General features: G+C 31.8%; 1 long non-coding RNA gene across 1 annotated transcript; it reads right to left on the bottom strand.

Annotated features, from left to right (window-relative positions):
• Positions 1–16,092: 16,092 nt before the first annotated feature.
• Positions 16,093–16,910, bottom strand: LOC142219619 (uncharacterized). The gene is made up of 3 exons (XR_012717671.1): positions 16,766–16,910; positions 16,331–16,702; positions 16,093–16,161 (listed from the first exon to the last, which is right to left on the bottom strand). It is a non-coding gene; the product is annotated as an uncharacterized LOC142219619 (long non-coding RNA).
• Between the last annotated feature and the right edge of the window lie 45,503 nt (positions 16,911–62,413).

Raw genomic sequence — 62,413 nt, 5'->3', positions numbered from 1 at the left:
CATGTATGGACTAAATCACAGTCTTTCGTAGAAGTTTCTACGCAATCCATGGTGGTGGGTACATAAGATTCGGCCTGGCCGAACTTGCGGCCGTATGTACTTGTTTTCTATTGACATGTTGGATATTTTAAAATTCGTTCTCATCAATCGGAAGAATTCTTTACCAATATAGTCTAATAATTGAAATTAATATATCGTCAAATATAGGGAAATGATGAGTATTATGAGTATTATTGTGATGGTTGGCTGATAAGTCCCTGGTCTTACACATAGATGGCGTCGCTAGTATTAAATGCATATTATTTTTATATAATATGTAAACATTTTTTTTTTATATAATATGTCAAAATTTTGACGTATGTAAGTCAATTACACACAGAAAAATAATACATTTATTTTATGACTAGTGTTCACAAAAATTTTCCAAACACGGGATAAATTATATGAAAACAATTCATAAAATAAAAAATACAGGTTTTCATTGACTATGAATGTGTACATAATATGAATGTAATTTTTAATATTATAAACGAAGTATACATATTTTTGTCATTGAAAAATATGTACTTTTACATAATATATACTAAAAACGCCATGCATTATATGTAACTTTTCTTTTAAATCTTTTCCCCTGATTGTTAATGCCTGCATAATTGGTCACAGTGTATGAACCAATTTGTTAAAATCCAGCCAGCAAAGAACATAGTTTTATAATATTTTCTATTATTAATAAACATGAGCACCAACACTTCCAGTTAATAATATTGTTTTTTCGTCAATTTTTTCTAAAGTAATAAAAAATCTTCGAATCGCGACGGCGACTCAAACTGTACTGAAAAACTCAAACACAACCAAATCAAGTGTTGCCTTCAAAACGTTACGTTTCGGTTTTTGTCTCGTATTATATGATTGTATTGTATACATATGAGAGTAACTCTGTGTTGTGGCTCTCTCACGTTAAGAGAAAACCAGTATTTTTGATATATTAAGTAAAATTTAATTAATTTTATGAAGACGTCTCTACATATTATTAAAAAATTCATAATTTCATAACAAGTATATATGAAAACAATGTATTATGTAAGTGTACACATTTTTTATGAAAAATTCCATAAATTTATAAAAATGTACAAATTTATGTACAAATTCATATTTTATTTGTTTGTGTGTAGTTTGTGAGATAGAGCGTCTTTTGTGAAGCAACTTTTGTTATTTTGGAAAAAATGGAAAAAAGGAATTTCGTGTTTTGATAAAATACTGTTTTCTGAAGGGAAAAAATACGATGGAAACAAAAACTTGGCTTGATAATGAGTTTCCGGACTCTGCCCCAGGGAAATAAACAGTAATTGATTGGTATGCAAAATTCAAGCGTGGTGAAATGAGCACGGAGGACGGTGAACGCAGTGGACGCCCGAAAGAGGTGGTTACCGACGAAAACATAAAAAAAATCCACAAAATAATTTTGAATGACCGTAAAATGAAGATGATCGAGATAGCAGAGGCCTTAAAGATATCAAAGGAACATGTTGGTCATATCATTCATCAATATTTGGATATTCGGAAGCTCTGTGCAAAATGGGTGCCGCGATAGCTCACATTTGATCAAAAACAACAACGTGTTGATAATTCTGAGCGGTGTTTGTAGCTGTTAACTCATAATACACCCGAGTTTTTCCGCCGATATGTGACAATGGATGAAACATGGCTCCATCACTACACTCCTGAGTCCGATCGATAGTCGGCTGACTGGACAGGGACCGGTGAACCGTCTCCGAAGCGTGGAAAGACTCAAAAGTCCGCTGGCAAAGTAATGGCCTCTGTTTTTTGGGATGCGCATGGAATATTTTTTATCGATTATCATGAGAAGGGAAAACCATCAACAGTGACTATTATATGGCATTATTGGAGGTCGAAATCGCGGCAAACGGACCCATATGAAGCAGAAAAAAGTTTTGTTCCACCAAGACAACGCACCGTGCGACAAGTCATTGAGAACGATGGCAAAAATTCATGAATTGGGCTTCCAATTGCTTCCCCACCCACCGTATTCTCCAGATCTGACTCCCAGCGGCGATTTCTTGTTCTCAGACGTCAAAAAGATGCTCGCAGGGAAAAATTTTGACTGCAATGTAGAGGTGATCGCCGAAACTGAGGCCTATTTTGAGGCGAAACCGAAGGAGTACTACCAAAATGGTATCAAAAAATTGGAAGGTCGTTATAATCGTTGTATCGCTCATGAAGGGAACTTTGTTGAATATTAAAAACGAATTTTGACAAAAAAATGTTTTTTCTTTGTTAGACCGGAGACTTATCAGCCAACTTGTTACAATACAGTCTACTCTTTGTCCGACTTTTAAAGTACAGTGAAAAAACTAAAATTTGTCGACTTACTGAAATTTTACGGAGAACTTGGAACTATATGATTTTTTAATATTTGTCAAGGAAAAATAAATGGGCACTGGAAGACCTCATTTCTCCTCGAGTACATACCGTGAAACAATTAAACTTTTCCAATTTACTTGAAATTTACAGAGCATGTGGAGAAGGAAGAGGGGCCTCCCCTTGCCCTGCTGTTTAAAAATTGGGCTTATAATTTGCTTGAGATTTTCTGACGCGTCTACACATTATACGCTGTATCATTTTTCGATATTAGGACGAGTAGGGAGACCTCCTCGAAAACTGGAAAAAAAACTAGAATTCTCATTACAGATTTTCTTAGAATTTGCAGAGAAATTGACCTCCCTTTTCCGACTTACTTGAAATTGAGAGAAGTGATTAAATTTATACAGGGTATATGATTTTTCTATGTCTGGTTGCGGAAGGGGAATAATGAAGTTGGGTAGTTTGTGAAATGAATATAGGGTATATGAATTTACGATATCTGGTAGGGGAGGAGCGAAGGAGGGGGGTTCCCTTTTGCCCGATTTTTCGAAAATAAAAAGTAGAGGATTGTCGATAAACTCGGTACATACTTTTTTAAGTAAAAAACTTAAATTTACATAAAGTTAAGGCTGCTTCCGGGAAAGGAATGTTCTCCGTGTCCAACACTTTAACAAATGTTAATATGGTCAATTTTTAAGTACTTTAAATTTTTCAGATATATAGGACGGTATGTTGAAGAGAAGAATACCTCCACTTGGTAAACCACGTTTGAAATTCACAGGAAATGTAGAAGACTGTGCAACGATTTGAATACAGAACCATTAAAAAAACAAACAATTGGTTGACGTTTGTTAAGTCGGTCCGTTTTACATCTGCATAACCGCCCTATTTCTGTATATAAACGAAAAAGTAAGTAGTTCGATTTTTTTTTTTTAATGTACGGGACACGTGTGTGGAAACCATGGAGTGATTAATCAGTACTTCAGTTTTTGTGCCAGACTTCCCATGACCCTATAAATCTTTTCGAATTTGTTTTGAGATCGAAGGATATGGTTGACTAAGTTCACGAAAATATGCTTCGGAAGGCGCAGCGAAGCGGGCCAGGTTATGCTAGTAATAATTATTAATAATTTCGATAACTCTAATTAATTTCCTAAGCATGTAGAGAATGACATTTCATATTTCCTTCTAAAGTCCTACGTTCTTTCTCCAACCCAACAATTGAGTCCTCACTAAATTTTTCCATGATATTGGCATGGGATGTTTGCCAATATCATTGAATATTGGGTACCGGCTTGATAAAACAATTTTCAAATGGCTACAATTTATTCATCCCTCAAATTGAAAAGCAGTAGCATTTTTGTTTTTTCTTTTCACAAACCTGGGATGACTATAATCCCACCCTCTTTCACACTTCACTCGAGTGAAGAAATAAAAACATTCATAAAATAAACGATATATCGTTATTGTTATCGAAATGAATCCTTGGTTCAACAAAACCTTCTTGGCAATAATGGTTCCATATCCTTCCAGCACAATCAACAGCACTCTGTGGCAATTTCCTTATACTCGTATATGATCCTTTATTCGATTCGTTTGCATTGAGTTTAACACAGGGCACACTTACTGGCTCAATGCAATGCAACCCTCATTGTAGCATTCGCACACACACACACACACGCACGCTCTAACACAACATCCTTCTCACATCCACATCCTTATCGAAGAGTGTATTTATTTTATAATATTGCCAATCAAAATGGCTGTGCAAACAGAAAACTGTCGCGTTCATCCTGTTCCCATTCACACAAACACACACACGCACACACATACATGGGCAAACTCATACCACCATTGAAAGATTCATTTCAGTTTTGGCAAACACTTTGTATGGGTGAATGGATATTTGATTCCATTCCATTCCATTATCCCCGATTCGGCTGGGATCAATAACAATAACAGCAACCGAATCCATTTCATATTGCCTGCCATATCCGTTTTTTAAAATCCATTGGACAAACAGTCCCATTTGTATTCGTTGGGCAATTTCATTTTGGATTGTTTATCGAACTGATGATGGTGATTGTCCTTTGGTATTTAGCCACACACACACCCATTGGCATTCATGACACTCGTGAATCAATGATAATTGTGGAAAATTGCTTTTGGCGTTGAAAGTGCCACAAAATTTATAAAAATTGCAATTGGAAAAAAATTCTTTCAATTTGAATTTGTCTCAGGGATCTCTAAATGGAAAAAATTGACTTCGTTATTTTTACGAAATATTCTTAATTAACCAAACTTCGTATAGTCTTCCTTGAAGTACAAAAGTTTATCATAAAAAAAAAACTATGAAAAACATTTTCAACGTAAAATTGATGTATTCCAATCACAGTTCATTGTAACATATTGTTTAGAAACTTTCAAAAACGTTTTGACCTATTGTATTCAGTAATAATGTTATTAGTTGAAACCATACCGAAAAAAAATATTTACAAAATATGAAGAACAAATTTCTTTAAAATAATGAAAAAATTTGTGTCATTAAATTTAGGACAGAAATTTAGTCAATTTGAGTATCTTCATTGAAGTCGTAAGTCTTTGAAGTAAAAACAAGTATATACGGCCGTAAGTTCGGCCAGGCCGAAGCTTATGTACCCTCCATCATGGATTGTGTAGAAACTTCTTCTAAACACTGCCACCCAACGCTTGCCGATGGCAAGGTATTTTAAAACCTCCTAACACCATCTTCTAAATTGTATGTAAGTCCATACGTGGTAAATATGAAATCAAAAATAATCGATCCAATAACTATATAATTCAGTTTGACAAAGTATACATAACATTTTGACAAAATTTTCTACAGAAATAAAATTTTAACAAAATTTTTTATAGAAATAAAATTTTCTATAGAAATAAAAATTTTCACAAAATTTTCTATAGAAAGAAAATTTTGACCAAAATGTCTACAGAAATAAAATTTTAACAAAATTTTCTATAGAAATAAACTTTTGACAAAATTTTCTATAGAAATAAAATCTTGGTAGATTATTTTTGGCTCGAGTGGCAACCATGATTATGAACCGAATAAAATTTGAACAAAATTTTCTATAGAGATAAAATTTTGACAATGATGAAAATTTTATTATGAACCGAATAAAATTTTAACAAAATTTTCTCTAGAAATAAAATTTTGACAAAATTTTCTATAGAAATAAAATTTTGGTAGATTATTTTTGGCTCTAGTGGCAACCATGATTATGAATGGACCAATTTTTGTGTGATTGGACCAATTTTGGTATGGTTGTTAGCGACCCTATACTAACACCACGATCCTAATTTGAACCGGATCGGATGAATTTTGCTCCTCCAAGAGGCTCCGGAGGTCAAATCTGGAGAACGTTTTATATGGGGGCTATATATAATTATGGACCGATATGGACCAATTTTTGCACGGTTGCTAGAGACCATATACCAACATCATGTACCAAGTTTAAGCCGGATCGGATGAAATTTGCTTCTCTTTGAGGCTCCGCAAGCCAAATCTGGGGATCGGTTTATATGGGGGCTATATATAATTATGGACCGATGTCGACCAATTTTTGCATGAATGTTAGAGACCATATACTAACACAATGTACCAAATTTCAGCCGGATCGCATTAAATATGCTTCTTTTAGAGGCTCCACAAGCCAAATCTGGGGATCGGTTTATATGGGGGCTATGTATAATTATGGACCAATTTTTGCATGGTTGTTAGAGACCATATACCAACACCATGTGCCAAATTTCAGCCGGATCGGATGAAATATGCTTCTATTAGAGGCTCCACAAGCCAAATCTGAGAGTCCCTTTATATGGGGGCTATACGTAAAAGTTGACCGATATGGCCCATTTTCAATACCATCCGACCTACATCGATAACAACTACTTGTGCCAAGTTTCAAGTCGATAGCTTGTTTCGTTCGGAAGTTAGCGTGATTTCAACAGACGGACGGATGGACGGACGGACGGACGGACATGCTTAGATCGACTCAGAATTTCACCACGACCCAGAATATATATACTTTATGGGGTCTTAGAGCAATATTTCGATGTGTTACAAACGGAATGACAAAGTTAATATACCCCCATCCTATGACGGAGGGTATAAAAAAACATTTTTAATTTAAAGAAATCGTCCTTAAATTAACTGAAATATTGAAGCCTTAGATTTAAGATAAAAACGCTTCAAATTTAGGCTAAAACTTATTTTGAGGATTTAGCATTTTTGGTTTACATTTTTTTATATCCTGCGCCACACTGTGGAACATGATATTATAAGTTAGTACATATGTTTGCAACACCCAGAAGGAGACGAGATAGACACATGGTGTCTTTGGCAAAAATGCTCAGGGTTGGCTCCTGAGTCGATATAGCCATGTCCGTCTGTCCGTGAAAACATTTTTGTAATCAAAGTCTAGGTCGCAGTTTTAGTCCAATCGACTTCAAATTTGGCACAAGTATGTGTTTTGGCTCAGAATAGAACCCTATTGATTTTGGAAGAAATCGGTTCAAATTTACATATAGCTCCCATATATATATTTCGGCCGATATGGACTTATATGGCCCCAGAAGCCAGATTTTTCCCCAATTTGCTTAAAATTTTGCACAAGAAGAACAATTAGTATTATAGTCAAGTGTGCCAAATTTTATTGAAATCGGTTCACATTTAGATTTAGCTCCCATATATATCTCTCGCCCGATATGGACTAATACGGTCCCAGAAGCCAGAGTTTTACCCCAATTTGGTTGAAACTTTGCACTAAGAGTACAATTAGTAGTGTAGTCAAGTGTACAAAATTTTATTGAAATCGGTTCAGATTTAGATATAACTCCCATATATATCTTTCGCCCGATTTACACCCATATGACCACAGAGGCCAATTTTTTGCTCCGATTTAGTTAAAATTTTGCACAGGGAGTAGAACTAGCATTGTAGCTATGCGTGCCAAATTTGATTGAAATCGGTTTAGATTTAGATATAGTTCCCATATATATGTTTTTCTGATTTTGACAAAAATGGTTAAAATACCAACATTTTCCTTATAAAATCGTCACTGCTTAGTCGAAAATTTGTAAAAATGACTCTAATTTTCCCAAACTTCTAATACATATATATCGAGCGATAAATCATAAATAAACTTTTGCGAAGTTTCCTTAAAATTTCTTCAGATCTAAATGTTTCCCATATTTATACCCTTCACCACTACTGTGGTACAGGGTATAATAAGTTTGTGCATTTGTATGTAACGCCAAGAAGGAAAAGTCTGAGACCCATCGTTTAGTATACCGATCGTGATAGAATTAAATTCTGAGTCGATTTAAGCGATGTCCGTCTGTCTGTCTGTATATGTAATTTTGTGCACAAAGTACAGCTCGCAATTTAAGTCCGATCGTCCTCAAATTTGGCATAGGGCCGTTTCTTGGGACAGAGACAATCGCTATTGGTTTTGGAAAAAATCGGTTCAGATTTAGATATAGCTGTCAAATATATTTATCCCCGATTTGGTCATAGTTAGCGTGTTTATCAACCGATTTTCTTGAAATACCGTACATCCAAATATTTTATGAATCTCGAAAATCTTGCAAAATATCAGTCAAATCGGTTCAGATTTAGATATAGCTCCCATATATATCTTTTGTCCGATTTACACTCATATGACCACAGAGGCCAAAGTTTACTACCGATCTTCGTGAAATTTTGCACAGAGGGTAGAATTGACATTCTACCAATGCTTGGTAAATTTGATTGAAATCGGTTCAAATTTAGATATAGCTCCCATATATATCTTTCGTCCGATTTGAACTTATGTGGCCACAAAAGCCAGAGTTTTGCCGTGATTTGCTTCAAATTTTGCTCAAGGGGTACGTTTAATAGTATCGTTAAGTGTGTCAAATTTTGTTAAAATCGGTTCAGATTTAGATATAGCTCACATATATATCTTTCGCCCGATTTGGACTTATATGGTCTCAAAAGCCAGAGTTTTGCCCTGACTTACTTCAAATTTTGCACAAGCGGTACTTTTAACGATACTATTGTATGTGCCAAATATGGTCAAAATTTATTCAGATTTAGATATAGCTCCCATATATATCTTTCGTCCGATTTGAATTTATATGTCCTTAAAATCCAGGGTTTTGCCGTGATTTGCTTCAAATTTCGCACAAGTAAGTACGTTTAGTAGTATCGGTAATTGTGCCAAATTTGGTTGAAATCGGTTCAGATTTAGATATGGCTCCCATATATATCTTCTGTCCGATTTGCACTCATAATGAATGTGAAGTAGTTGAGATGGTAACACAAATTTTGACCTACATAGGGGTGAAGGGTATAAAATAGTCGGCCCCGCCCGACTTTAGACTTTACTTACTTGTTTTTTACATACATTGTGTTCCACCCTAGTGCATTAGCCGACTTAAATTTTGAGTCTATAGATTTTGTAGAAGTCTATCAAATTCTGTCCAAATCGAGTGTTATTTAAATGTATGTATTTGGGACAAACCTTTATATATAGCTCCCAACACATTTGACGGATGTGATATGGTATCGAAAATTTAGATCTACAAAGTGATGCAATGTATAATATAGTCGGCCCCGCCCGACTTTAGACTTTCCTTACTTGTTTTTTTTTTTGGTTCCAAAGATTTTGTCTTCACTTTAAAAAATTTGGTATTGATTCCGAGCCAAAGAAGCGGAGAATACATGTAAGGATACTTTTAAGACACAATTCTCTTTTAAATTTCGGTTTTGTGTACTTGCTTCTAGGAAGTAAATTTTAATTTTTCGCTTTTTCAGCATTTTTCCTTCATATGCTATCAAAGTCCTTTAAAAACTAGTTAACGACAACTTTATTTTCCAAATTAAGAATCGACTTCCAGTAGAAATTATGCTATGTTTGAAGTAAAAAACCTCTTTAAAATAAAGTGTTGAAAAACATGTCCTATATTTGAACGAATTTTTTCTTTGTAGTCAAGATGCAAAAAGACAATAAATTTAAAGACAATTTCACTAAATTTAAAGAATTTTTCTGAATTATTAAAGTCAAGTTGACCTTACGCCAAATATTTTTTCTTTCATGTTATGCTACCCATTTTTAAGTGAAATCGCTTAATTATAAGGATAATATGACTTCATTGAAAAGTTTATCGACTTTTGGGCAAGGAAAAAAACTTTATATTAGAGAAATGCGTCTTCTATGCTAAGCAAAATTTGCATTCGTAGTTTAAAGACATGAAATCTTTGACCTCACGACAATATTTTTTTCCAGTGTTAAGAAAACATTTTTTACTTTGAGGTATCCGTTTTAATTTGGATTTTAAAGCTGGCAAAATTCGATAAATGAGATCTGAATCCTAATTTTAATTTTATTGATCTTAGATTTAAGTCCAGATAGATCGCTAAAAAATGTCTGTTTTTTTAAAGAAGCCGCATCTTTGGCTCAAAAACCAAAAACCTTAAGAGAAGATCAAAATCTTTTGATCCAAGTAAACTTGTTTTGAGAGCACATGTGTTATTGTTAGAGTCCACCATCTCGTTTTGCTCGTTACCGCGACAGTGTTGCATCGCGTCCAAAAAGTGGACGAAAAAAAACAAACTGTACAAACACCAGAAATGATCGGAAAATTAAAGGCGAGAGAACGGATTTGTATCGCGTTGTAAAATGAGTGTGGGCTAAAGTCATTGAAGCGCAAGAGCTCACCGATGCAAAAGAAAAGTCAAAGAAAGATCAAAGGAGTTGCTTCACTTGAAAATGGTCGATTGTGGAAATTCCCACAGGACTCAGCACCAGCACGCGTTAACCACGAGTGGCCTATATGTCCGTGGGCATTTAGGATGCGCGTTAACCACGAGTGGCCTATATGTCCGTGGGCATTTTAGGATGCGCACTTTACAAAATATTAAGGACAGATTTCTTTACAATAAAGAATTTTTAATTAAAATAAATTTTATAATCTTTCCTTCAAATTTGTATTTTTTTATTAAATTGTCCTCAATTTTATTTTTTTATTAAATTGTCCTCAATTTCAAAAAGTTTTGAAAATTTGTGTCTATTTGTTAAATTAGTATGTTTTTGAACTAAAGCAAATTTTTCTTAAAGTAAAGGAACACATTTAAGATTTAAGGAAATCGTCTTTAAATTCACTGAAACATAGAATCCATAGATTAAAGATAAAAACGCTTCAAATATAGGCTAAGACTTATTTGGATTTTTTTTTAATTAAGAAACCATTTTTTACTTTGAAGTATTCGTTATAAGTTTGATTTTTAAAACGCGATAACAAAATGAAAATTTGATAAATGAGATCTATATCCCAATTTTAATGTTATTCATCACAGATAGTTCGTTAAGAAATATCTTTATTTTAACCCTTAAAAGCGCTCTGTATCTTTTAAGATACAGCAAGAAAGAAATTCTTACGTCTTAATGTTTTGACCGAATTTTACGAAATCCAGTTTACTGAAACCTCCAATTTCCCATCTTCCTACGTGTATTGTCTTTGCTTGTTACCACCACCTATTAAAAGTTATGTCAAAATTAGCGTCTGTTTGTGAATTAGAAGAGTTGCCAACAGTAACAATTTATTTTGATTTTTTACTTACGTTAGTAAACCCCATCTAGAAAATATTAAAAATTTTAAGTTGAAAATTTGACTTTTTGTCGCTAAAATTGCGATTTCAGCCCTAATGCATTCTCATGTTTCTAGAAGTTTAATTCAAAATTGCGTTGGTTCTCCATAATATCTTTATTTTAAAGATGCAGCTTTTTTTGGTCGCGGAATTACTACCAATTTATTTATAGGAATATCAATATCATTGGACAAGAAAAGGACATGACACAGTAGAAATGTCTTGTCCTTCTTTTCCTATGCTTCTCAACAAATAAGAGTTTATGCATATTTTTCATATTTCCAGGAAGTTTACGATTTAGAAAAAATGTCATAGCTTATTAATGCGATGGGAAAGTGGTTATGTTAATGTGACCGCCACATACCCCATTGAGTATTCCGCAATTAATTCCCAGCTGTATGAATTGTAATTTAATAATTGTTCACATATAAGTTATTAACATATTTTGTCTTTCTAAGTCGATTTAATAGCTCACAATTGTAGACGGGTAATTCGTGGAAACAAAATGCCTATTAATCTGAATGGCATTAATGATGAAATACCCAGTCTGGGCCGTCTACCAGTCTCCTGCGGCCATATATTCAAAGACTAGAGGAGTGATGTCGCTGTTGTTGTTGTCAATTTTGTATTTTGCAAGACGAAACTTTTGCCATTTAGTCGAATATTTATCTTCATTGTGAGTAATAAACAAATCACTAAAGTACACCCCACACCTCTCAAGCTAAACCACCTCACCCTAGAGAAAAAAACACGGCCAGTCTAAGAAGAATACGCCTGTAAATTCACAAACGGACAAACAAACCTCTTGGCCAAGACAATCACTTTCAAGACACCAACCTCCACTCCAAAAACCAACCATCAATGACCCACCACCATTGGAGGACTCTCAAAATCAGAAGCTATGATAGTTGATGTTCATCACAATACATCAACAAAGAATAAAGTGACACAAAACATGGACGCGTCACTTTCCATCACTCAACTGTGACACTGGTCAAAAGACAAGCAAACATTGGAACAATCCCCCCTCCTTTGAGTGTGCCTCCATGAGAGTCTTACAATCGTGTCGTATACAGGATTTGCTAGATGGATGTATTATCTTCAGCTAGTGTCGGGATTCGATGTCTGGCCGCTTGTGTACTGCTACTTAGCCGGCTAGTAGCTCCTACTTTTTTTTGGATTTTGCAACAAACTGTGTGAACACAAACTTCTTGTACCCGATGACAGAAACACTTCAGTTAATTCTTTTATAAACAAGGGATTGTTTTCGGGATTTCAAATTATGGAACAGTGGTTCCATTAAAGTAAATTTAATAGCCTATTGTGAAGAAGCACAGACGAGTCCACACAAATTTTGACAAAATTTTCTATAGAAATCTAATTTTGAGAATATTTTCTATAGCACTAAATTTTTGAGAAACAATTCTATAGAAATAAAATCTTGACAACATTTTCTATAGAAATAAAATCTTGACAAAATTTTCTATAGAAATAAAATCTTAACAAAATTTTCTATATAAATAAAGTTTTGACAAAATTTTCTATAGAAATAAAGATTTGACAAAATTTTCTATAGAAATAAGATTTTGACAAAATTTTCTATAGAAATAAATTTATTACAAAATTTTCTATAGAAATAAAATATATTACAAAATTTTCTATAGAAAAAAAATTTTGACAAAATTTTCTATAAAAAAAAATTTAGACAAAATTTTCTATTGAAATAAAATTTTGACAAAATTTTCTATAGAAATAAAATTTTGACAAAATTTTCTATAAAAACAAAATTTAGACAAAATTTTCTATTGAAATAAAAATTTGACAAAGTTTTCTATAGAAATAAAATTTTGACAGAATTTTCAATAGAAATAAAATTTTGACAAAATTTTGTATAGAAATAAAATTGACAAAATTTTCTATCGAAATAAAATTTTGACAAAATTTTCTATAGAAATAAAATTTTGACACAATTTTTTATAGAAATAAAATTTTGACAAAAATTTTTATAGAAACAAAATTTTGAAAAAAGTTTTTATAGAAATTTGAAAAAAAAAATTCTATACAAAGCCGAGTCCACACAAAACTTGACAAAATTTTCTATGGAAATCTAATTTGGTAAAATTTTCTATAGAACTAAATTTTTGAGAAACAATCCTATAGAAATAAAATCTTGACAAAATTTTCTATAGAAATAAAATCTTGACAAAATGTTCAATAGAAATAAAATTTTGACAAAGTTTTCTATAGAAATAAAATTTTGACAAAATTTTCTATAAAAATTAAATTTAGACAAAATTTTCTATTGAAATAAAATTTTGACAAAGTTTTCTATAGAAATAAAATTTTGACAACATTTTCTATAGAAACAAAATTTTGACAAAATGTTCTATAGAAACAAAATTTTGACAGAATTTTCTATAGAAACAAATTTTTACAAAACTTTCTATAGAAATAAAATTTTGACAAAATTTTCTATAGAAATAAAATTTTGACAAAATTTTCTATAGAAATAAAATTTTGACAAAAATTTCTATAAAAATAAAATCTAGACAAAATTTTCTATAGAAATAAAATTTTGACAAAATTTTTTCTAGAAATAAAATTTTGACAAAATTTTCTATAGAAATAAAATTTTGAAAAAAGTTTTTATAGAAATAAAATTTTGAAAAAATTGTCTATACAAAGCCGAGTCCACACAAAATTTGACAAAATTTTCTATAGAAATCTAATTTTGAGAAAATTTTCTATAGAACTAAATTTTTGAGAAACAATTCTATAGAAATAAAATCTTGACAAAATTTTCAATAGGAATAAAATTTTGACAAAATTTTCTATAGAAATAAAATTTTGACAAAATTTTCTATAGAAAAAAGATTTTGACAAAATTTTCTATAGAAATAAAATTTTGACATTTTCTATAAAAATAAAATTTAGACAAAATTTTCTATTGAAATAAAATTTTGACAAAGTTTTCTATAGAAATAAAATTTTGACAAAATTTTCTATAGAAATAAAATTTTGACAAAGTTTTCTATAGAAATAAAATTTTGACAGACTTTTCTATAGAAACAAATTTTGACAAAATTTTGTATAGAAATAAAACTGACAAAATTTTCTATCGAAATAAAATTTTGAAAAATTTTTTTTTCGAAATAAAATTTTGACAAATTTTTTTTATAGAAATAAAATTTTGACAAAATTTTTTATATAAATAAAATTTTGACAAAATTTTTTGTAGAAATAAAATTTTGATAAAAGTTTTTATAGAGATCAAATTTTGACAAAATTTTCTAGACAAAGCCGAGTCCACACAAAATTTGACAAAATTTTCTATAAAAATCTAATTTTGAGAAAATCTTCTATAGAATTAAATTTTTGAGAAACCATTATATAGAAATAAAACATTCACAAAATTTTCTACAGAAATAAAATGTTCACAAAATGTTTTATAGAAATAAAAGTTTGGCAAAATTTTCTATAGAAATAAAATTTTGACAAAATTTTCTATAGAAATAAAATAATGACAAAAGTTTTTATATAAAGAAAATTTTGGCAAGATTTTCTATATAAATAAAATGTTGACACAATTTTCTACAGAAATAAAATGGTGACAAAATTTTGCATAGAAATAAAATTTACAAAATTTTTTATCGAAATAAAATTTTGACAAAATTTTCTATAGAAATAAAATTTTGACAAAATTTTTTATGGAAATAAAATTTTGAAAAAAGTTTTTATAGAAATAAAATTTTGACAAAAACTTTTATAGAAATAAAATTTGGCAAAATTTTCTATACAAAACCGAGTCCACACAAACGTTGACTAAATTTTTTATACAAAGCCGAGCCTACACAAATTTTGACAAAATTTTCTATAGAAATAAAATTTTGACAAAATTTTCCATAAAAATAAAATCTATAAAAAAATTTCCATAAAAATAAAATCTAGACAAAATTTTCTATAGAAATAAAATGTTGACAAAGTTTTCAATAGAAATAAAATTTTGACAGAATTTTCTACAGAAATAAATTTTTGACAAAATTTTCTATAGAAATAAATTTTATACAAAATTTTTATAAAAATAAAATCTAGACAGAATTTTCTATAAAAATACATTTTGGCAAAATTTTCTATAGAAATAAAATTTTGACAAATTTTTCTACAGAAAAAAATGTTGACAAATTTTTCGATAGAAATAAAATTTTGATAAAATTTTGCATAGAAATAAAATTGACAAAATTTTCTATCGAAATAAAATTTTGACAAAATTTTCTGTAGAAATACAATTTTGACAAATTTTTTTATTGAAATAAAATTTTGACAAAATTTTCGATACAAAGCCAAGTCCACACAAAAATTTTGACAAAATTTTTTATAGAAATAGAATTTTGACAAAATTTTCTATAGAAATAAAATTTTGACAAAATTTTGTATAGAAATAAAATTTTGACAAAATTTGTCTATAGAAATGAAATTTTGACAAAATTTTTCTATAGAAATGAAATTTTGACAAAATTTTGTATAGAAATAAAATTTTTACACAATTTTCCATAGAAATAAAATTTTGACAAAATTTTCTATAGAAATAAAATTTTGACAAAATTTTCTATAGAAATAAAATTTTGACAAAATTTTCTATAGAAATAAAATTTTGACAAAATTTTGTACACCCGTGTAAAAATTGGGGGATCTGATTTGATATGGTTAGATCTGAGCCAAGATATGGTCAGATCTGAGCAGATCCGAAAAATGGTTATATCTGGTCAGATCTAAATACTATGAAATTGGATCTGATCAGATCTCAAAAATGAGACACATCTAATCAGATCTAATTTGATATAATTGTATATTATTTGATACAATTGTATCTTTCGAGATCTTTCAACACATAAAAGCCCATAATTTGTATATAAAATGAGATCAATTGTTTTATTTAATAATACAGACAAAAAGTATGTGCATAATAAATATGTTTAATTTAAATTGATCCATCAAACCTATTTAAGAGTATTGACGGTTGAGTTAGAGTGTTGTCCAGGGTTTTTTTCGTTTGTTTCTTCTGCTTTGGACTTAGACACGCGACTAAAGTATTACAGCGTTAAGGCAATCTGCAATGAAATTAAGTAAAAAAAAAAACAATTATTAAACAAATATAGGAATAAACAAATATGGGAATATATTGAACTATGTAAGCAAGTATTAGTATTGTTTTGGATCATCCTTCTTTAAGTTGCAATAAAAATTGCCATATAATTTTATGTTGCTTTTAATACTCACATTTAAAGTGTATTCGGGATTAGGTTAGGTATAGCGATAGGCTGTTATTTTAGGCTCATACATACTATTCAGACCATCATGACATCACAGTGATCAACATCTCACTTATCACTGACTGCTGCTCGATTCAATAATTAGCTCAATAACATGGGACCTCCTTGCTATAATCGAGTCCTATCGGCATTTCACGTTGCGCTGAAACAACTTAGAGAATCTTTGAAGCAGAAATGTCACCAACATTACTGCGAGGAGATAATCCACCGCCGAAATAATTTTTGGTGTTGGTCGGAACTGGGATTGAACCCGTGACCTTTTGAATGCAAGGCGGGCATGTTAACCAGTACACCACTGAGGTTTCCTTTTTTTCCAAATCTAGAAAATAGTAAAACAATATGAAAATGACTTCTAAGGAAATAACATATACAATCTACTTACCTACATAATCTCCGCAATAAAGGAAACGATATACACTTTATCAAAGGAACACATTTAAAACAATTATATTAAATTTCTTAATTTTCTCAGCTAGTCTGGCGTTAAATTTGTTTAGAAGTGATGTCCCTGACGGCGTTGACATTTGACATAATGGCATTGACGTTAGACGTGTATTTCAAAAATCTTTTTAACTTGTTCATGATTTTTTTATTATATTTTGGACCGTATTTAACCCCATATATAGTCAGATATGATGTTATATCTACCATATCTTATTAGATATAGTGCTATATATGGTCCTATCCAAGCATATATTATTAGATATGCCAGATATAATTAGATATTATACTATATATGATGAGATCTGCAATTATATCTAACCAGATCTAGCACCATATATAGCATATCTGTGCATATCTAATTATGTCTGAACCAATATCTGAACAGATCCAATTAGACCCAATTTGATATTATTAGATAGGATTGGATCCTCCAATTTTTACACGGGCAGACAAAAAAAATGCAGAAGAAAAATGTGACAAATTTTTCTATAGAAATAAAATTTTGACAAAATTTTGTACAGACAAAAAAATGTGACAAATTTTTCTATCGAAATAAAATTTTGACAAAATTTTCTATAGAAATTAAATTTTGACCAAATTGTCTATAGAAATAAAATTTTGACAAAATTTTCTACACAAAGCCGAGTCCACACAAATTTTGTCAAAATTTTCTATAGAAATATAATTTTGGCAAAATTTTCTAAGAAATAAAATTTTGACAAAATATATAAAGTTTTTATAGAAATTTGAAAAAAAATTTCTATACAAAGCCGAGTCCACACAAAACTTGACAAAATTTTCTATGGAAATCTAATTTGGTAAAATTTTCTATAGAACTAAATTTTTGAGAAACAATCCTATAGAAATAAAATCTTGACAAAATTTTCTATAGAAATAAAATCTTGACAAAATGTTCAATAGAAATAAAATTTTGACAAAGTTTTCTATAGATATAAATTTTGACAAAATTTTCTATAAAAATTAAATTTAGACAAAATTTTCTATTGAAATAAAATTTTGACAAAGTTTTCTATAGAAATAAAATTTTGACAACATTTTCTATAGAAACAAAATTTTGACAAAATGTTCTATAGAAACAAAATTTTGACAGAATTTTCTATAGAAACAAATTTTTACAAAACTTTCTATAGAAATAAAATTTTGACAAAATTTTCTATAGAAATAAAATTTTGGCAAAATTTTCTATAGAAATAAAATTTTGACAAAAATTTCTATAAAAATAAAATCTAGACAAAATTTTCTATAGAAATAAAATTTTGACAAAATTTTTTCTAGAAATAAAATTTTGACAAAATTTTCTATAGAAATAAAATTTTGAAAAAAGTTTTTATAGAAATAAAATTTTGAAAAAATTGTCTATACAAAGCCGAGTCCACACAAAATTTGACAAAATTTTCTATAGAAATCTAATTTGGAGAAAATTTTCTATAGAACTAAATTTTTGAGAAACAATTCTATAGAAATAAAATCTTGACAAAATTTTCAATAGGAATAAAATTTTGACAAAATTTTCTATAGAAATAAAATTTTGACAAAATTTTCTATAGAAAAAAGATTTTGACAAAATTTTCTATAGAAATAAAATTTTGACATTTTCTATAAAAATAAAATTTAGACAAAATTTTCTATTGAAATAAAATTTTGACAAAGTTTTCTATAGAAATAAAATTTTGACAAAATTTTCTATAGAAATAAAATTTTGACAAAGTTTTCTATAGAAATAAAATTTTGACAGACTTTTCTATAGAAACAAATTTTGACAAAATTTTGTATAGAAATAAAACTGACAAAATTTTCTATCGAAATAAAATTTTGAAAAAATTTTTTTTCGAAATAAAATTTTGACAAATTTTTTTTATAGAAATAAAATTTTGACAAAATTTTTTATATAAATAAAATTTTGACAAAAATTTTTGTAGAAATAAAATTTTGATAAAAGTTTTTATAGAGATCAAATTTTGACAAAATTTTCTAGACAAAGCCGAGTCCACACAAAATTTGACAAAATTTTCTATAAAAATCTAATTTTGAGAAAATCTTCTATAGAATTAAATTTTTGAGAAACCATTATATAGAAATAAAACATTCACAAAATTTTCTACAGAAATAAAATGTTCACAAAATGTTTTATAGAAATAAAAGTTTGGCAAAATTTTCTATAGAAATAAAATTTTGACAAAATTTTCTATAGAAATAAAATAATGACAAAAGTTTTTATATAAAGAAAATTTTGGCAAGATTTTCTATATAAATAAAATGTTGACACAATTTTCTACAGAAATAAAATTGTGACAAAATTTTGCATAGAAATAAAATTTACAAAATTTTTTATCGAAATAAAATTTTGAAAAAAGTTTTTATAGAAATAAAATTTTGACAAAAACTTATAGAAATAGAAATAAAATTTGGCAAAATTTTCTATACAAAACCGAGTCCACACAAACGTTGACTAAATTTTTTATACAAAGCCGAGCCTACACAAATTTTGACAAAATTTTCTATAGAAATAAAATTTTGCCAAAATTTTCCATAAAAATAAAATCTATAAAAAAATTTCCATAAAAATAAAATCTAGACAAAATTTTCTATAGAAATAAAATGTTGACAAAGTTTTCAATAGATATAAAATTTTGACAGAATTTTCTACAGAAATAAATTTTTGACAAAATTTTCTATAGAAATAAATTTTATACAAAATTTTTATAAAAATAAAATCTAGACAGAATTTTCTATACAAATACATTTTGCAAAATTTTCTATAGAAATAAAATTTTGACAAATTTTTCAACAGAAAAAAATGTTGACAAATTTTTCGATAGAAATAAAATTTTGATAAAATTTTGCATAGAAATAAAATTGACAAAATTTTCTATCGAAATAAAATTTTGACAAAATTTTCTATAGAAATACAATTTTGACAAATTTTTTATAGAAATAAAATTTTGGCAAAATTTTCTATACAAAGCCAAGTCCACACAAAAATTTTGACAACATTTTCTATAGAAATAAAATTTTGACAAAATTTTCTATAGAAATAAAATTTTGACAAAATTTTCTATAGAAATAAAATTTTGACAAAATTTTTCTATAGAAATGAAATTTTGACAAAATTTTGTATAGAAATAAAATTTTTACACAATTTTCTACAGAAATAAAATTTTGACACAATTTTCCATAGAAATAAAATTTTGACAAAATTTTCTATAGAAATAAAATTTTGACAAAATTTTGTACAGACAAAAAAATGCAGAAGAAAAATGTGACAACTTTTTCTATAGAAATAAAATTTTGACAAAATTTTGTACAGTCAAAAAAATGTGACAAATTTTTCTATCGAAATAAAATTTTGACAAAATATTCTATAGAAATTAAATTATGACAAAATTGTCTATAGAAATAAAATTTTGACAAAATTTTCTACACAAAGCCGAGTCCACACAAATTTTGTCAAAATTTTCTATAGAAATATAATTTTGGCAAAATTTTCTAAGAAATAAAATTTTGACAAAATATATAAATACACATAAATATATGTATATATAAATAAAATATTGACCAAATTGTAAATAAATAATAAAATATTGAAATAAAATTATAACGTAAAATTACGTTGTTATAACGAAATTTTACGTTGGCTGACTTTTAATGAAGAATTTCGTTAATACAACGTAGAAACTCATCATATTAACGAAACTTTTTCTACCAGTGTAGTTCTCTTTTCTGAGAAGATCAAATTAGAATTGGAATTAAAACCGCAAGTATTTTATTTTTTCGCTGTAAGATAAGTATATTCTTCCGATTTGCGATTCCAAATTTCGGAACACGGGGGAATATTTTTAAATTTGTATCTATCCTAGTATTCTATTGTATACAACCTTATATTTATTTTCATTAATTAAATAAATAAAATAAAATTTTGAAAAAATTTTCTATAGTAATAACATTTTGCAAAATATGCTATAGAAAGACAATTTTAAGAAAAATGTTTATATAAATAAAATGTTAAGAACATTTTCTATAGAAATAACATGTTGACAAAATTTTCTATAGAAATAAAATTTTCACAAAATATTCTATAGAAATAACATTTTGACAAATTTTTTATAGCAATTAAATTTTGACAACATTTTCTATAGAAATGCAATTATGATAAAATTTTTTATAGAAATAAAATTTTGGCAAAATGTTCTATATAAATAAAATTTTGCCAATTTTTCTTTATAAATAGAATGTTGACACAATTTTCTATAAAAATAAAATTTTGCCAAAATTTTCTATATAAATAGAATGTTGACACAATTTTCTATAGAAATAAAATTTTGCCAAATTTTTCTATAGAAATAAAATTTTGACAAAATTTTCAGTATAAATAAAATTTTGAGAAATTTTTCTATAGAAATAATAGTTTGAGAAAAATTTCTGTAGAAATACATATTTGAGAAATTTTTCTATAGAAATAAAATTTTGACAAAGTTTTCTACAGAAATAAAATTTTGACAAAATTTTCTCTACAAATGAAATATTGAAGTTTGTATAAAAATAAAATTAGAAATTTTGATTAATTATTTTCTATTGGATAAAAATAAAATTTAAAAAAAAATTTCCATTTTTTGTTTATTTATGAATATTTTGTATTGTTTTAGTTTGGGCGTCACTTTTTGAAAAAAAAAATATTTAAAGACCAAACCACTGTTTTGTTGTTCATTGTGTTGCTGATCCTTCAAATTCAATTCATTCGCTTACACTTCATTTCAAATGAACAAGATGAAGAAGAAGGAGAACAGAAAGGCGGGAAGCATTCTAAAAAAAGTCCACTAAATTCACGGTGAGACGAGACGACATAGTGTCGCCTCGATTGTCTTAGAGTCAATCAGTCATGTGGTGGCGGTAAACATGGTATACAGCCATCACTATGGCTTATGGTCTGGGCTAATTCCACTCTATGGCCCATAGTCCCAACCAGCAAAAGCACCAGCAGCAGCAACGAAGAAGCCACTAAGTCTTACCCAATAAATAGGCCCGTTTACATGGCAGACAGTGTGACGTTATGTTCTCTTCAGCAAAATCCGGCTTTTGCCAGGAGGACCGAAGCAGACCGAAAATCATGGAACAAGTCATTGTTGTCGTCATCATCTTACTTCTGTAGTTGCGGTCACAAACGTTTGTTTGCTTTTAGCGGAGATTAACAACTACCAGCGAATGAAACTTTTTCGAATTTCAAATGAGTTTAGCAGACATTGAGGAGGCAGCCCGCGTCTATAGTTAGTAACCCTATCTTGGATGACCGACAATTCGTCTACAATCATCGAAAACGAAGAGCGCATATGTCTCTGGGCTCTGGGAATGGATTGATGGAAGGCAGGCAGGCAGGCTGGAATATTCAGCGACATAGAAAGGAGTACACATATATGTACATGTAAACATTTTAATGACTGTATTGTGGTCATAATGTACGTACATGTGTACGTACTAGAGGGTATCTTTTCGCCCCTTCTCTTCTATATCCACCACCCATTTGTATAGAACTATGGTGCAAAAAATGGCATTTCGGCTACATAGTTGCGCTTGGAAATCCAATAATCATGAGTTTTCCTATGTGGTGACACTTCATTGTGGCCAAACGAGGGCTGGTGAGAGAGTTATCCTTACCGCAGGCATTAATCAAAAGCAAATGTAAATAATTCATGACAAATTTTGGCATCTTTAGTAAAACGAAAAAAACTTACATTACGGGTCAGTTCGGAAATCAAATTTAGGGATCGGTTTATATGAGGACTAAATATAATTATGAACCTATATAGGCCAATTTTTTCATGGTTGTTAGAGGCTATAGACTAACACCACATACCAAACCGGATCGGATGAAATTTGTTCCCCCATGAGGCTCCAGAATTTGGGAATTGGTTTATATGAGGGTCTATAACCCAGCAAAGGGAGCCACCGTAGTGCAATGGTTAGCATGCCCGCCTTGCATTCACAAGGTCGTGGGTTCGATTCCTGCTTCAACCGAACACCAAAAAGTTTTTCAGCGGTGGATTATCCCACCTCAGTAATGCTGGTGACATTTCTGAGGGTTTCAAAGCTTCTCTAAGTGGTTTCACTACAATGTGGAACGCCCTTCGGACTCAGCTATAAACAGGAGGTCCCTTGTCATTGAGCTTAACATGGAATCGGGCAGCACTCAGTGATAAGAGAGAAGTTCACCAATGTGGTATCACAATGGAGTGAATAGTCTAAGTGAGCCTTATACATCGGGCTGCCACCTAACCTAACCTAACCATAACCCAGCAAAAAAGGGTTGTCAAGAAAGTAGTAAAAATTTTCTTTTCGGATCCGGAAGTAGAACAAAATTATTATTATATGACGGATTAGCGTTACTTTTTAAGTTGTGATCCGATTTAAGAGTTTTGGGTGTGAGTTAAACAATTTTGTGATATTTTGTCAAATAAATAATTTATACAATTTTTATAGGATTTGAAAACGTTTGACCTCAAATATTTCCAAAAATTTGCAATGTTTCTGAAAAGGCTTACTATGTTTTACTGTATTTTTAATCTATTTGAAAAAAAGTTCTTATTACCCATTAAAAATTTGAAGAAAGCATATTATAAAAAAATTGAACTAAAAGACTTTCTGTGCAGTTAAAATAAATAACATCTTTGGAAGTTCTTTTAAAGTTTTTTTTTTGGAAGTTCTTTTAAAGTAGTGCCTTAAGAAGAACTTCCAACATTTTTTTGTGCAGTTATAAAAAACTTAAAATGAGCATAAAATGATCTACGTTGCGCGCCAACTGGAAATTCTATCGAATCTAGTTTAAAAAACCCCTGATAGAAAAGTACATTCCATTATTCCAGCTTGGAGTACAAAAACGAAACGAAAAACAAATTTTTTAAAAATCAAATTTTTGTGGAAATTTTTTCTAGAAAAGTTTAATATTTTGAAATAAAAATGGAGACATGCAAATTTCTTAAAATGATTTTAGTTGGGCGCCTGCTTAAAACCAATGCTATTGGATCTAAATTAAGAAATTTGAATTACGGAAACCTTTTGATTACATTGGACTATAATATTATTTATATTCATACGATGTAGTGTTTTTTCATGTATTTTCTGTCAATAAAATTTTAAAATTTTTTTTATATATAAATAAAATTTTGAAAATTTTTTTATATATAAATAAAATTTTGAAAAATTTTTTATGTAGAAATAAAATGTTGACAGCATTTTCTATAGAAATAAAATTTTAACAAAAGTTTCTTTATAAATGAAATGTTTACAAAATTTTATCAAAAATTTTATTTCTATAGAATTTTTTGCCAATGTTTTACTTCCATAAAAAATGTCAATTTTTTTTAATATCGAATATTTTGGCAATATTTTGTTTCTCTACAACATTTTATTTCTTTATTAAACATGCAATAAATCATTTGTACAATATTTATGATCCCTTAATTTTTATTACAAAAATTTCGCAACTCTTTAACATCAACGGGATCTGCTTCGGTAAATGGGTACATGGTACATGCCGACCGTGGCGGAATAAAATTGTGAAAAAAAGTAAAAAAAAGATTTTGTGCACTAAAAAAGTGCATTTGAAAAGCTGTTAACAAAATTCAGTAACCAACATTTGGAAACATTTTTGACAATTTACAAGTAAAAATTAAAAAAAAAAATTATTTGAACATGTGAAAAAGCAAAAAACAACAAGTATATACGGTCGTAAGTTCGGCCAGGCCAAATCTTATGTACTCTCCACCATGGATTGCGTAAAAACTTCAACAAAAGACTGTCATCCACAAATTTCAACTCACTCGGATGAAATTTGCTCCTCCAAGAGGCTCCAAAACTGATATGGACCACTTTTGGCATGGTTGTTAAATATTATATACTACCACCACGTACCAAATTTCCACCAGATCGGATGAATTTTGCCTCTCATAAATTCACCGGAGGTCAAATCTGGCGATCGGTTTATATGGGAGCTATATATAATTATGGACTGATAGGAACCAATTCTTGCATGGTTGTTGGATACCATATACTAAAATCACGTACCAAAGTTCAACCGAATGGGAAGAATTTTGCTCTTCCGGAGGTCAAATCTGGGGATCGGTTTATATGGGGCCTATATATAATTATAGACCGATATCGACCAATTTTTGCATGGGTGTTTGTGGCCATATATTAACACCACGTACCAAATTTCAACTGAATAAGATGAATTTTGGTCTTCCAAGAGGCTCGGGAGGTCAAATCTGGTGATCGGTTTATATGGGGGCTATATATAATTATGGACCGATATGGACCAATTTTTGCATGGTCATTAGAGACTATATACTAACATTATGTACCAAATTTCAGCCGGATCGGATGAAATTTGTTTCTCTTAGAGGTTCTGCAAGCCAAATCGGGGGATCGGTTTATATGGGGGCTATATATAATTATGGACCGATGTGAACCAATTTTTGCATGGTTGTTGGAGACTATATACTAACATTATGTGCCAAATTTCAGCCGGATCAGATGAAATTTGCTTCTCTTAGAGACCTCGCAAGCCAAATTTGGGGGTCCGTTTATATGGGAGCTATACGTAAAAGTGGACCGATATGGCCCATTTGCAATACCATCCGACCTACATCAATAACAGCTGCTTGTGCCAAGTTTCAAGTCGAAAATCGAAATCGAAAAAATTAAAAAAAAAATTATTTGAACATGTGAAAAAAGCAAAAAACAACAAGTATATACGGCCGTAAGTTCGGCCAGGCCGAATCTTATGTACCCTCCACCATGGATTGCGTAAAAACTTGAACAAAAGACTGTCATCCACAAATTTCAACTCACTCGGATGAAATTTGCACCTCCAAGAGGCTCCAAAACTGATATGGACCACTTTTGGCATGGTTGTTAAATATTATATACTACCACCACGTACCAAATTTCCACCAGATCGGATGAATTTTGCCTCTCATAAATTCACCGGAGGTCAAATCTGGCGATCAGTTTATATGGGAGCTATATATAATTATGGACTGATAGGAACCAATTCTTGCATGGTTGTTGGATACCATATACTAAAATCACGTACCAAAGTTCAACCGAATGGGAAGAATTTTGCTCTTCCGGAGGTCAAATCTGGGGATCGGTTTATATGGGGCCTATATATAATTATAGACCGATATCGACCAATTTTTGCATGGGTGTTTGTGGCCATATATTAACATCACGTACCAAATTTCAACTGAATAAGATGAATTTTGGTCTTCCAAGAGGCTCGGGAGGTCAAATCTGGTGATCGGTTTATATGGGGGCTATATATAATTATGGACCGATATGGACCAATTTTTGCATGGTCATTAGAGACTATATACTAACATTATGTACCAAATTTCAGCCGGATCGGATGAAATTTGTTTCTCTTAGAGGTTCTGCAAGCCAAATCGGGGGATCGGTTTATATGGGGGCTATATATAATTATGGACCGATGTGAACCAATTTTTGCATGGTTGTTAGAGACTATATACTAACATTATGTGCCAAATTTCAGCCGGATCAGATGAAATTTGCTTCTCTTAGAGGCCTCGCAAGCCAAATTTGGGGGTCCGTTTATATGGGAGCTATACGTAAAAGTGGACCGATATGGCCCATTTGCAATACCATCCGACCTACATCAATAGCAGCTGCTTGTGCCAAGTTTCAAGTCGATAGCTTGTTTCGTTCGGAAGTTAGCGTGATTTCAACAGACGGACGGACGGACGGCCGTACGGACGGACATGCTCAGATCGACTCAGAATATATATACTATAGGGGTCTTAGAGCAATATTTCGATGTGTTACAAACCGAATGACAAAGTTAATATACCCCCCATCCTATGGTGGAGGGTATAAAAAGTCAAAAAGATTTCGTTTGAATAAAGCACGGACCGTACTAGTGAGTGCATCAAATCTTTACTCCAATGATTGTGTTTTAATTAATCTTACAGGGCTTTGCCCAAATAAATTTGACAAACATTCTTTTCCTCTGTGGGTTAAGCTACTCTTGTAGTTTAGTCAACGCAATGGTTTTTAAGCTGAGATTAAACCAACAATAACAAAAAAAACAATTTTATTTCTATAGAAAATTTTGCAAAATTTTACTTCTATAAAAAAATTTGTCAAAATTTTATTTCTATAAAAATTTTTGTCAAAGTGTTATTTCTATGTGACATGTAAAAAGTTTTTGCAAGTCGGTTTTTCAACACTTTATATTAAATCTGTCTTTACTTGAAATATTGCATTATTTCTTCTTGAAGTCAAGTGAATTTGGAAATTTAAGTTGTTATCAAAACGTTTTTAAAAGTCTATTAGAGCACATGAAAAAAAACGAATAAATTTAAAATTTGTTTCTTAAAATCAAATATGCAAAATACAAATTTAAAAGAGAATTATGTCCTAAATGTATACTTACTTCAATTTTCCGCTTATTCGGCTGGGAGCATCGCATGTTTTTTTTTAGTGTATACACACTTTGGATTGATCCTCGTATTGTATTGGGAAGCTTTTTGCATTCTACTTTGGGATAATCTGTTCGCTGTACCTATGGCGTTTTTGTATTTTTGCTTGCTTGCTATTCAATGCGATTCAATTTAGTCCTCTAAAACGATGTTGTTCTCTATATTCTATTACATTCATGTTTATAGTTGTCCATTGCGGAGGGGAAGTCTGTATTGTTTGTACACACAGAGAAAAAAAATCTTGTAGCCAATATAGTCATAACAATCATTTACTACCACAGCAAAATAAAAAAAAATATTTTTGTCTTCAATCACGAAATCAATTGATACAATTAAGTTTTAATTGAAATGTCTTGAATCACAGATATGATAGGGCACAGCAAAAAAAAATTCACAAAATTTTTTCTAATTATAAACTTAATTGACTTTTTAAAAAAATTTAATTAAAAATTTAATTGATTCACCAAACATTTTTTAATAGAAAAAAAATTAATCACAACAAATTAATAGTATCAATTAATTTTTAAATTGGTCCAATTAATTTTTTAATTGAATTTCAATTAATTTTTTACTTGATACTATCATTTCTGTGATTGAAGACATTTCAATTAAAAATTAATTTAATCAATTAGTTTCGTGATTGGATCAGAAAATTTTACGAAAAATTTTCCAATTAAAATTTTAATTGAGTTTTAAAAAATATTCAATTAAAAATTTAAATGCACAGAAAAAAATTTCACGAAAAATTTTCCAATTAAAATTTTAATTGAGTTTTAAAAAATATTAAATTAAAAATTTAATTGAATCAACATATTTTTTAATTGAAACAAAAATCAATCACGAAAATTAATAGTATCAATTAATTTTTTAATTGAATCAATTAATTTTTTAATTGACCTTCAATTAATTTTTTAATTGATACTAACATTTCTGTGATTGAAGACATTTCAATTAAAAATTAATTGGAAAATTATTTTTTTTGTGTGTGGATAAACAAATTTTTTAATTGAAAAAAAAAATCAATCGAAAAATTAATAGTATCAATTAATTTATTAATTTACCTTCAATTAATTTTTAATTGATACTATCATTTCTGCACAGAAAAAAAATTCACGAAAATTTTTCCAATTAAAATATTAATTGAGTTTTAAAAAAATGTTCAATTAAAAATTTAATTGATTCAACAAATTTTTTAATTGAAACAAAAATTATTCACACATATTAATAGTATCAATTAATTTTTTAATTGCAACAGTTAATTTTTTAATTGACTGTCAATTAAATTTTAAATTGATACTATCATTTCTGTGATTGAAGGCGTTTCAATTAAAAAATTAATTGGATCAATTAATTTCGTGATTGAATTGGAAAAATTTTTTTGTGCGTGTGATTGAAGACATTTCAATTAAAAAATTAATTGGATCAATTAATTTCGTGATTGAATCAGAAAAAAATTTTTAGGTGTTTGCCAATCACCAAAGTCAATTAAAAATTTGATTGGTACAATTAATTTGTATGATTTTTGTGTCAACTAAAAAAATTTTTGGAATCAATTAAATTTTTAAATGAGTATTTTTTGTAAAATGCAATTAAGATTTTACTTGGAAATTGGAATATTGTATATTTTTTTTAAACACGTTATTAAAAGGGACAACTAGTACATTACTCTAATATAGTTATGATGAACATATTACATGTTTGTCCGTACCAAGTATGTAACACTTTTACAGGCCCTATTCTTCTTATTGGAGTGTATGCAGTAGCTTCAATTAGAGGTGTGCACGTGAGTAATAGTTTACTCACGCTCAAGCACACTCACGACAAAAAAAACTTACTCACGCACACTCACGCACGATATTGTGTGGTAGGACTCACACTCACGCACATTCACGCACGAAAATGTCGCAACTTACTAAAAATACCGTGACTCACGAAAAATATCTTGACTCACTGAAAATGTCGTGACTCACGAATAATTTTATGGGTAATTTACCTTAGCGACGACGTGTCTGAAAACATGAGCATTATTAAAATCGACAGCGTTATTAAATTCTTAACATCCCAGGTGTCACTAAAATTGTAAATGAATTTAACTCTTAAGAGTTTTATGTTGGTGAGCGGGTATATTTTCGGGAGTGTAATTCCTTACTCACGCACACTCACGAAGATATTATTTTCGTGGCTCATGCTCAAGCACGACATTTTGGTTTGTTAATCACGCTCACGCACACTCACGCCGTTGCCATGAGGGACGACTCACGCGTGAGTCACGACAATTTCGTGTCACGTGCACACCTCTAGCTTCAATGGGAGATGGTGCTGTTTAATTTCTGTTTACCGATTATGGTGACAAAACCACGATTCCGAGCGGGTATATTTTCGTGAGTGTAATTCCTTACTCACCCACACTCACGAAGATATTATTTTCGTGGCTCATGCTCAAGCACGACATTTTGGTTTGTTAATCACGCTCAAGCACACTCACGCCGTTGCCATGAGGGACGACTCACGCGTGAGTCACGACAATTTCGTGTCACGTGCACACCTCTAGCTTCAATGGAAGATGGTGCTGTTTAATTTCTGTTTACCGATTATGGTGACAAAACCACGATTCCGAGCGGGTATATTTTCGTGAGTGTAATTCCTTACTCACGCACACTCACGAAGATATTATTTTCGTGGCTCATGCTCACGCACGACATTTTGGTTTGTTAATCACGCTCACGCACACTCACACCGTTGCCATGAGCGTGACTCACGCGTGAGTCATGACAATTTCGTGTCACGTGCACACCTCTAGCTTCAATGGAAGAAGGTGCTGTTGAATTTCTGTTTACCGATTATGGTGACAAAACCACGATTCCGAACGAGTCTCCTGATATTCTCCCCTCAATATCAATGGCAAGCAACAAGGCTTACTTGTGATCTGTGATGCCAGGCAGAAGCAGCAATTCTCCAAAGGAGATGCAGAAGAAGAAGAATAAGAAAACAATTGGCTTTTGACCATAATCGACTAACGAGGTGCTGCATATCGCAAATGGTTTGACTGTCCCCATCCAATATTTTTGTTATATCTTCGAGTCTGTCCTTCTGGATAACCAGCTGTCCCTTGACTCTTTGCTTAGAGTCAGTTTGTCTGCCTGCTTGCAAGTCCGTCTGTCTGTCCGTCTGTATGTGATGTCCACTTTTGGTGGAATACTACGAGCATAAATATGTACGAATTTGTTTTTCATTAATCCTGGCAGCTATAGTCACAAAGGAATGCCTTTGTTGCTCCTTAAGGTTTAAATTTCCAGAGATCAACTGTTTGGAGTTGTTTCAGTTTGAGTCTGTTTTTGTTTTTGGTCTGGTATCGGTTCCCTTGTTGGCGGTCAATGGTTTTGGTCTCATTCCCGAATTGTGGTGATGATGAGAATGTTGTTATAGCCATAAGGTGAACATTGCTAACTGGGCTATTGGATGGGTTCCTATGGGCCTTCTATTCTGTGTGCATGGTGTTGTTGTTGTTGTTTCATAGCAACACAGTTGTCATGTTTTTGTCGCTTTATGGACATCTAATCGTGCGATCCTATCATGAAGCTCACGCACTTAATAAATGTGAAGCTTTTGTTGCTTTTTTTGGTATTTACTCTGTCCACCCGGCCGTCTGTCCACCCGGCCGTTTATCTGTTTGGTCCCTGTCCCCTCTCCCCCACCGGTAATCATTCTTCGCTGCTGCCTTAATGCTTTGCAAATAGATGGTGTGAATGAGAAGCTGGTTCCCTGTTGGCCACAAAGTGTGTTGACTTAAGCCATTGATCCCCAGACTCATTCGCACCTTTCTTGGGAGACATTGTGTCAACTTCATCGACGGCAGTGGCAATATTGCCAGCAGAAACTTGAAGTTTAAGCACTATTCCATTCCCTTTTCTGGCCTGGAATTGAGATATTTAGATTTAGCACAAGACTTGAGCTCAATTGAGGTGAGTCTTTGTTTTTCGTGTGTTTTTTTATGGGTCGAGGTGTTTGGATGTTTGGAGTTGCTAAAGCAGTTGCTGTGAATTCAATGGGGTGACAATGAGTCTGAAGAGCCACAGTCTTTAGTTTAGCCATTTGGTGTGTAAAATGGTAGCTCTACAAAGACATTTTTTTTGTGGTATTGACCGATATGGTGACACAGGCACAAGAGTTTGTATGTTTGTGATCGATTGGACGTTTTTTTTGCCTTTTTTTCATTGTTAGTTTTCAACCTGGTGGAAGAAACATTAGCTTCAATTTTCCTTGTTTTTGATGTTTTCTTAAGTACGCAGATATTTACTTTTTTTTGGTTCGTTTTGGTATCATATAGTGGTTTCCATACCGAAAGGAATATCAGAAAGTGTTTCGATAACTACTTAACCTCACTCTATGATAAAAGAGTATGGTTCGTGTCTTGTACCCAAAAAGAAATGTGCTTAGATCCAAAAATTTTGACCCTCCCTTAAAGGTTTTGGGACCTATTCCAAGCCCAAGGGGCGGCTTCTATAAAATAAACACATTTTTTACGAAACTGACCAGCTATAAATATAGGCTCGAAAAAAATTAAGATTAGGATTCAGTGCACAGATTACTATTCAAGTTTAAAAACGAAAAAAAAAAAAACAAGTATATACGGCCGTAAGTTCGGCCAGGCCGAAGCTTACGTACCCTCCACCATGGATTGCGTAGAAACTTCTACTGAAGACTGTCATCCACAATCGAATTACTTGGATTGCGGTAACTTTTGCCCATGACAAGGTATCTTAAAACTTCCTAATACCGTAATATATACCACGTAGTCCATACGTGGTATATATTAAATTTAAAATGGCCGATTAAATACGTAAGTTTGACAAAATTTTCTATAGAAATAAAATTTTGACAAAATAAAATTTTGACAACATTTTCTATAGAAGTAAAATTTGGACAAAATTATCTATAGAAATACGATTTTAACAAAATTTTCTATAGAAATACGATTTTAACAAAATTTTCTATAGAAATAACATTTTGACAAAATTTTCTATAGAAATAAATTTTCTATAGAAGTAAAATTTGGACAAAATTTTCTATAGAAATACGATTTTAACAAAATTTTCTATAGAAATAAAATTTTTACAAAATTTTCAAAATTTTGACAACATTTTCTACAGAAATAAAATTTTGCCAAAATTTGCTATAGAAATAAAATTTGGCAAAATTTTCTATAGAATTAAAATTTTTACAAAATTTTTAAAAGATTTAAAATTTTGACATCGTTCTCTATAGAATTAAAATTTTGATATCGTTCTCTATAGAATTAAAATTTTGACAACATTTTCTACAGAAATAAAATTTTGCCAAAATTCTCTATAGAAATAAAATTTGGCAAAATGTTCTATAGGAATAAAATTTCGACAAAATTTTCTATAGAAATAAAATTTTGACAAAATTTTCTATAGAAATAAAATTTTGCTAGATTATTTTTGCTCGAGTGGCAAGCATGATAATGAACCGATATGGACCAATATTTGTGTGATTGGGGATCGGCTATATATAACTATAGACCGATATGGACCAATTTTGGCATGGTTATTAGCGGCCATATATTAACAGCACGTTGCAAATTTCAACCGGATCGGATGAATTTTCTCCTCCAAGAGGCTCCGGAGGACAAATCTGGGGATCGGTTTATATGGGGCCTATATATAATTATGGACCGATATGGACCAATTCTTGCATGGTTGTTAGAGACCATATACTAACACCATGTACCAAATTTCAGCCGGATCGGATGAATTTTGCTCCTCTAAGAGGCTCCCGAGGTCAAATCTGGGGATGGGTTTATATGGGGCCTATATATAATTATTGGCCGATATCGACCAATTTTGGTATGGTTGTTAGAGACCATATACTAAAACCATGTACCAAATTTCAGCCGGCTCGGATGAATTTTGCTCCTCTAAGAGGCTCCGGAGGTCAAATCTGGGGATCGGTTTATATGGGGCCTATATATAATTATGAACCGATGTGGACCAATTTTTGCATGGTTGTTAGAGACCATATACTAACACCATGTACCAAATTTCAGCAGGATCGGATGAAATTTTCTTCTCTTAAAGCAATCGCAAGCCAAATCTGGGGATCGGTTTATATGGGGGCTATATATAATTATGAACCCATGTGGACCAATTTTTGCACGGTTGTTAGAGACCCTATTCTAACACCATGTACCAAATCTCAGCCGGATCGGATGAAATTTGCTTCTCTTAGAGCAATCGCAAGCCAAATTTGGGGGTCCGTTTATATGGGGGCTATACGTAAACGTAGACCGATATGGACCAATTTTTGCATGGTTGTTAGATACCATATACCAACAACATGTACCAAATTTCAGCCGGATCGGATGAAATTTGCTTCTATTAGAGCAATCGCAAGCCAAACTTGGGGGTCCGTTTATATGGGGGCTATACGTAAACGTAGACCGATATGGACCAATTTTTGCATGGATGTTAGAGACCATATAGTAACACCATGTACCAAATTTCAACCGGATCGGATGAAATTTGCTTCTCTTAGAGCAATCGCAAGCCAAATTTTGGGGTCCGTTTATATGGGGCCTATACGTAAAAGGGGACCGATATGCACCAATTTTTGCATGATTGTGAGAGACCATATACTAACACCATATATCAAATTTCAACCGGATCGGATGAGCCACTTAGAGCAATCGCAAGCCAAATTTGGGGGTCCGTTTATATGGGGGCTACACGTAAAAGTGGACCGATATGGCCCATTTGCAATACCATCCGACCTACATCAATAACAACTACTTGTGCCAAGTTTCAAGTCAATAGCTTGTTAGCGTGATTTCAACAGACGGACGGACATGCTCAGACCGACTCATAATTTCACCACGACCCAAAATATATATATGCTTTATGGGGTCTTAGAGCAATATTTCGATGTGTTACAAACGGAATGACAAAGTTATTTAATATACCCCCATACTATAATGGAGGGTATAATAAGTCTTAGGGTATAGTTAGGGTATGGGGAACCGCCGTAGAGCAATGGTTAGCATGCCCATCTTGCATACACAAGGTCGTGGGTTAGATTCCTGCTTCGGCCGAACACCAAAAAGTTTTTAAGCGGTGGATTATCCCACCTCAGTAATGCTGGTGACATTTCTTCTTCTCTAAGTGGTTTCACTGGAATGTGGAACGCCGTTCGGACTCAGCTATAAAAAGGTGGTCCCTTGTCATTGACCTTAACATGGAATCGAGCAGCACTCAGTGATAAGAGAGAAGCTCACCAATGTGGTATCACAATGGACTGAATAGTCTGAGTGAGCCTGATACATCGGGCTGCCACCTAACCTAATGTAGGGTATAGTTACACTAGGCAAATATTTGACCAAAATTATTGTCAATCTTTCTTTCCAGGCACATTTTCGAAATGTTTGTCATTCCGTTTGTAACACATCGAAATATTTCTCTAAGACCCCATAAAGTATATAAAGGGTGATTTGTTAAGAGCTTGATAACTTTTTTTTTTAAAAAAACGCATAAAATTTGCAAAATCTCATCGGTTCTTTATTTGAAACGTTAGATTGGTCCATGACATTTACTTTTTGAAGATAATTTCATTTAAATGTTGACCGCGGCTGCGTCTTAGGTGGTCCATTCGGAAAGTCCAATTTTGGGCAACTTTTTCGAGCATTTCGGCCGGAATAGCCCGAATTTCTTCGGAAATGTTGTCTTCCAAAGCTGGAATAGTTGCTGGCTTATTTCTGTAGACTTTAGACTTGAAGTAGCCCCACAAAAAATAGTCTAAAGGCGTCAAATCGCATGATCTTGGTGGCCAACTTACCGGTCCATTTCTTGAGATGAATTGTTCTCCGAAGTTTTCCCTCAAAATGGCCATAGAATCGCGAGCTGTGTGGCATGTAGCGCCATCTTGTTGAAACCACATGTCAACCAAGTTCAGTTCTTCCATTTTTGGCAACAAAAAGTTTGTTAGCATCGAACGATAGCGATCGCCATTCACCGTAACGTTGCGTCCAACAGCATCTTTGAAAAAATACGGTCCAATGATTCCACCAGCGTACAAACCACACCAAACAGTGCATTTTTCGGGATGCATGGGCAGTTCTTGAACGGCTTCTGGTTGCTCTTCACTCCAAATGCGGCAATTTTGCTTATTTACGTAGCCATTCAACCAGAAATGAGCCTCATCGCTGAACAAAATTTGTCGATAAAAAAGCGGATTTTCTGCCAACTTTTCTAGGGCCCATTCACTGAAAATTCGACGTTGTGGCAGATCGTAAGTCTATTCATGATGAAATGTCAAAGCATACTGAGCATCTTTCTCTTTGACACCATGTCTGAAATCCCACGTGATCTGTCAAATACTAATGCATGAAAATCCTAACCTCAAAAGAATCACCCTTTATATTCTGGGTGGTCGTGGGTGCATTGGTTTTTCGACCATCACTCTTGGATTCTCATTCGCCCAAATGCGGTAATTCTGTTTATTGACGAATCCACTGAGGTGAAAATGTGCCTCACCACTGAAGATGATTTTCTTCGAAAATTGATCATCCACTGTTGCCATTTCTTGGAACCATTCTGACATTCACGACGTCCATGGTTCAAATTGAATATGTCTGAAATAGAGAAATGTCAAATAAAATTCGGAAAAAAACTTGGCGTTTAGGTGTGGTTCACATTCAACATCGGCCCTTGAAATTTAACCACCTGTTAGTCGTTATTGATGTAGATCGGATGTTATTGCAAGTGGGCCATATCGGTTCACTTTTACGTATAGCCCCCATATCAACGCACCCGCAAATTTAGCTTGCGGAGCCTCTAAGAGAAGCATATTGCATCCGATCTTGCTGAAATTTGGTCCATGGTGTTGGCATATGGTATCTAACAGCCATCCAAAAATTGGTCTACATTGGTCTATAATTATATATTTATAGCCCCCATATAAACCGATCCCCAGATTTAGCTTGCGGAGCCTCTAAGAGAAGCAAATTTCATCCGATCCGGTTGAAATTTGCTACGTGGTATTGAAATTCGCTACGTGGTATTGTGCTAACAACCATGCCAGAATTGGTCCATATCGGTCCATAATTATATATAGCTCCCATATAAACCGATCCCCAGATTTGACCTCCGGAGCCTCTTGAAGGAGCAAAATTTATCCGATCCGGTTGAAATTTGGTACATTTCGCTAGTGTATAACCGATAACAACCATGTCAAAATTGGTCCGCATCGATCTATATTATATTTAGCCCCACAAAAACCGATCCCCAATCACAGGCAAATTTTGGTAGATTATTTTTTCTACAGAAATAAAATTCTGACAAAATTTTCTATTGAAATAAAATTTTGACATAATTTTCTCTAATAATAAATTATTGATAAAATTTTGTATAGAAATTATATTTTGAAAATTTTATTGCCATAGAAAATTTTGTCCAAATTTTATTTCTATAGAAAATTTTGTCAAAATTTTATTTCTGTAGAAAAATTTGTCAAAATGCTATTTCTATAGAAAATTTATGAAGCATTTCATAGTTGGATAGGAATATTTTGCAAAATTTTCCAAAACATCAAGAATTCTACCAATCTACCAAACAGTAAACAATCTACCATTGCTGGTAGACTCGTAGTCATAATTTTATAAAGGGTGGTTAAATTGTAAGGGCCGATGTTGAATGTGAACCACACCTAAACGCCAAGTTGTTTTTCCGAATTTTATTTGACATTTCTCTATTCCAGGCTTACTCAATTTGAACCATGGAGAGATACACAATCCAACAACGTGTTAAATGGTTCCAAGAAATGGCAACAGTGGATGACCAATTTTCGAAGAAAATCGTCTTCAGGCACATTTGCACCTCAGTGGATCCGTCAATAAACAGAATTGCCGCATTTGGGCGAATGAGAATCCAAGAGTGATTGTCGAAAAACCAATGCCCCCACAAAGAGTGACTGTTTGGTGCGGTTTATGGGCTGGCGGCATCATCGGGCCGTATTTTTTCCAAAATGAGGCCGGTCAGCAGTTACTGTGAATGGTGTTCGCTATCGTGAGATGATAACGAACTTCTTATGGCTCGAATTGGAAGATATGGATGTGGACGATATGTGGTTTCAGCAGGACGGTGCCACTTGCCGCACAGCTAACGAAACAATGGCTCTTTTGCACAACAAATTCAATGGCCGTGGTATCTCACGCAATGGCGATGTCAATTGGCCGCCAAGATCATGTGATTTGACACCGTTGGACTTTTCTCTTTGGGGTTATTTGAAAGAAAAGGTGTACGTCGATAAGCCAGCAACAATTCAAGAGCTAAAGGATGAGATAATTCGGCACATTAACGACATAGAAACTCCATTATGCCTCAGCGTCATCGAAAATTTGGACCATCGGATGAAGCTGTGCCACCGAGGTCGCGGCGCCCATTTGGCCGATATTTTGTTCCATACATAATTGAGTAATACCAATATATCATAATAAAATAAAATTACAATAATTTCCTAAATAGTTTGTGTTTTATTCAAAATCAACATCGGCCCTTGAAATTTTAACCACCCTTTATAACCCCCATATAAAGCGACCTGCATATTTCAATTCTGGCTCTATAATTACAGCACAAAAGTTCATATCGGTTCGTAGCTATTTCTTCCCTATAACATATATACCGGTCAAGAACTGAATATATACGTATTTAATCGACCTTTCTTTTTTCTTCTATATAGCACGCATGGATTAACTTAAAATTTAGAAGATGATGTTAAGAAGTTTTAAGATGCCTTGCCATCGACCGCAACCCAAGTAATCTAATTGTGGATGACCCCCTTTAGTAGAAGTTTCTACGCAATCCATGGTGAAGGGTAGATAAGATTCGGCCTGGCCGAACTTACGGTCCTATATACTTGTTTTCTGTTAAAATTTTCAATCATTTTCTTAATTGATTTAAATTTTTTTAATTTGATTAAATAGTTAATTGTATCAATGCATGTTTTAATCGATTACATTTTCATCTTTAATCAACTTTTTAATTGGAAATATTTTTGTGATATTTGTTTTTCTGTGTAGTCATTTTACTATGGAAATTCCCATAGGTGATCATCTTCGACGAAGGATATAAAAACATTCTTTTGTCCAAAACTGCCCAACTCAATCCGTGCTATATATATGGAGTTTATCATCACCAGTGATAGAGTCTTTGGGACATTTGATGTGCGAATTTGTTATTTAGCTATGATAACATGCGATTATTTTCAAATCATCAACTTTTTGTTTAGGCACTTAGAACTCCAGCATAAACACTATGGGATAAACCAAGCAGTGGAAGAAGACTTTTGTTTAAAAAAGCAAATAAAACAAGTATATACGGCCGTAAGTTCGGCCAGGCCGAATCTTATGTACCCTCCACCATAGATTGCGTAGGAACTTCTACTAAAGGCTGTCATCCACAATCGAATTACTTGGGCTGCGATAACACTTGCCGATGGCAAGGTATCGTAAAACTTTTTAACACTGTCTTCTAAATTGTAAGTTAGCCCATACGGGGTATATATTAAACAAAAAAAGGCCGATTAAATACGTATATAATATAGTTTGACAAAATTTTCTATAGAAATGAAAACTTGACAAAATTTTCTATAGAAATAAAATTTTGACAAAATTTTCTATAGAAATAAAAACTTGACAAAATTTTCTATAGAAATAAAATGGTGACAAAATTTTCTATGGAAGTAAAATGTTGATAAAATTTTGTATAGAAATAAAATGTTGACAAAATTTTCTACAGAAATAATTTTTTTACAAAATTTTCTATAAAAATAAAATTTTGACAAAACTTTCTATGGAAATAAAATTTTGACAAACATTTCTATAGAAATAAACGTTTGACAAAACTTTCTATAGAAATGAAATTTTGACACAACTTTCTATAGTAATAAAATTTGACAAAATTTTCTATGGAAATAAAGTTTTGGTAGATTATTTTTGGCGATATGGACCAATTTTTGTGTAATAAGTCATCGGCTATATATAACTAAAGACCGATATTGACCAATTTTTACATGGCTGTTAGAGGCCATATATTGACAAAATGTACCAAATTTCAACCGCATCGGATGACTTTTGCTATATATAATTATGGACCGATATGGACCAATTTTTGCATGGTTGTTAGAGACCGTATACTAACATCAGGTACCACATTTCAACCGGATCGGATGAATTTTTCCCCTCCAAGAGGCTCCGGAGGTCAAATCTGGGGATCGGTTTATATGGGAGCTATATATAATTATGGACCGATATGAACCAATTTTTGCATGGTTGTTAGAGGCCGTATACTAACATCAGGTACCAAATTTCAACCGGATCGGATGAATTTTGCTGCTCCGGGAGGCTCCCCAAGCCAAATTTGGGGATCGGTTTATATGGGGGCTATACGTAAACGTGGTCCGATATGGCCGATTTTCAATACCATCCGACCTACATCAATAACAACTACTTGTGCCAAGTTTCAAGTCGATAGCTTGTTTCGTTCGGAAGTTAGCGTGATTTCCACAGACGGACGGACAGCCGGACAGCCGGACAGACGGACGGACGGACGGACATGCTTAGATCGACTCAGAATTTCACCACGACCCAGAATATATATACTTTATGGGGTCTTAGAGCAATATTTCGATGTGTTACAAACGGAATGACAAAGTTAATATACCCCCATCCTATGGTGGAGGGTATAAAAATAAGAAGTGTGAGTTTCCGACACCTTATTTGAGGGTTAAATAAGATGTGGATTGAAAAAATATTCTAAGATATTGATGAGACAAAATTTTAGGCATACCATTAATGATACCAGTGTCCTTCATAATGGATAAATTAAACGAACACATTAAAAAAAACAAGTAAGGAAAGTCTAAAGTCAGGCGGGGCCGACTATATTATACCCGGCACCACTTTGTAGATCTAAATTTTCGATACCATATCACATCCGTCAAATGTGTTGGTTGCTATATATAAAGGTTTGTCCCAAATACATACATATAAATATCACTCGATCTGGGCAGAATTCGATAGACTTCTACAAAATCTATAGACTCAAAATTTAAGTCGGCTAATGCACTAGGGTGGAACACAATGTTAGTAAAAAAATATCGGAAACATTTAAATCTGAAGCAATTTTAAGGAACCTTCACCAAAGTTTATTTATGATTTATCGCTCGATATATATGTATTAGAAATTTAGGAAAATTAGAGTCATTTTTACAACTTTTCGACTAAGCAGTGGCGATTTTACAAGGAAAATGTTGGTATTTTGACCATTTTTGTCGAAATCAGAAAAACATATATATGGGAACTATATATAAATCTGAACCGATTTCAACCAAATATGGCACACATAGCTACAATGCTAATTCTACTCCCTGTGCAAAATGTCAACTAAATCGGGGCAAAAAATTGGCCTCTGTGGTAATTTGAGTGTAAATCGGGCGAAAGCTATATATGGGAGCTATATCTAAATCTGAACCGATTTGGATGATATTTTGCAAGTTTTTCGAGGCTCATAAAATATTCGGATGTACGGAATTTGAGGAAGATCGGTTGATATACACGCCAATTATGACCAGATCGGTGAAAAATATATATGGCAGCTATATCTAAATCTGAACCGATTTTTTCCAAAATCAATAGGGATCGTCTTTGAGCCGAAACAGGACCCTATACCAAATTTTAGGACAATCGGACTAAAACTGCGAGCTGTACTTTGCACACAAAAATACATCAACAGACAGACAGACAGACGGACATCGCTAAATCGACTCAGAATATAATTCTATGACGATCGGTATACTAAACGATGTGTCTCAGACTTTTCCTTCTTGGCGTTACATACAAATGCACAAACTTATTATACCCTGTACCACAGTAGTGGTGAAGGGTATAAATATGGGAAACATTTAAATCTGAAGCAATTTTAAGGAAACTTCGAAAAAGTTTATTTATGATTTATCGCTCGAGTTATATATGTATTAGAAGTTTAGGAAAATTAGAGTCATTTCTACAACTTTTCGACTAAGCAGTGGCGATTTAACAAGGAAAATGTTGGTATTTTGACCATTTTTGTCGAAATCAGAAAAACATATATATGGGATATATATCCAAATCTGAACCGATTTCAACCAAATTTGGCACGCATAGTTACAATGCTAATTCTGCTCCCTATGAAAAATTTCAACTAAATCGGAGCAAAAAATTGGCCTCTGTGGGCAAATGAGTGTAAATCGGGCGAAAGCTATACATGGGAGGTATATCTAAATCTGAACCGATTTCAACCAAATTTGGCACGCATAGTTGCAATGCTAATTCCACTCCCTGTGCAAAATTTCAACTAAATCGGGGTTAAGGAGTTAAAAATTGGCCTCTGAGGTCATATGAGTGTAAATCGGGCGAAAGCTATATATGCGAGATATATCTAAATCTGAACCGATTTCAACCAAATTTGGAACGCATAGCTACAATGTTAATTTTACTCGCTATGCAAAATTTCAATTAAATCAGAGTTAAAAATTGGCCTCTGTGGTCATATGAGTGTAAATCGTCCGAAAGCTATATATTGGAGCTATATCTAAATCTGAACCGATTTTAATAAAATTTGGCACACTTGACTATAGTACTAATTGCTCTTCTTGTGCAAAATTTTAAGCAAATTAGGGTAAAACTCTGGCTTCTGGGGCCATATAATTCCATATCGGGCGAAATTTATATGGGAGCTATATTTAAATCTGAACCGATTTCTTCCAAAATCAATAGGGATCTATTCTGAGCCAAACCATATTTGTGCCAAATTTGAAGTCGGTTGCACTAAAACTGCGACCTAGACTTTGATTACAAAAATGTGTTCACGGACAGACGGACATGACTATATCGACTCAGGAGCCCATCCTGAGCATTTTTGCCAAAGACACCATGTGTCTATCTCGTCTCCTTCTGGGTGTTGCAAACATGTGCACTAACTTATAATACCCTGTTCCACAGTGTGGCGCAGGCTATAATTATGTTTAACTAAATAATTAATTGTGGCAATTAAAAAATTGATAATATACAAACTGATCAATAAAATAATTAATTATAAATAAAATCATGCATTTGGCCCATAATCGCTTGCTTTGGTATCACACTGACATGAAAAGTAATAAATCAATAAAGTAAAAAATTAACTGATCTAATTAAGTCAATAGATAAACTAGGTTAAGTTAGGTTAGGTTATGTGGCAGTCCGATGTATCAGGCTCACTTAGACTATTCAGTCCATTGTGATACCACATTGGTGAACTTCTCTCTTATCACTGAGTGCTGCCCGATTCCATGTTAAGCTCAATGACAAGGGACCACCTCTTTATAGCCGAGTCCGAACGGCGTTCCACATTGCAGTGAAACCACTTAGAGAAGCTTTGAAACCCTCAGAAATGTCACCAGCATTACTGAGGTGGGATAATCCACCGCTGAAAAGATTTTTGGTGTTCGGTCGTAGCAGGAATTGAACCCACGACCTTGTGTATGCAAGGCGGGTAAATTCTATAGAAAACTTTGTCAATATGTTATTTCTATAGAAATTTTTGTAAAATTTTAAATAGAAAATGTTCTCAAAACTCTTTATTTCTACAGAAAATTTGGTTTATTTCTATAGAAAATTTTGTCAAAACTACCTATATCTACAGAAAACTTTGTCAAAATTTTATTTCTATAGAAAATTTTATCAAAATTTTATTTCTATAGAAAATTTTGTCAAAATTTTATTTCTATAGAAAATTTCTTAAAAATTTTATTTATATAAAAAATTTTGTCAAAATTTAATTTCAATAGAAAATTTTGTCAAAACTTTCTATATCTACAGAAAATTTTGTCAAAATTTTATTTCTATAGAAAATGTTATCATAACTATCTATTTCTACAGAAAACTTTGGTAACAAGTTTATTTCTATAGAAAATTTTGTCAAAATTTTATTTCTATAGAAAATTTTGTCAAAATTTTATTTCTATAGAAAATTTTGTAAAAATTTTATTTCTATAGAAAATTTTTTTAAAAATTTCTTAAAAATTTTATTTCTATAGAAAATTTCTTAAAAATTGTAATTCTATAGAAAATTTTGTCAAAATTTTATTTATATAAAAATTTTTGTCAAAATTTTATTTATATAAAAAATTTTGTCAAAATTTTATTTCTATAGAAAATGTTGTCAAAACTCTTTATTTCTACAGAAAATTTGGTCAAAATTATATTTCTGTAGATAATTTTGTCAATATTTTATTTTATAGAAATTTTTGTCAAAACTTTCTACATCTACAGAAAATTTTGTCAAAATTTTATTTCTATATAAAAAATTTTGTCAAAATTTTATTTCTATAGAAAATTTTGTCAAAATTTTATTTCTATAGAAGATTTTGTCAAAATTTTATTTCTATAGAAAATTTTGTCAAAATTTTATTTCTATAGAAAATTTAGTCAAAATTTTATTTCTATAGAAAATTTTGTCAAAATTTTATTTCTATAGAAAACTTTATCAAAACTATATATTTTGTTAAAATTTTATTTATATAGAAATTTTTTTCAAAATTGTATTTCTATAGAAAATTTCTTCAAATTTGTATTTCTATAGAAAATTTTGTCAAAATTTTCTTTATGTATAAAGTTTTTGTCAAAATTTTATTTATATAGAAATATTGTCAGAATTTTATTTCTAATTTTGTCAAAATTCTATTTCTATAATTTTTTTTTCAATATTTTATTTCGAAAGAAATTTTTGTCGAACTTCTTTTTCTATAGAAAATTTTATCAAAAATTTATTTGTATAGAAAATTTTGTCAATATTTTATTTCGATAGAAAATTTTGTCAAAATTTTATTTCTTTTGAAAAATTTGTAAACATTTTATTTCTCTTCTATGCAAAATCTACAAAAAAATAAAAAAATTCTACCAATCTACCAAACAGTAAAAAATTAACCATTTTTGGTAGAATTCTACCAACTGTGCAACCGTAGTATGATAGGTTTCGATAAAGGAGATCAGTACACTAACTTTAATTTATTAGAGCCTAGATTTAGAGCTAGATAGCTCCTTAAAACTGACCATAGTATAAAGAAAATTTTGTCAACATTTTATTTCTATAGAAAATTTTGTAAAAATTTTATTTTAGAGAAAATTTTGTCAAAATTTTATTTTAGAGAAAATTTTGTCAAAATTTTATTTTATAGAAAATTTTGTCAAATTTTTATTATATTAGAAAATTTTGTCAAAATTTTATTTCTGTGAAAATTTTGGCTCCGATTTAATACCAAAATCCTTAAACGAAGGTCAACATTTTTGTAACTTTATTTCAAAATTGTATTATTATAGAAAATTTTGTTTCTATAAAAATTTTTTTTCAAAATTTTATTTCTATAAAAATTTTGGCTCGGATTTAATACCGAAATCCTTAAACAAAGGTCAAAATTTTTTTAACCAAGTAAGCTTTCTTTTGGGGTATATGATTTCCATATAACAGCCCTCTGCACATAAAATCTTTGAGCCAAAATAGAAACCAATTACTTTCATTTGTTCTCGAAAGAAAAAAACCCAGTATATTCACATTTAATCTCGCTTCAAAATCATTCTTAACCCCGCCAGCCCTATTGTTCGTTTTTAGGGTGCCTCGTTATGTCGTTAAATTTTGATTTTTACAACGTGTTTTTCATGTTTATTTATTTTGGGTTCCAGAGCCTTTTGCCAATTTGCACGCCTGATTAATTTATTTGGCAAACGATCATAATATCTCTTCCTAAGATCTGTCTATGGGTAAGTAGGCAAAACCATAACACAACACCATAAAAAAGACTAAAATTGAAAATAAAAGAGTTAAAATAAATAAAATTTACAAGGTCTATAATAACTTAAGCAGCCATAGACCCAAAACAAAAAAAAAACGACATGAATGGACGGGGGGACAGCGAAAACAGAGGGTTAGACTGGTAACTAGGCATTCAGCATTCAATTGGCCTATACCACACCATGACGGCTGAACCACATAATACCATCGAAAATCCCGCCCAATGAAAACAAACAAAAACATAAAGATGTCAGGATTTTATTGGCTTTTGTTGTCCCCCAAACCCGTGCAATCCACAAAACGCATGTCTTTGACATTCTCTGCCAAACGGGAGGTGGATTTTCCCCTTTTGTGTTAAAAATATTACAATGACATTTTTTATTATTATTATTATTATTTTAGCTGTTGCCAAACAATTATCGACGGCCTGGCAACCAATGATGAGGACAATGGAGTACAGCAGTAGTAATAATATATTGAAAATCAATTTCATATCAATGGCCAATAATACCCAATAGGGTTTATATTAAAAAGGATAAAGGAAAAAAAAAAACAACGACAATGACTATGTCCTTTCATGGTATCTCTTCTCTCGAGTAGACAATAAAATAACAAAAACTACAAATAAAAATTTAACAACGAAATGAAGAAAGGAAGGATGGTCGAACAATAAGGATTCATTGATACCATGACGTTTATACAGTGAAAGTCGTATGTGTACAAATGTATTTTCCTCCTAAATAAAATTTTATAAATTGGATCAAATTTGAATCCTTGAAACAGAATAAAGTGCAAATACTCACCAATGCCCACAAAAAGTTAAACTGGAAAGAGCCAAGGAGATGCTTCGCTTGCGAATTTGGTTTTCTCTGCAGAGAAACAATTCCAAATTGAGCAGTTTGTGAACAAACAAAGTGATCGGGTCAGCTTACGAAAGAGATCAGCAGAAAATGTACACCTTCGATTAGATATCTCAGGGCTTCGGCTTCTTAGTCCCGGATTGACACGATGGGTTTTACTCATCGGCCAGCTGCTGCCACATCAGCACAGAAAAAAATATTACCAAAAATTATCCAATTAAAATTATAATTGAATTAAAAAAAAAATATTCAATTAAAATTCAATTGTTTCAACAATTTTTTTTTTAATTGAAACAAAAATCAATCACAACAATAAGTTGTATCAATTATTTTTTTTGTTGTTGTTGTAACAGTTTTTTATATAGTTTCATGCATTTTGGTCTATGCGTAGGTACTTCAATTAGTAGCAAGATCAAGAAACTCTGCAACAAGGATGGGGTGTGTCCAGAGTGATCTGGAGTTGAGACGGGTAGGTTTAGCTGGGCAAGCGAAAAGGTGACGAGTGTCATGTGGTCTTGATTGCAGATGGGACACACGTCAGCTACGCTGCTATCAATCTCTTATAAGTAGGAATTGAGGCGGCTGCACTTGCCCGATCTAAGTTAGGCCAAAACTACCGGTCGTGGGAGGTTTCTCTCCTCCGGTGCTATTGGCGGTTGTCGGACTCCGAGAACAGGAAACTCTGCGACAAGAATGGGGTGTGTCCAGAGTGATTTGGTATTGAGACGGGGAGGTTTAGATGGGCAAGCGTGGCCCTTGATTGCTGATGGGACACACGTCAGCTACGCTGCTGAAAAGTATGAATTGAGGCGGCTGCACTTGCCTGATCTTAGTTGGGCCAAAACTACCCTGGTCTGCCGTGGGAGGTCCCTCTCCTCCAGTGCTAGGGGCGGTGGTCGGACTCCGAGAACAGGATTAACCTTCTAACTTCTCACCGCTTCAGCTACAATATCCTCATGAATCTTGTTCAGACCTGTCTGGTATGCTGCCTGATCTAGAGGCTCTCTTTTATAACGCTGGATCTCTGGCTCTAGAAGGTGAAGATCAACCCTTACATTCCCAGGTGGAGGTTGTTTATCCACATGATGGTGATTTGGATGACAACTTCAATAGCAACCCAAGAGGTACTGCTTTGACAACATGTAATTGTGTCGAAGCACTGGGATGATATTGGTCTCCGCATAAAGGTGATACAGAGGTGTACTGCGGAGACATCTTGTTGCAGTTCTAAGAGCAGCGTTCTGACAGGTCTGTTTGTTATACCACTGCGTGTCGCTCGTTTGAGGTGTCCACACTGGCGCTGCATAGTTTACCACTGACCGGCCAATTGCCTTATATGTAACCAACCGCACCTCAAGTGCCGCCGGCAAGCGACTTGAGGACCTTGTTTCTTATCACAAGCTTATCACAAATTGCAGTGGCATGGGCTGTCGAATGTGATCCCGAGAATCTTGGGGGTAATTTGTGGTCAGAATTATTTCGCCGTCGATTCTGACATTCAACTGCCTGCGTACTTCCGCCGTCCATGTAGTGAATAGTGTGGCTAAGGATTTGGTGGAAGATATCCTCAAATTTCTTGCAGTGAAATAACTGGTAAGATCAGCGAGGTAGACGTTCAATCGATCGCAAATGTCATCAACAATGGGCCCGGATGTACAATCGTCCGCATATGATACAATCTCAACGCCGTGAGGAGGGGGTGGAATCGAGGACAGGTAGAGATTAAACAGTGCCGGAGATATCATCCCACCCTGGGGAACTCCCTGGTTTAACTCTACGGGGTTTTGACTTATTGTCCCTGAATTCCACGTACGACTGGCGTCCGCAGAGATAATTCAGAATCCAACGCTTGGTTCCTGCCGGTAGAAACGTATTCTCGATGCCCTCGAATAGTGTGGCATGGTTGACCGTATAGAATGCCTTCGCTAGGTCAAGCGTCACGAGGATCGTCCTATGACACGGCTTGGACTGATTGAGTCCCATATTAATATGTACTGAAATGGCATGCAAGGCTGTCGTGGTACTATACCCTACGGAATTCATGTTGATGGTGGACAGCTGGAAAACTCTCCACAGGGCTGGGAAGGAGTAGTACCTCAAGTGTCTTGGCAACTGGCGACAGAAGGGAAATCGGTATGAGCGATTCGCCTTTACTCGAATCTTTGCTGGTTTCAGTAGTGGAATCACCCTACCCATCTTACAGGCCTCGGGTATAATGAGTGGTTCCACACGGATGAAGAAGACTGTTTTTCATATGTTTGGCTATAAACATTATATGTTTGGAACACAAATTTTTAAACACAATATTTTTGAGTGCAAGCATATAATGTTCATAAACTAGCATAACATGTTTGGGACATATATGTTAATATGTTAGAACATATTATGTTTGGGACATAAAATGTTCGTAAATATAATATGCTTGGATGCAAACATATATTAATTTAGAAATAGCCTATAAACATATATGTGTTTAGTAGCTTGGAGCGCTATTTAACAGGGAGCGATATTGAATTAAGTTGGTGGTTATTGCTTGTTATTACAAAATTAACATTTTATTTTTCCTTGGGCAATTGATCAGCTACTTCTTTGATCCTTACAAACTGTGTGGTCCGCTGTTCGAATCCCCGTCCGGCAAAAGGTAAAATTAAAATAAAAAAAAATCATACAATTGAATAATTTCTTCTACAATGTTTGTATTACAGCAAAAGGTGCTAAGAACTAAAAAATCTCGTGGAAGTGAGAAAGATGTGGGGGAATATACAATTGGGCAGAAACAAAATGTTGAGCATTCAGGTCGAAAACCTATGTTGTTAGTACCTATATTACCTGTTTATTTTCATAATTCATTGTAAATATATAAATAAATAAAATTTTGAACACAATATTGTTTGGGAGAATTTTTTTAAGCATATAATATTTTTGGGTGCAAAATGCTTCCAAACATATTATATGTTCACATAATAACATATTGTTTTTTGGAAGACAACATTATTGAATTTGGATGCAAAAATACAAAATGTTTGGAACTAAGACTACCCAAACATATATTGTTTAGACCAATATGCTTTCAAACATATTATATATTGGAAGAGATCAAACATATAAATGTTTGGGCAATACCCAAAAATGTATATGCTTGAAGCAAAATATGTTTGGGAGTATATGTTACAGAAGCGATTTTTTGTGAGCGTGCACACGCAAAAAAATAATTCTTTCCTCCCAAACGAAATTTTAGACAAACAAAGTTCGTTTCTCATTTGCTTTTCGCTGTAAGGAAGTGTATTTGGAAAAAAATTGTATACTTTTTGTGATAAACGTTTATTCTTTTCCAGGATGTAAAAACAATTTCATAAAGGCAAACCCCCCAAAAAAAACATTGTTTTCTTGCTAATTGCATTTTCCCTAACATCTTTGTCACATCCACGAGGTTTTTTAGTTTTTAACACCTTCTCTTTTTTAGTTCTTAACACCTTCTCTAAAATCAAAATTTCTATGAAATATTTTCTAAAACTGAAATATCTATGAAATATTCTCTAAAACTAAAATTTCTATGAAATTTTCTCTAAACACAAAATTTCTATGAAATTTTCTCTAAACATAACACTTCTATGAAATTTTCTATAAACATAAAATTTCTATGAAACTTTCTCTAAAGATAAAATTTCTATGAAATTTTCTTTAATGACTAAAACTTCTTCAAAATTTCTCTTAAATTTGCTCTAATGAAAATTTGATAGAAATCTTTTCTATGAAGCTTTCTCTAAAAATAAAATTTCTATGAAATTTTCTCTCAAGACAAAATTTCTATGAAATTTTCTCTCAAGACAAAATTTCTATTAAATTTTCTCTAGGTTAGGTTAGGTTAGGTGGCAGCCCGATGTATCAGGCTCTCTTAGACTATTCAGTCCATTGTGATACCACTTTGGTGAACTTCTCTCTTATCACTGAGTGCTGCCCGATTCCATGTTAAGCTCAATGACAAGGGACCTCTTTTTTATAGCCGAGTCCGAACGGCGTTCCAAATTGCAGTGAAACCACTTTAACAAGTTTTGGAACCCTCAGAAATGTCACCAGCATTACTGAGGTGGGATAATCTACCGCTGGAAAACCTTTTGGTGTTCGGTCGAAGCAGGAATCGAACCCACGACTTCTGCTTCGACCAAACACCAAAAAATTTTTCAGCGGTGGATTCCTTAAAGCCAAAATTTCTATGAAATTTCCTCTAATGAAAAAATGTCTATGAAATTTCCTATAAAAATAAAATTTCTATGAAACTTTCTCTAAAAACAAAATTTCTATGAAACTTTCTCAAAAAACAAAATTTCTATAAAATTTTTCTCTAAGACAAAATTTCTATGACAAAGTTTTTATGAAATTTTCTCTAAAGCCAAAATTTCTATAACATTTTATAAAAAGACAAAATTTTCTATGTAATTTTCTCTAAAATCAAAATTTCTAAGAAATATTTTCTAAAACTGAAATATCCATGAAATATTCTCTAAAACTAAAATTTCTATGAAATTTTCTCTAAACACAAAATTTCTATGAAATTTTTTCTAAAGAAAAAATGTCTATGAAATTTTCTCTCAAGACAAAATTTCTATAAAATTTTCTCTCAAGACAAAATTTCTATGAAAATTTCTTAAAAGAAAAAATTTCTATGAAATTTTCTCAAAAGAAAAAATTTCTATAAAATTTTCTCTCAAGACAAAATTTCTATGAAATTTTCTTAAAAAAAATTTCTATGAAATTTTCTCAAAAGAAAAAAATTCTATGAAATTTTCTCTAAATTTCCAAAATTTCTATGAAACTTTCTCTAAAGAAAAAATTTCTATGAAATTTTCTCTAAACATAAAATTTCTATGGAATTTTCTATAAACATAAAATTTCTATGAAACTTTCTCTAAAGATCAAATTTCTATGCAATTTCCTCTAAAGTCAAAATTTCTCTTAAATTTCCTCTTATGAAAATTTGATAGAAATCTTTTCTATCAAATTTTCTCTAAAAACAAAATTTCTATAAAACTTACTCTAAAAATAAAATTTTTATGAAATTTTCTCTTAAGACAAAATTTCTATGAAATTTTCTCTCAAGACAAAATTTCTATAAAATTTCCTCTCAAGACAAAATTTCTATGAAATTTTCTCAAAAGAAAAAATGTCTATGACATCTTCTCTAAAGCGAAAATTTCTATGAAATTTCCTCTAAAGAAAAAATGTCTATGAAATTTTCTCTAAACATAAAATTTCTATGAAACTTTCTCTAGAGATAAAATTTCTATGAAACTTTCTCTAGAGATAAAATTTCTATGAAACTTTCTCTAGAGATAAAATTTCTATGAAATTTTCTCTAATGACTAAAACTTCTATGAAATTTTCTGTGAAATTTTTTTCTCAAGACAAAATTTCTATGAAATTTCCTCTAAAGTCAAAATTTCTCTTAAATTTCCTCTAATGAAAATTTTATAGAAATTTTTTCTATCAAATTTTCTCTAAAGACAAAATTTCTATGAAACTTTCTCTAAAAATAAAATTTCTATGACATTTTCTCTCAAGACAAAATTTCTATGAAATTTCTCTAAGGACAAAATTTGTATGAATATGGTTTCTTTAGTGTCCACCAAAGTCTCCGGTATTTTTAGTGATAACCTTGCTCTCCAAAATGCCCATGGGGCATTACTAAAAAATACCATAGTGTCAATGTCATCATCTTAAGAGGGCGAATTGATCAAAATATGTCAGAACCATTTTCGTGCAGCGAACCATTTTCGGTTGGTTGACAGTTTGAAGACCAATGTTCACGCCAAAAGCAGCCAATTGGAACAAAAATAAACTGCTTCTAAAATTTTTTGTTACGCCCATTTTTTTTTTTTTGCCTCTGAATAATAAAATTAAAAAAAAACATCCCCCATGTTCCGAAATTCGGAATGGCAAATCGCAAAATTTTCATGTGGCCATAATTTCTTAACCCTCAAACTTTTATACTTAAATCTTAGTAATGTATATCTCTTTAATGAGAAGTTCAAATTAAAATTGTATTTGAGTACGAGAGTATCTCTAGTTTTTCGTTACAAGAAAATTAAATTCATGCGATTCCCAATTTTGAAAAAAAAATATGGCTACTTAAATAGATGAGATTCCAAGCATTATGTGTAACGTTTGATAAAGTTCTTCTGTGTTCCAAGACTTGATGTTAAAATTTACGAAATCGCAATTTTTTTTATTTCAGTGATTGCTGTGATTCATATGACATAAAAAGTTTCTAAAAAGAAATTTATTAGGTATCCATCGAAACATAAAACTATAAAGCGGGAAGTTTTGGACTTCGTAGTGACAGGCCCAAATATTCAAAAGATTCCATTGAATCCAAGAGATCATCAAAATTGATAAGCAACCTATGTGTTGAAATTCAAGAAGGAGTCCATCTGAACGAGGACCTAGGGAGACACTAAGCAATTATGAGTTCCAGGAAATATTTAATTTGATTGGGGGACTGCACTAAAATCTCCAAAAAATTAACTCCTACACTGCCTCCACTCACAAAAGGCAAAAAAATCACAAAATTTCCTTAGAAGCTAATTTGAAGCTTCACGACTATTTGGTTATTGTGACACCCTATCAAGAAGGATGGTCACAATGGTGGTGTTGCTGGTTGTGGTGGCCGGTGGTGAGATATTGTTAGTGGAGACCATAACCAGCAACCATCACAAAATCGTCCAATTAGCTTAACAACATCAACTATACTTAAATAACAAGCCAATAAAAAGCACAAATTAAAAGGTACGAAAAATAATGAAGGAACCCACAACAATATCATCGACATCATCATCTTCCACAGCAACAGCATCAGCAACTTCATCTGCATGCCCTTAGCCATATGCGTCCAGCCATTCGCAGGCTAGCTATGGTTGACTCTGGTATCGTTTTTCTCTTTTTCTGCAATGGTAACGACCAACCACCACTTGGGCACTTGAGCCTAGTCAGTCAATCCTTTTTAGTGTTCCAACATGCAATCGTCACAGAGTGATGAAATTTGAGATTACTACGACTAAAGATGACGACAATGTCCTCAATGACAATGGCTATGACAATATTCCATGGTCGAGTGAGAGGGGAATGGTGGGGGGTATTTGAGGTACTAACCAAATGGCTACGAAGAGCACCCGCCAATTTAACGCTGTTGTGGATTATTCCATAGATACTTACAGAGAGATAGCAATGGCTGGGAATGGCACGACCTACCCGTATTGCAGACAAGTCTCAAGTCAATTTAAAACAATAAACGAAGGTGGAACTTTTATCCAACTTAAATTAAGTCATTAAAAATTCGTATTTGACACATGCACCAATATCCCATCTCCTTTGCATTCCTGCAATCGTCTGCTCATCCTCTGTACTAGTACTGTTCCAGGGAATCCAAGGTGTTGGGGTAAGACCAACGCTTTTCCTTTGGCCTTTGTGTTTAGGAGTGAGTGTTTAATGATTCTCCTGATTGGTTGGTTGATTATTCTATGTTCTGCTGATGGTTGGTAACTTGATGAGGTAGTTTTTCATCGAAAGGGTGTTTATGTTTGGGGATTCGTTAGTGGGAAAGGGCAATTATCATTGGCTATGTAAATGATCTAGGAAATAACTGGGATTTGTGTAAAGTTATAGGACGATCCCAATATTTTTTGGAGATTTATTCTCAAAGGGGATCTCAGGACATTCTGTTTATAACATAGTTCGTTAATATGAAACAGTTAAAAGATCACCCAGGAAACATATCTACTTTATGGGATCGTCCGTGATTCCAACGGACCTTAATCATGTGGTCCTTGTCTGGATCTCGTTATGGTGTTATCGTCCTTCTTCAGGCCGGTGATCGGTTATAATCTCCGCCGGCAGAAATATGATGTGGATCTTACAATCAGAAAAAGAACACGAAGTTTGCTTTTAACCCCCTCTCATTCCATTGGTGCCGTGGCTTCTATTCTGTATTGCTCAAATTCCTAGAACCGTCTTTCTAGGGTGCCTCTGATACCATCGTGTTAGAAGTTCCTGATACAAGTCCACCACTTTCCTCCAGATCTGTGTCCACAGAACCTATACAGTCCTGCCTGGCATGATGCCTGATCTACGGACCTTAATCATGTGGTCCTTGTCTGGATCTCGTTATGGTGTTACCGTCGTTCTTCTTTTCGGTGATCGGTTATCATCTCCGCCGGCAGAAATATGATGTGGACCTTGCAATCAGAATAAGAGCACGAAGTCTGCTTCTAAGTGCTCTTGTCTTTACACTAATGATGTTGGTATTGATTCCGAGCCAAAGTAGCTGAGAATTGAATAAGGCATAAATTTAGAACACAATTCTCTTTTAAATTTAGGTTTTGCTTACTTGATTCTGTGTTATCAAAGTCCTTTAAAGGTGTGTTATCAACTATTTGAATTGCAAAGTCAGACTAGACTTCAAGTAGGTTAGGTAAGATGGCAGCCCGATGTATCAGGCTCACTTAGACTATTCAGTCCATTGTGATACCACATTGGTGAACATCTCTCTTATCATTGAGTGCTGCCCGATTCCATGTTGCGCACCGTTCGGACTCGGCTATAAAAAGTAGGTCATTTTATAGCCGAGTCCGAACGGCGTTCCACATTGCAGTAAACTCACTTAGAGAAGCTTTGAAACACTCAGAAATGTCACCAGCATTACTGAGGTGGGATAATCCACCGCTGAAAAACTTTATGGTGTTCGGTCGAAGCAGGAATCGAACCCACGACCTTGTGTATGCAAGGCACCACGGTGGCTCCCGAGTTCAAGTAAAAATTATTCCATGTTTCAAACACAAAGCGTTTTTAAAATAAAGTATTGAAGACATCTCCTATTTTTGAACACTCTTAAAAAAGTCAACAAATTTAAAGACATATTGCGATCATATTACAAACAATTGAACGTTTCAACGCTTCGTGTTCAATGCACGCTTGCCACTCGATTAAAAAAAAATCTAACACAATTCGGGGAAAATTTTACCACAAAACTACATAACAATAATTTTATTTCTATAGCAAATGTTGTAAAAATTTTTTTTCTGTAGAAAATTTTGTCAAAATTTCAGTTCTATAAAAATTATGTCAAAATTTTATTTCTGTAGAAGATTTTGTCAAAATTTTGTATCTATAGAAAATTTTATTTTCATAGAAAATTTTGTCAAAATTTTATTTCTATAGAAAATTTTGTCAAAATTTTATTTCTAAAGAAAACTTTCTCAAAATATTATGTCTGTAGAAAATTTTGTAAGAATTTTATTTCTATAGAAAATTTTCTCAAAATATTATTTCTAAAGCAAATATTGGCAAAATTTTATTGCCATAGAAAACATTCTCAAAATATTATAGAAAATTTTGTCAGAATTTTATTTCTATAGAAAATTGTCTCAAAATTTTATTCCTACAAAAAATTTTGTCAAAATTTTATTTTTATAGAATTTTTTTTTTTAAATTTGATTTCTGTAGAAAAATTTGACTAAATTTTACTTGTATAGAAGATTTTGTCAACATTTTATTTCTATAGAAAATTTTGTCAACATTTTATTTCTATAGAAAATGTTCTCTAAATTTTATTTTCTAGAAAATTTTCTCAATTTTGTTTAGAGAAAAATTTCTGAAATAAAATTTATTTCTATTCAAAATTTTATTTCTATAGAACATTTTTTCAAAATTTTTTTCTATAGAAAATTTTATTTCTGTAGAAAGTTTTCTCAGAATTTTATAGCTATAGAAAATCTTGTCAAAATTTTATTTTTATAGAAAATTTTTCTCAAAATTTTTCTCTATTGAAAATTCTTTCAAAATTTTATGTCCATAACAATAATTTAAAAATAAAATTTTTTTTCTGTAGAAATTTTTGCCAAAATTTTATTTCTATAGAAAATTTTGTCAATATTTTATTTCTATAGAAGATTTTGTCAAAATACAAAATCTATAGAAAATTTTATCAAAATTTTATTTTCATAGAAAATTTTGTAAAAATTTTATTTCTATAGAAAATTTTGTCAAAATTTTATTTCTATATAACCTAACCTATAGAAAATTTTCTCAGAATTTTATTGCTTTTTTTGTCAAAATCTTGTTTTTATAGTCAATTTTGTGAAAATTATATTTCTATAGAAAAATGAATGAAAATTTTATTTCTGTAGAAAATTTTGTCAACATTTTATTTCTTTAGAAAACTTTCCCAAAATTTTTATAGACAATTTTCTCAAAATTGTATTTTTATAGAAAAAAAAAAAATTATTTCTATAGAAAAATTTCTCAGAATTTTATTGCTATAGAAAAATTGGTCAAAATTTTATTTTTATAGAAAATTTTCTCAAAATTTTTCTCTATGGAAAATTCTTTCAAAATTTTATGTCCATAGAAAATTTTGTCAAAATTGTAATTTTATAGAAAATTTTGTCAAAATTTTGTGTGTATAGAAGAAAGTTTTGTCAAAATTTTATTTTTTTAGACAATGTTGTCGAAATTTTATTACTATAGAAAATTTTGTAAAATTTTGATTTTAAAAAATTTTATTTCTGTTGGCACCACAACAGAACGCCTTAGCATACTCTGCCACAAATCCCATTGAATCACGGTTGCGAAAAATGGTAGATTTACTATTTGGTACACACAAAAATGTTTTTGTCTTCAATCACGAAGTCAATTGATACCATAAATTTTTTTATCACAAAAATGATAATATCAATTAAAATAATAATTGATCCAATTTAAAAATTAATTGATACTACTAATATTTGTGATTGATTTTTATTTCAATTAAAAAATTTGTTGAATCAATTGATTGAATATTTTTTAAAATTCAATTAAGACTTTAATTGGAAATTTTTTCGTGAATTTTTTTCTGTGTAGATTGGTAGAACTTTCGATGTTTTTTGGTAGATGTTGCGAAATAATTCCCTCCAACAAAGACGTAATTTATATAATAAAAATTTTCTAGAGAAATATAATTTTGAGAAATTTTTATATAGAAATACAATTTTGACAGAAATAGAAATAGAAAATAACATTTTGAGAAAAATTTCTATAGAAATAAATTATTGATCAAATTTTCCAAAGAAATAAAATTTAAAAAAAAAATTCTATAGAAATAAAATGTTGACAAATTTTTCTATAGAAATAAAATTGCGAGAAAATTTTCTATAGAAATAAAATTTTGAAAAAAAATTATATAGAAGTGAAACTTTGCGAAAATTTTCTATTGAAAAAAAAATTTTGACAAAATATTCTATAGAAATAAAATTTTGAGAAAATTTTCTATAGAAATAAAATTTTGACAAAATTTTCTATGTAAATAAAATTTTGACAAATTATTCTATAGAAAAAAATTTGAAAAAATTTTCGTTTTGTTTGTTATTGTTGGCTTCTCTTTAATCGTTATTGTTGTTTTTGATCTCAGCTTAAAGCCATGCATTGACTAAACTAGGTTAGGTTAGGTTAGGTTATGTGGCAGCCCGATGTATCAGGCTCACTTAGACTATTCAGTCCATTGTGATACCACAGTGGTGAACTTCTGTCTTATCACTGAGTGCTGCCCGATTCCATGTTAAGCTCAATGACAAGGGACCTCCTTTTTATAGCCGAGTCCGAACGGCGTTCCACATTGCAGTGAAACCACTTAGAGAAGCTTTGAAACCCTCAGAAATGTCACCAGCATTACTGAGGTGGGATAATCCACCACTGAAAAACTTTTTGGTGTTCGGTTGTAGCAGTAATCGAACCCACGACCTTGTGTATGCAAGGCTAACCATCGCACCACGGTGGCTCCCTTTTTCGGAAGGTACAAGTGTATTTCACTTTGGGTTGAGTGAATTACCCGAATTTATTCTGATAATTGGTTGATAGTTTTGCTGCAAGTAGAGGATGCTGATGAGGAATGTGGTAATTCCGAAACAGCTGTACATCCAACCATCTTGCAGTCTATAGGGCTTTGCTCAAATAAATTTGACAAGCATACTTTTCCTCTGTTGGTTAAGTTACACTTGTAGTTTAGTCAATGCATGGCTTTAAGCTAAGATCAAAAAATTTTCTATAGAAATAAAATTTAGAGAAAATTTTCTATAGAAATAAAATTTCGAGAAAATTTTCTATAGAAATAAAATTTTGAGAAAATTTTCTACAGAAATAAAATTTTGAGAAAATTTTCTATAGAAATAAAATTTTGACAAAATTTTCTATATAAATAAAATATTGAGAAAATTTTCTATATAAATAAAATATTGAGAAAATTTTCTATAGAAATAAAATTTCGAGAAATTTTCTATAGAAATAAAATGTTGACAAAATTTTCTATATAAATAGAATTTTGAGAAAAATTTCTATATAAATAAAATATTGAGAAAATTTTCTATAGAAATAAAATTTCGAGAAATTTTCTATAGAAATAAATTTTCTATAGAAATATGAGTAAATTTTCTGTAGAAATAAAATTTCAAGAAATATTTCTATAGAATTAAAATTTCGAGAAAATTTTCTATAGAAATAAAATTTTGACAAAATTTTTTATAGAAATATAATTTTGACCAAATTTCCTGTAGAAATAAAGAGTTTTGACAAAATTTTCTATATAAATAAAATTTTGAGAACATTTTCTATATAAATAAAATATTGAGAAAATTTTCTATAGAAATAAAATTTTGACAACATTTTTCTATAGAAATACAATTTTGACAAAATTTTCTATAGAAATAAAAATGTGACAATATTTTCTATAGAAATAAAATTTTGACAAAATTTTTTATAGAAATAAAATTTTGACAAAATTTTCTATAGAAATAAAATTTTGACAAAAATTTTCTATAGAAATAAAATTTTGACAAAATTTTCTATGTAAATAAAATTTTTGACAAAATTTTCTATAGAAATAAAATTTCGGGAAAATTTTCTATAGAAATAACATTTTGAGAAAATTTTCTATAGAAATAAAATTTCGAGAAAATTATCTATAGAAATAAAATTTTGACAAAATTTTCTATAGAAATAAAAAAAAAATTCTATAAATATAAAATTTCGAGAAAATTTTCTATAGAAATAAAATTTTAACAAAAAATTCTATAGAAATAAAATTTTGACAAAATTTTCTATATAGAAATTTGTCGGAGTGAGCTACGAAATTTTTCAAATTTTAAAAATTTTATAAAAAAAAAATCAATGTGCAATAAGAAATATTGATAAAAATAAAAATTTAAATTGGTGAAAACATTTTGGTGTTTATTTGTTGTTTTTTTTTTCAAGGCACAATTTCAAAAGCAATGCAAAGAATTCTAAAACAACCCATATAAAATTCATTGAAAATAATCAAAGTTGGCACTATTTCCGAGTCACAGATTGGGGATCCCAACTATTCTTTTGGAAGCTCTTTTGTTTTGCTGGGTATTTTAAGGACCTGACTTTACGACAATATTTTTTTCTGCTTTAAATGAAAAAAAAAAACGAAAAAATATTGCTTTTTACTATGTAGCATTAAATATTCATCGCCCTGGACATATGGTTTATCAATATCTTACTCCAATAACGGTTGAATAATTAACTAAATATGCTCAATATAAGTTTTCATTCCATCGACTAATTAATCATCTTTTTATGGCTTAATTTTAAGTAGGTATTCTTCTGTGTGACAAGTATTATTGGCTTTTAATAGAAATTTATTGGGACACAAAACAATGGCATCAGTCCAACCAAAAACCAAAAAAAAAAAAAATGTTAAATAAAAATGCGTTATTTGTTAAACTGGTATTTTATTGTTCAGTATTGGTATGAACGAACATATGATTGTCCCCTTAATCATCCATAAATTGATTGTTTTAAGAGCATTAATAAACCCACCATAAATTCATTAGAATAGAGAAAGAGAGAAATCATAAATTCCAACACAATCGAAATCAATTTGGCTATTTTGAGTTTAACCAAAAAAAAAAAGTTCGAAATCAAAACCTCCACCAAAAAACCCGGTGCGCATGCGCTTTACAATATACACACAAATAAGTCTGTTAGACTATGAGGATGACCATAAAAAGATTCAATCCACTCTTGTATACCATAGGGAGCTGGCCATGATATACGAAACTCGAATACAAGAATATAGATAAAGTGTTTCCATGCTGTCCATTCTATTTAGAGGTGACCACTATTGATTGGTTTCAGAGCGCAGCATAATATCTCTATGGTCAACCCGGGGCTGGAGAGGTGCAACGCAACGCCTAGGAGATTGGGAAAAATTAATACATTACGTTTTGGTGTGACTGTTTGAAAAATCAGAGACATTAACTAATTGACACTCTATTGTTCACATTGTCTTACACCAAGCCAAGCAGCCAACTGAGGCCAACATTCCGTGGCTATGCCCTGGTCTAGCACGGCATATGTGAAATTTAAATGATGATGATCAGTCAGCGACACCGATTAGCTTGCTTGTTGCCCAGCTAAATTGTGAATAGATAATAGAAGATCGCTGCTGGAATCTTTTTCCTATTCATCGATCGTCTCTAGAATGGGTGTTAGTGTTTGTGTGTGAAGTTTATGACATTTTCGATCTTTTGTTCTGGGCTCTATATATTGATCAGTTAGCTGAGCTATTTGTCTGTCCTTCTTTTTTAAACTCTATCCGTCCGTCCGGTTGGTCGTTTTGTTCGTTTGCAACATAAACGATCGTTGTCGTTTATCTCTCAATAGCCACAAATAGAGCTGTCTTCTTATTTGGAGGCTTTTTATCAAATTTATGAGAGTGCTAAATTATACAGCGGGATATCGGATTGCTCGATGGCTTGTACCATTTTTTTCTTCATGTCTTTATTTTCTGTCCGTGCGTCCGTCCGTCCATTCAAATATTCCTCTATTTAGGTTTTGGAGCACAGTGTTTAAAATTAGGATAGGAATATTGTTGCTTGCAGTGCAAGTCGCGATGAAAACATAAAAAAGCGAAATAAAGTAGGACAGATACGAAATTGCCTCCAGCAGGTTGAAATTGCGGTTTTAATGGGCCCACGATGTCAAATCGGTTTTTATACCCTACAACACACTGTAGTATTATAAGTTAGTCCATATGTTTGCAACACCCAGAATGTGATAAGATAGACATATGGAGTCTATGGCAATAATGCTCAGGGTCGGCTCCTGAGTACCAAAATCTACCAAATTAAAAACCAAAAAAAAACAACATTTTGATTGTTATACCCTCCACCATAAAATGGGGGTATATTAACTTTGTCATTCCGTTTGTAACACATCGAAATGTTGCTCTAGGACCCCATAAAGTATATATATTCTGGGTCGTGGTGAAATTCTGAGTCGATCTAAGCATGTCCGTCCGTCCGTCTGTTGAAATCACGTTAACTTCCGAACGAAACAAGCTATGGTCTTGAAACTTGGCACAAGTAGTTATTGATGTAGGTCGGATGGTAATGGGCCATATCGGTTCACTTTTACGCATAACCCCCATATAAACGGACCCTCAGATTTGGCTTGCGGAGCCTCTAAGAGAAGCTTATTTCATCCGATTTGGTACATGGTGTTGGTATAGGGTCTTTAAAAACCATGCAAAAATTGGTTCACATCGGTCCATAATTATATATAGCCCCCATATAAACCGATCCCCAGATTTGGCTTGTGCAGCCTCAAAGAGAAACAAATTTCATCCGATCTGGCTGAAATTTGGTACATGATTTTGATAAATGGTCTCTAACAATCATGCAAAAATTGGTCCACATCGGTCCAGAATTATATATAGCCCCCATATAAACCGATCCCCAGATTTGGCTTGCGGAGCCTCTAAGAGAAGTAAATTTCATCCGATCCGGCTGAAATTTGGTACATGGTGTCAGTATATGGTATCTAACAACCATGCAAAAATCGGTCCATAATTATATATAGCCCCCATATAAACCGATCCCCAGATTTGACCTCCGGAGCCTCTTAGAGGAGCAAAATTCATCCGATCCGGCTGAAATTTGGTACATGGTGTCAGTATATGGTCTCTAACAACCATGCAAAAATTGGTGCATATCGGTCCAGAATTATATATAGCCCCCATATAAACCGATCCCCAGATTTGGCTTGCGGAGCCTCTAAGAGAAGTAAATTTCATCCGATCCGGCTGAAATTTGGTACATGGTGTCAGTATATGGTCTCTAACAACCATTCAAAAATTGGTCCATATCGGTCCATAATTATATATAGCCCCCATATAAACCGATCCCCAGATTTGACCTCCGGAGCCTCTTAGAGGAGCAAAATTCATCCGATCCGGCTGAAATTTGGTACGTGGTTTTAGTATGTGGCGTCTAACAACCATGCACGAATTGGT

Source organism: Haematobia irritans, chromosome 1 (genome assembly GCF_050003625.1).
Source record: "Haematobia irritans isolate KBUSLIRL chromosome 1, ASM5000362v1, whole genome shotgun sequence".
Taxonomy (NCBI): Eukaryota; Metazoa; Arthropoda; class Insecta; order Diptera; family Muscidae; genus Haematobia; species Haematobia irritans.
The sequence above is the reverse complement of the archived record's forward strand: the minus strand, read 5'-3'. Positions and strand labels throughout refer to the sequence as shown.